Source organism: Dasypus novemcinctus, chromosome 6, assembly GCF_030445035.2.
Source record: "Dasypus novemcinctus isolate mDasNov1 chromosome 6, mDasNov1.1.hap2, whole genome shotgun sequence".
NCBI lineage: Eukaryota > Metazoa > Chordata > Mammalia > Cingulata > Dasypodidae > Dasypus > Dasypus novemcinctus.
This window is the reverse complement of record NC_080678.1, coordinates 111,655,504-111,726,597: the sequence shown is the minus strand read 5'-3', so window position 1 is coordinate 111,726,597 and position 71,094 is coordinate 111,655,504. Positions and strand designations below refer to the sequence as shown.

General features: G+C 50.4%; 1 protein-coding gene and 1 long non-coding RNA gene across 2 annotated transcripts; both read right to left on the bottom strand.

The window, feature by feature from the left end:
- Nucleotides 1–18,546: 18,546 nt before the first annotated feature.
- On the bottom strand, nt 18,547–21,186 carry LOC139439127 (uncharacterized). The gene is made up of 3 exons (XR_011648961.1): nt 21,083–21,186; nt 19,918–19,959; nt 18,547–18,635 (listed from the first exon to the last, which is right to left on the bottom strand). It is a non-coding gene; the product is annotated as an uncharacterized lncRNA (long non-coding RNA).
- A 14-nt stretch (nt 21,187–21,200) lies between these two features.
- On the bottom strand, nt 21,201–67,060 carry LOC131278935 (anthrax toxin receptor-like). Its single transcript, XM_071215572.1, has 14 exons — nt 67,016–67,060; nt 39,108–39,179; nt 38,403–38,474; nt 36,696–36,780; nt 36,557–36,590; nt 35,498–35,577; nt 35,352–35,420; nt 34,937–35,014; nt 34,758–34,818; nt 26,460–26,558; nt 22,927–22,996; nt 21,937–22,015; nt 21,289–21,493; nt 21,201–21,205 (listed from the first exon to the last, which is right to left on the bottom strand). The coding sequence occupies exons 3-14, from the start codon at nt 38,465–38,467 to the stop codon at nt 21,201–21,203; spliced, it is 930 nt and encodes a 309-aa protein (XP_071071673.1). The 5' UTR covers nt 38,468–38,474; nt 39,108–39,179; nt 67,016–67,060.
- Nucleotides 67,061–71,094: the final 4,034 nt, after the last annotated feature.

The window sequence follows — 71,094 nt, the reverse complement described above, 5'->3', positions numbered from 1 at the left end:
GGAATTAAGAATCTGGTAGTAGTGTCGGGAGAGGAGTAATTAGAGCAAACACTAAGGGAGGGGTGAGGGCCCCGACGAGAGTGAACACAGTGTCCTGTGGAGGAAACAGACTGAAAGTTTAGGGGGACAGAAGAGGCATTCCAATTGCATCCGGCGGGATTATGTTCGGAGGATTTGCTGAAGGAGAGGTTGGTGGCGACAGGTTCATAGAGAGGAAGGGAGGGGGAGAGGCAGAGCCAACAGCTTCGAGTGAGGTTGGGGTAAGATGTGTTTAGGGAGGTGTATGAGGCATTGATTAGTTTGAAGAGGGGACTGGAGTACTGAGTAGGGGGCAAGTGAGGCTTAGGAGCATGGGAGCTGAGGGAGGCAGTGGTAAGGGGGGTACCAGGTGAGGGAGTGGACGAGGTGGAGCAGAGCGGAGGTAGAGAAGGAGGAGGAGGCAGTGCCTTAGGAAGGTTGAGAACTCGATTTGGGCTTATAGCAGAGGGACGTGTTGCAGTGGTTGCATGGCGCTTTTGTATGGTGAAGAGGCTGCCGTGGTGGTAGCCGTGTGCATATAGGCGAGCTCCCCACGTGCGGCCAGTCAACCACTGGTCATCATTGGGATTTTTGATCGAAAACGTGATGCTGGTGGCCAGGTTGGTTCGCAGGGGGGTGGTGCTTAAGAGAGAGAGATGAGAGTCTCGATTAGGAGGATTTCGCCAGCCGTAGGCTATAGTTTCACAGCCCCAGGAGGGGCAGAAGAAATTTGTTGGGTCTTGGCAGCCAATGGCGGAAGCTGGGCAGATATAGAAGCCAGTGGTGGATAAGACTATAGTCTCTTCACGAGTGGGGCCACGTTTTTCGCAGTTGACAAAGGAGTGCCGGTTTGCTTTTTGATACTTGGGCTGGAAGCCGGCGAGCTGACAAAAGGGCAGGGTAAAGGAGGGGGCACCTGCAGTTACGTTGAAGGAGATGAGTTTGTCAAACTGAGTGAGAGTCCAGTTGAAAGGTCGGTGATTCTGATTGGCAGCGGCCGAGAGGGCGAAGAAGGCCAGGGTGCAGGGAATAGCAAGTGGATTATAAAGGGGGAGGTTGGGGGAAAGACATAACCAGCAGGAGCTTTGGGCAGAAGAGGCTAGAGACAACATGAGAATGAGGAGATGAATGAGGCGGGGGAGGGTGGGGGAGCAGGAGGCAGGGGTATGAACAGAGCGGGCTTGTCGGAGGAGTTGGAGAACTTGGCGTTCGATGGGGTCATCATCTTCAAGAGAAAGACGGCTTAGGCGGCGGGCAAAGAAGCGTTGTCGACGTCATTCGCGGCGAGAGAGCTGGTGTGGTCCCCATGGGCGACGGTGTTGGAGTAGCAGGCTCAGATGAATGTACTTGGGGGCGCATAGTAGTCATGGGAGGAGGACCACAAGGGAGGTGAAGATGCCAATTAGAAGCAGCCAGGCGACAGCGAGGAGAAGGCGTTGATGAAGGTTCCAATCTGTCGGGGCTGTGGCTGCGAGACAGACAGCTGAAAAGATTGTTAAGAAAATGAAAATTACAAGAAAGAAGCAGAGTAAGAGTGGGTGCGAGGGGAGCTTGAGGAGCATCTGCACTGAGAGTTCTTTTTTGATGAACTATAAGGCACGTTTTGGTGAAGGTCAGGCACTTGTCAACAGCGGGTTGCGGAGGCAGCAAAGGCTCTTCTTGTAGAGTATGCAGAGTTGGGTCCTTTGAGAGATCTGTAATGACAAAAGAAGGAGAAGAGAGCCCTCATAGAGGAGGGGCAATCAGCAGAAAGAAACTCGGAGAGAGCACTTATTTAAATATAAGCATTTCAGGGAGGGGCTGGTTGGTGCTGAATTTGAGCGAATGGGGCGACATCTGGGCCTCCGCTGTCAATGTTGTCTCTCACGGAGGGCATAGGGTACTTATCATTAAGGGGAACCTTGGGGACGGTGGCAGGCCTGATATAGCGCCCAGGAACCCAGAGTGGTTGTGGCTCAGAGTCTGGGAAGATACAAGCAAAACCTCTCCCCTGTGCTAGCAAGGGAGCTGGATCTTGCCAAAGGTTTGTGGCGGGGTCTTTCCAATGAACAAGGGGAACTTGCGAAGGTTGCCACATGGGTCCCCAATGTTTGTGGGTTGGGGAAAGTCCCTTGTCATCGAAGGTCAGGAGATTGTGATGAATAAGGCAGGCAGTGATGACGTCAGCAGGGGCTTTATGGGGGGAGGAAGCTCTTTCTTTTTGAATGAGTAGCTTGAGCTGTTGGTGAGTGCGCTCAACAATTCCTTGCCCTTGTGGATTGTAGGGGATGCCAAAATGGTGTGTGATGTGGTACATTTGTACGAAGCTGGCAAAGGTGGCACTGCGATAGGCTGGTCCATTGTCGGTTTTGAGATCCCAGGGAATTCCCATGAATAGAATGGCTTGTCGGAGTGCTTTGGTGCAATGTTTAGCGCTCTCTCCTGTGAGGGGCACGGCGTAGCACAGGTGCGAGAAAGTATCAACTGCAACATGAAGATACTTAAGGCGTCCAAAGGCGCTAACGTGTGTGACGTCAAGTTGCCAGCGGGAGTTAGGCCGTAGGCCACGGGGATTAGCTCCGCGAGGCTGCAAGGGTCCAAGAGGCAGCAAAGGTGCACATGTTTGGCAGGAACGCACAAGATGTTTACATGTTTCAATGGGGAGGTCTGGGAAGAGCTTTTGAATGGATCGCGCTGAGAAGTGGAACTGAGAGTGTAGGAGCTTAGCTTGGTTGACAAAGTCTCCCAGTCTTGTTTTGTCAGTGAGGTTTTCTTGAATGGCAACTGGGCATACATGGCGGCCGGATGCTAAAGCGTCGGCGAGGGCATTTCCTTGAGCTAGCGGTCCTGGCAGGCCAGAGTGACTTCTGATATGAGCAATGAACCAGGGTTGTTGCCTTTCTTCAAGCAGTCGCTGTACAAAAGCGAGTGCTTGGTCAATAGTTAAGTCACTGGGTAGGAAAGTAGCGAGCGGGAGGCTGCGACACACTTCTAAAGTGTACAAGCTGTCTGTGAAGATGTTAAGAGGCTGGCTGGGTAGAGATTGAGGACTGCGGCGACAGCTAAAAGTTCACCTGTTTGGACAGAAAAGTCATTAGCAAACACTAACTGTCGTGGCTCAGGTTCTCTTGGCGTATATATGACAGCAGCGAATGCCTTTTTTGAAGCATCGGTGAAAGCAGTGATGGCAAAGGGGATTGGCTTTCTTGCGGGCAGCGGACGGAACGGGTTGGAAAATGCTAATTGAGATACCCCTTGTAGTAGTGGATGATGCGGATAGTGATTGTCAAAGGAGCCACGAAAGAATTCTATTAGGCTTTGCATTTGGCCATTATTCATGATGAGAGAGGTAACTTCTTTTGCATCGAAAGGCCAAACAATGGTATGTGGCGGGACGCCGTAAGTCTGTATGGAGAGAAGTACTAAGTCCGTGGCTAATGTGATCCAAGCCCTTGTGAAAGGGCAGATTTTTGGGAGTTTACTTTTTGACGTGTGCAGAAAAAGAAGAGGACCATCTTGCCATAGGAGACCCGTTGGGGTGACTGGTGTTGGCAAAACTAAGGCAAGGATTGGGAGATCGGGAGAGAATCGCTCTAGGCGGCATTGCTGGAGTGCAGCATTTACTTGTTGGATGGCTTCTTTGGCAGCTGGGGTGATGGTGATGGGACGAGCAACTGCAGCGGATGGGCTGCACTTGGTTTGCAGGAGCTCGAAGAGAGGCTGCATTTGCGCTGTTGTGATAGGGAGCGCTGATCGAAGCCAATTGATTTGTCCGCAAAGCCGTTGGAGCTCAGTCAGTGTCATGTGATCAGAAACATGGATTTGCGGGCTGGTGGGCCGAATATATTGATGAAAATGAAAGCCTAAGAACTGGAAAGGTGGCTGGGGGTTGACTTTGTCAGGTTGCACTATTAATCCAAGACTTGAGAGGTTCGTCGTAACTGCAGAGAGTAGATCATTGAGAAGTGTGTTAGAACTTGCTGCTAAAAGAAGGTCATCCATATAGTGGATGATGTATGTGTGCTCTGGATGGAACTTAGAGCGTAGTGGCTCAATGGCATGATTGACATAGAGCTGACATATAGTTGGACTGTTCCGCATGCCTTGCGGTAGTACTCCCCATTGGAATCGAAGCGCTGCGCCCTGATTGTTGGTGCGTGGGACTGTAAACGCAAATCGTGGACAGTCTTGCGGGTGAAGAGGGATAGAGAAAAAGCAGTCTTTGATATCGATGGTGGCTGCATGAAAATGCTGAGGGACTGCAGTGGGATGCAGGCAACCAGGCTGAGGTGATCCCATTGGCTTAATATGTTTGTTAATTTCTCGAAGGTCATGAAGGAGGCGGAACTTGCTCGTGTTCTTTTTATTGATGACGAAGACTGGCGAATTGTAGGGACTGGTAGACGGCTCAATATGCCCTGCTTGTAGCTGTTCTTCGACGAGGGCAGAGAGAGCTTGCAGTTTATGAGTTGGCAAGGGCCACTACTCGACCCAGATGGGCTCCTCTGTGTCCCATTCCAGAGGGATAGGGTCAGGTCTTGAGACGGGAGCAGTGGCCCCTATAAGGGGGGGGGGGGCGGTGCAGCTATGAAGGCTTCTGTGGTGATTCGAGCTTTTAGCTGGCTGAGTACATCTCTTCCCCACAGGATGGTTTGGACTGAAGAAAGGACGAGTGGACGAATCTGGCCTTCATGACCTTCTTGGTCGCTCCAATGCAGAGGCTGGGAGGTTTTCCAGGAGGTAGCAGCTCCCGTGGCGCCGATGACTTGACGGCCGGTTTCGAGGGGCCAATGATTGAAGGCGGCGATTTCAAAGGGAATACAAGAGATTTCAGCACCAGAGTCTAAGAGCCCTTCAAGCCATTGTCCGTTTATTTTAAGCTCTAAGGAAGGTTTTTGGTGACGTTTGATAGGCATTGTCCACATTAAGGTTTTGGAGCTCTCTGGAGGGCCTCTTGGGGGAGGGGCTGAGGCCTGCCCCGCTGGAAGTTTAAAGGCTGGGAGATACGTTGCGATGAGCGGCAATCGCGTGCCCAGTGATACCCCTTGCCACAGCGCGGGCATGGTGTGGGGGGGCCTCTTGGTCTGTGCAGTGCTACGGCAGGGCGGGGAGCTGCCTGTTGAGGGCACTCACGGACAAAATGACCGGGCTGACCGCATCGAAAGCAGGCAGAAGTGGAGGCAGATGAGACAGCCATGGCGGAAGCGAAGGCAGCAGTAAGTGCTTTAGTCTGTGGGTCAATATCTCGACAAGCCAATACCCATTCATGTATTGGCTTATCACGGATAGGAAGAATAACGGCCCGGAAGGGTGCAAGGCACCCATCGAGAATGAGTTCTTTTGCTAACACAAACTGAGCATCTTCGTTAGTAATTTTCCGCTGGCATGCTTCTAAAACGCGTGCGACAAATGCTGGAAAGGTTTCTTGCGAGTCTTGAAGCATTTGCGTAAATTTGGTGGACTGCTTGGTAGAAACTAAAGAGAACGATCGCTGGACAAGAGCTTTTACTCGGTGCCAAAACCCTGGATCTATGTTTATATAAGAACGAGGGTCAGCATAGTTGTTAATTCCTGTGTAGGCGTCAGCTGGATCTTGGATACCCGCCTGGACATTTTCTACCACTTGCTTATCAACAGCTACTTGATAGTAAGCACGCCATTCAAGGAACTGGCCTGGTGGAAGGATGGAACGGGCTAGAGAAATCCAGTCATAAGGAAGAGCAAGTTGAACCCCTAACTCTTCTATTAATTGTTGGACATATGGGCTACCTATGCCGTCTTCTTTAACAGCTTTGTGAAGAGTTTTAACTTCTTCGGCTGTGAAGGGAAGCCAAGTCTGAGGGTGTTGCTGCGTGGGCAGCGGGTTGAGCGGGTATAGCTGGGGGGCGGGAGAATGTGCTTCACTAGAGGCAGGTGGGGAGCTGCTGCCATACGGTGGTGGCGAGGGATGAACGGTAGCGGGAAAGAGATGAGAGAATGATGGCTTAGCAGCGTCAAGGCGGCAACAAACTGGCGGCGGGATATTTTTGGGCGCTGGACAAGATGGCGGAGCGGCGACGTCACTTCTAGGCACCTGCCAAGATGGCGGTGTAGTTACGTCATTTTTGGGCGCCGGCCAAGATGGCGGCGAAGTCACGTCATTTCCGGGAGCTGGCCAAGATGGTGGCGAAGTCACGTCATTTCCGGGGGCCGGCCAAGATGGCGGCGAAGTCACGTCATTTCCGGGGGCCGGCCAAGATGGCGGCGAAGTCATGTCATTTCCGGGGGCCGGCCAAGATGGCGGCGAAGTCACGTCATTCCCGGGGGCCGGCCGGCCAAGATGGCGGCGAAGTCACGTCATTTCTGGGGGCAGGGCCGGAAGATGACGAGACAGGGAGGGGCGGGTAAAGGTGAGAGGAAGCGCCTTTGTTCCCGCCGGCGGGCTTGGACATAGGTGAAGAAGAAGCCGGAAGTGCGCCATTTTGGGCAGAGGTGGAAGAAGAAGGAGAAAGTACGTTATTTTGAGGAGCTACTGAAGCGGCTTCTGCGGGCCGTGGGGAGTGCGGGCGGGGAGGTTCGCGCTCGAGAGCGGCAGCGAGCTGGTCAGACAGAGAATTTGGGTCGCCAGGATCATCGGGCTCATAGTCATTGGGTTGCTTGACCGATTTGTCTCGGATGGCTTCTGACAGTGCACCGAGGAGACAGGCGCGTATGGCTACTAGCGCAGGCAGCAGGCCGTGCAGAAAAGACCGCTTTTCATGCTCTATGGCGGAGGTGACTCGATCTATGAGTCGAGAGTATGTGTCTGGGCTCCAGAGCTGGCAGGTGGTGAGCCACGGATTAAAAGGGAGTAGCAGGTCCCAATATTTTTGGAGCTGTTTTAGGGAAACGCGGACTCCATTGGTATCAAGCAGGGTGGCTAAAAGCCGAACCTGAGGGGTATGGTGTGAGGAGAGAGAGGTGCCCATAGTGGGAGAAGAAAAGACGGCGATGGGGTCCCTACCTGGAGAGCTGAAATGGTCGCCAGTAGACAGCAGCAGCAGCAGCAGAGAGGGGCCGGAGGGCAGTGGAAGGAAAGGATCCCGGACGAGCCCCCTGCTGAGAGTTGCTATTGTAAGTTAGCAACCCCTGCTGTGGGCTGCTATTCTAAGTTAGCAACCCACGAGGACCGGGCGGGCTTCCATGGCTCGGCGGTGAGCCCCTAGGCCAGCACGTAGGCCTAGGTTCTCCAGGCGTGGGGGACGCGCGGTAAAAACCACGGAGACAGCCTATGAGAATGAGCTAGTCCAATTTATTGCGGAAATACACTGGATTATATAAGGTTGGGTCAAGGGAGGGGTAGGGATTGGGGCGGGTAAACTACGGGGCGGTAGTGGATAGGCGGAACTGTGCAGGCAGCTATGAGGTAGGCGGTGAAGGATAGCAATGGCTGGAAAAGGGAGATAACAAAGGCTAGGAGGAGGGGTGAAGGGAGGCAGCAACAGTAAATGATGAAACTATTATTGGAAACTGGGGGAAAGGCGATTCATGTTTTAAAGTTGCAGAGAACTTAGCAAGATTAACTCCTGGTGTTTTAAGGAAGGCAGAATTTGAAAATGGTGAGCCTGGGTATTTAGCTGAAGAAACGTCCAAAGTAAACCAGGAGAATGCACCTTGGCTTATGCTTGCAGCTTACAGCAAAATGCTAGATGAGAGAGATATGCTGAGGACTGAACTGTCAGGTACAAAGAAAACAGAAACTGATTCTGGAAATTCCAAGTCTCTGGAAATCAAGCTCCCAGATGAAAGTGCCCCATTGGAGGACTTAACTAAACCTGGGACTTGTAAATCAGGATTGAAGTTGCTGTTATCTTGAAAGACTTGTAGAAAGTCTTAGTGTCTAATGGCTTTGACCCCTGCTTCCTGCATGCTAAACCAACAAGGTTTTTGGGAGAGCTGTATGAACAAAACCACTGTCAGTCTGGAATCAAAAGGACATGGAAAGGAGAGATTGAAGGAGAAACAGCTTTAAGAGGAACATCATGGAAGCTGAGATCTGGAATTAGGACATCACCTTGGGCCAAGAGAGGAACCCCACCCATGTGTACAGAGAGGGTGAGTTAGCCCCAGCAGCTGAAGAGGATAGATGTTCCCACCCAGTGTTCTGGGAGAGTTTTGCTGCCTCAGGGTACAGAGAGGATGGAGCACATTCCCCAAGGATTATGGTGGTTAAGATCAGCACCTCACAGGTCTGAGAGGGTTGGACCTGTCCCCCAAAGGTTAGGGAAGGTCAGGTGGTCAACTCATTGCTCTGCGAGGGTTGAGCCTGTATGCCAAAGGTTAGAGGGAATGTTGTCTTCACATCACTGTATTAGAGGGATTAAGACTCTAACCTAAAGATTGGATGAGGTGTGGTAACCACCCAACACTCTTGGAGGGAGAGGTCTGGAGCTTGGTTGACACCCAGATCCTTGATGAGGTGGAACCAAGAAAATAGTCATTGGACAAGCAGGTGGACAGGGTGGGTTCCCATATGGCCCTAAGAAGAAGAAACCATCATCTTAAGAATGACTCTCAGTCTGAAATGGAATGGAGGATGCCTTGTAGGTTTACTGAACTGTAGAGGACTCATGACTCATGTTTCCCTCCCAATTTCTCCATATTGTGATGAAAATGTTTATCCTTTGTACATTTGTGTATTGGAAGAAGATGAATTGTTTTGTAAGTTTCAGAAGTCTGTAGTAGACAGGACTTGGCCCCAAGACAAACTATATTTCTTTACATTGATTGTGATATGATTTAGTACTTGCATAGTTACTGATTTAAGGTTTTTTTGAATATTGTAAAGTTTTTTTTTGGAATTCAGAGGGTGGAGTGTAGCAGTTTGATATGGTTATGAATTCCAAAAATAGATATTGGATTATGTTTGTAATCTGGTCTGTACCTGGGTATGATTAAGTTATGATTAGGGCTTTGATTGGGCCATATCACTAGTGCATTCAGTCCCCATCTCTTGGTGGGTGGGCTTCACAAATAAAAGGCATGGCAAAGGACAGAACTGAGGGTTTTTTATGTTGGAGTTTTGATGCTGGAGTTTGATGCTGAAGCCTTAAGGTGGAGCCCTGGGAAGTAAGCACACAGAGGAAACAGAAGCAAGCCCCAGGAAGAGAGGAACCCTGAGCCCAGGAAGAAGCAAGACCCTGGAAGGGAGGATCTGAGAAGCCTGAACCCTCGCAAATGTCAGCAGCCATCCTGCTCCAACATGTGAAAATAAACTTGGTGAGGGAAGTAACTTATGCTTTATGGCCTGGTATCTGTAAGCTCCTATCCCAAATAAATGCCCTTTATAAAAACCAACCCATTTCTGCTTTTTGCACCAGCACCCCTTGGCTGACTAATAATACAATAGCTGTCTTTTGTAATCCTAACTTCTACAAGATCAGTAGAAATACATCCTGTTTCATTTCCAATTTTGTCTTTTGTGTGTCTTTCCTCAAATGTTTATAAATTTTATTTTTCCATAGAACAACTTTTGATTTTGTTGATTCTCTTGATTGGTTTTCTGCTCTATATTTCATTCATGTCTGCTTTAATACTTATTATTTGCTTACTTTTGCTAACTTCAGATTTAGTTGGTCTTCTTATTCTAGTTCCTCAAGATCTGAAATTAGGTTTTGGATTTGAGATCTTTCTTTTTTCTAATGTACACATTTACAGCTATAGTTTTCACCCTGATCTTTGTTTTTGCTGTACCCATAAATTTTAGTATGTTGCATTTTCATTTTTATCATTTTCTAAGAATTTTATGATTTCTCTTGTAATTTCTCTTTTGATTGATTTTGTGTTTAAAGGTGTGTTAATTTCCAAATTATCTGTGGATTTTCCAAAATCCCTTTTGTTCATGGTTTCTAGCTTCATTCCACTGTGGTCAAAGAAGAAACTTTTCATGATTTCAATTATTTCAAAATTATTATTTATTGTGACCTAACATATATTCTGTCCTAAAGAGTGATCTGAGTCAACTAGAGAAGAATATGTGTTCTGCTGTTCTTGGGTGGATAATTTTGCACGTGTCTCCTGGGTCCCATTGGTTTATAATATTTTTCAAGTCCTCTTTCTATTTTGAAGTTCTGCCTAGATGTTCTGTTGATTATTGAAAGTCATGTACTGAAGCCATCAACTACTACTGTAGAACTGCCTGTTTCTCCTTTCAATTCTTTCAGTATTTGTTTTAAATTTTTTTGGGCTCTGTTATTAGCTGCATAGTTATTTGTAATCATTATATTTTCTTGATATATTGACCCTTTTATTAATATATAGTGAAGTTATTTCTTATAACTCTTTTTGACTTAAAGTCCATTTTGTCTGCTATTATTCACTTGGAATATTTTTCTTTCCTTTCACCCTTGGGTTTAAGGTGAGTCATTTTGTAAATGCATATAGCTGGTCATGCTTTTTACCCATTTTGTCAATCTCTGCCTTTTAGTTGGCTAGTGTAATCCATTTACATCCAATGTAATTACTGATATGGCAGGATTGACTATGGCCATTTTGCTTTGTGTGTGTGTGTAAATCTGATGCCTTTTGTACCCTACATTTCCTCCATCTCCTTCTTTTGTTTTAATTAATCTTTTGTAGTGAAATGATATGATTCTCTTCTCATTTCCTTTTCTGGATATTTTAAAGATATTTTCTTTGTGGTTCTCATGAGGTTTACATTTAGCATCCTTAATATATAACAATCTAGATAGAATTGATACTAATAATTTGCCTTCAATAGAATACACAATCTCTGCTCTTAATACTCCTCCAAACCCTCGCATAGTGTTTTTTTCTCCACAAATTGCATCTTTATATAGTATGTGCTCAATAACATAGAATTATTCTTTTATGCTTTTATATTTTAAGTCATGTAAAAAAATAAAAAAAAAATTAGAGTTACAAACCAACATTACAATAACTCTTCCTTTCTTCATATGACTTCAAGTTGCTGTCTTGTGTACTGTCCTTTCCTCCTGGAGGACTCACTTTAGTATATCTTGTAGGGAAGTTAGAGTGGTAACAATCTCCCTCTATTTTTGGGTTTCTGTGGATGCCTTGGTTTCTCCTTCCTTTTTGAAGGACAGTTTTGCCAGATATAGAGTTCTTGGTTGACAATTTTTCTCTTTCAGCACTTTAAATATGTCCCGTCACTGCGTTTTCACCTCCATGGGTTCTGATTAGAAATCAGCAATTAATTTTAATGAGGATCCCATGTATGTAACTAGTGACTTCTCTCTTGCTGCGTTTAGGAGACTCTTTGTCTTTGCCCTTTGACAGTTTGACTATAATGCATCTCAATGTGGATATCTTTGAATTTATCCTATTTAAACTTTGTTGAGCTTCTTGGATGTTATATTCACACCTTTCACCAAATTTGGGAAATTTCCATCCTTTATTCTTTCAAATATTCTGTCTCTTTTTCTTCTACTCTGGAACTATGATATGTTGATATGGCTCATTGTGTCCCACAGCTTTCTTAGGCTCTGTTTACTTTTTTTTTCATTGTTTTTCATTTTTCCTCACCAGCCTGAATAATCTCTTGTCTTATTTTCAAGGTTGCTGATTCTTTCTTTTGCCTGTTCAGATCTGTTGTTGAACCCCTCTAGTGAGTTATTTCAGTTACTATACCCTTTATCTTCATAATTTGTTTTGATCCTCTTTTAGATTTCTAATTCTTCCTTTTGCTCATGTATAATTTTTCTGATTTATTTTAGTTCGTTGTCCATATTTCATCTCACTGAACTTATTTAGGAAAGTTGACTTACTGTCTTTGATTAGGAATTCCAGTGTCTGACCTTTCTCAGGGGTAGTTTATTCATTTTATTTTGTTCATTTGAATGAGCCATCATATCCTGTTTCTTTGTATGACTTGTGATATTTTTGCTGAAGTCTAAACATTGGATATTTTCATGTGTTAATGTTTAAAGTCAGATTCTACCACTTCCCAGTGTTCTGTAATGTTTGTTTAGTGATCGTTGAAGGCTGTAATGTGGATCAACTCTGTGTTGAGGGTCTCCTTCTACATGTAGGCCTATTTGTACTGAGCTCTCATAAACCAGCCCATATTAAAGAATTAGGTTCCTCTGTGGTCTTTCTACACATGCATCTTGCCCTGGACATGTGTAGGAGCTTTCAAAAATTCTCTGGCATGCACAAATTTCTTTTTTGTGTCCCAGCTTCCCATCCTAAAGAGAAACTCTCCAGCTCTTCCTCCTGTGTGCCAGGCAGCTTTTATATCTTCACCACATTTTACCCTGGTGGCTGTGGCTTATTTCTTCCCCATGATCTGTCTGCCCTGCTTCTCCACCCATTTTCTCTGCCCTGCATACTTTCCACATTAGGCAAAACCAGTGATCACCTTGAGTCAGTCTTTCAGGAGCCGTTGTGTGTGCAGACAGGCAGATGCACTAAATGGGACCCACCCTGTGAACCTGCAGTATTTGTCGGATGTGTGAAGTACTGATAAATGTCACAATGATGGTTTATTTTCTAGATTATCACTTAGGTAGGTTAGTCCTTACCACAATGAGTCATTTTTTTAAATGTGCATTTTTTTTTAATGAGCAGATTTTACAGATACATCATAATAAAATGTACTGCTACATTTGAAAAATAGGGGATGATGTGGGAGAGTGAGGAGGGTACGGGGAATTCCTCATAATTTCGATGTAACATTTCTGTAATCTAAAAGCTCTTTAAAAATAAATTTTATTATATTAAAAAAACACACACACAACTGCCGAGCCCCTCCCCAGGGCTTTAAGCCCCTCTCCCTCGCTCCTGGCTCTGAGTTGGCCCATTGCTCGGCCTCGCCTTATGCGGCATTTTGTCACAGGAACAACCTTCTTACCACCAGCTTGGGAGAGGATTTGCTGGCACACAGACGGCCTGGGAGGCGAGTGGGAAATGCTCTCCCCAAGCCCGTCCTGGTGGCTGGCTGGACAGACGGGGGACTCGGCTGCACAGGAGGGTGATGGGCAGGGAGGGGGAGAGGGGGCTCCCTGAAGCAGCAGCAACGCCAGACAGGAAGGCTTTGAAGGCCAATGGTTATTTGTCCCAGGGTAAGCCTGCACACACAACCTGCATACGCAGAAACGGGCCCCTCCAGAGAAATTTTTTTAAACATGGGAGAAATTATGGTTATTTCCTTCACTAGCCATCTAACTCAATCGATATTAAACTCCAAAACCTGCCATCTTTCCCCCCGTTCTTGCCGTGCACTCAATTGAAAGGCAGAAATGTAGCATTCAGGAAGACGGGATTGAGGTGGAGAACAGCCTAGTTCCCTAATGAAGTGAATGCCTGGGTGCCCTCAGTCACAGCTGCCCTTGCAGACCCTCCTGAGGTGCTCGGGGACCCCACGCCAGGTTCCGGGGGCCTGTGGGCCTGGTGATTTCACAGACACAGAGAGACCGTGGGCTACGCCTGGTGGGAGGACGCTGCTCACTAAAACTCAGCCTTCTTGGGCGTGGATTCTCCAACAGGGGCAGATGGAACCAGATGGGGAATTGTTTTTCTTCTCTAGTGGAGAGGACACGGTTCAGTGGAATCCTTCTGGGCTTGGGCACAGTTCGGGGCACCTGGACGGAGAAGTCATGCTTCCAGCTAGTGACCCTGGGGGCTCCTCACCACCTTCTATGACACGTTCAGAATGTGGGACTCCAAAGTGGGAAACCAGGAACATGGAGAAAGGAGATGAGAAATTCAAAGGCTTCTCTTTGCATGAAGTTAGGGCGGGAGACACAGGACTGGATTGACATGAAATAGGCTCTTTGGGCTTTTTCATGGAGCGGAATTTGGCAGATGGATGAAGACGAGGTGCTGTGAGAGGCACAATCCATGTCCGTCCCCCACAGGGCCCCGGGATGTGTTATTCTAGCAGGTGGAGCGTACATGCATCTCGGAGAGGACAGAAACTCACCATGTAATAAACTCTTTTAATCATCAGCAACAAATGCCAACATCTTTTTGACTGTAAAACCAAAACTGTGTGTCCACCTAAGCAAGTCTACAATCCGGGTCATTTGGTGCCTTAGCGATGGGGCTTTGCAGGCAGGGCTCGCGGAGAGCAGGCGGCCTGTGCCCGGGAACAGGGCGAGACCAGCGGCAGCATCCGGGAGGACCAGGAGTACGCACGGGGGAAATGGCAGCACCCCGGGCACACGGGGAAGGGGACCCCCCTGCGGCAAGGTGGGGCGCACAGGGCTGGGTCGCAGACCACCGGCATGCATGGGGCTCTCACTGGGGCGAACGTGAGGCACCTCCCCTGGAGGGCAGAGAAGAGAGAGAAGGTCACAAGAAGGTTGTCCGATTTGGGAGCGGAGGTTGCAGTTCCCTTGTCACGGTGGGCTGGGCTCAGGACACCTGCACCCATTGGTGGACCTTTCCCTGGGTGCTGGCCTCCAGCCTCCACTCTACTTGGTGATGAGCGTCGGCTGTCACCTCCTCTGCAGGGGCACTCCCCGCCCTCCCCAGGCCCGACCTCTGACCTTGGTCTCCCCCCAGGCCCGACTCCACCCAGGGCTGTAGCTTTGACCGGTTTGGGCCTCGGCATGTGTCTGCTGAAGGAGGACCCCTCCCCACAGCCTAGGCCACGGCGGGGCCCTGAGGCTGGGGGCTGCAGGGGGCCCCTGAAGGCAGAGGGTCTGCCCCACCCACTGTGCGAGGAAGCCCGTGCAGACCCTGCGTCTGTCTGCGGCACCTGCCGCCCCGGCGCTGCTGTCCTCTCTGCCCCTCCCTCCTGGGCTTGCCGAGGACCCCCACCCTCCACTCAAGGCCCCCGCAAGTGCCAGGAGAGTGACCAGAGCACATTGGCCCCTCCCTCACTCCCAGTAAGGAAGGGTCTCCCCGCGCCTTCGGTCAGCCCCCTGGGAGAAGGGAGACGGCCGGCCTTCTGGGACCTCCGCTCGCCTCCAGCGGCAGCACCTCAAGACCCCGGCGTCTATCTTTAGAGCCCAGCACCCCCGGTGCCCAGGAGGCCGGCCTCAGCAGGACAGGCCCGGCAGGGCCCCGGCGGGTGCTCGGCCGCCACCCTCGGCTCAGGCCCGGGGCCGCAGTCCTCCAACTCGCCCGCACACCCGTGTCCGCCTGGCCTTCCACGAGGGCCCGCCCGTGCCCGCTCTGAGCCAGGCGCCTGACATCAAGACAGCCCTGCTCTCAGGCACATGGCCCTCGGCTGCTGGAAAGCGAGCCCAGGGCGCCCATGTCCTTGAGGGGCCTGCAGAGCTGTGCACGTTGCCAGGTGAGGCCAAGGGGCCTGGAGACCCCCTCCAGCCTGTAGATGGAGGACGGGCCAGTGTGCGAACCTGAAGCCATGGAGCTCGGGAAACTTCCATGGCAGCTGGAGGAAGCTCTGACACCGCCAGGACAGCCAAGCAGGGACTCCAGGAAATGGTCGCGTCACAGCCTCCAAGCCACCCAGGAAAGGCCACTGGAACCACGTGAGGTCCCCAGGCCCTGCTGACCTCACGTGTCCCTCCCCACACCCCAAGCACACGCCGGGGCCTGTCCTGTGTGGTGGGGTCACCTCAGGACCTCACGCAAGAGGGACAGCAGAGGACACAGAAGGCAGGTGGAAGCCAGCCCCGCACAGCTGGGGTCAAGCTAGGGTCAAGCTGGGGCCCGGCATGTCAGGGAGCTCAGAGCTTTCCTCTGCAAGACACGGGGCCTGACCCCCAACCCAGGACACAGTGGGGATCGGATTTGGGGGCCACGAGCCACCCAGGAGCACTTGGAGAGTCTTCCAGCACGTGGACACGCTGCTGCTGGGCAGACGCCTCCTCAGTCGGAGACCTGCTGTCCCCTGGCTGTGGTCACTCATTGGCCCCACAGTGCCTGTGCTGACCTGCAGCAATCCCGCTGCGGCAGAGACCAGGGCACCCTGCTCAGGGGTGCAAAGTCCCGACGAGGAGCAAGGGGCACGCCTAGATGGGAGGCGTGTTCTCCGGGGCAGCATTTGGTGGCCGGGTGGGGTGTCAGCTTGACCAGTCATCTACCGGATAACACAGCTGCCATCTCTAGAACGGAGCTGGAGCCGAGCCAGGAGAGCAGGAGGGAGAGGCTGGGCATGTGCACCGTCATCCACGTCTGCCAGCCCAGGGGACTGCGCGGCCCTGGGACCACTCGCCAGGCCAGACTCTTACCTTCACCAAGAGGAATTTCTCCTTTCCTGTGTTTACTAAGTGTGCTCGGCTCTGGGGGCGAATCTAAGAGCAGGCTGTGTGGCTCTAGGGTTCTCTTTCCTCCTGTCTGTTCCACCCCTGTGCTCACCAGTCCAGGGACGATGGGCCCAACAGGCATGATGAGGCTGATCTGATGGCAAGGGCACCGTGTGCCATCCAGAACAGATGTGCATGGAAACTTTACATCAGATCAGGCAGGGTGGAGGAGGGCTGCTGCAGCAGGTGGGCGAGCAGTGCTCGGGCCGCCCCGTCCTCGGGACAGCCGCACCCTCCCTGGCTCGGGCCTGTCTGCCCTGGGTGGCCTCAGGTGCTCTCTGTGCCCTCGGGCACACAGCAACCAGAGCTGCACATGCCCCGCACCTGCCAGGATGCAGCAGTCCTTCCACCTGCAGTGCCTGTCCTTGCTGGGCTTTCTCTCTGCTGGGTGCTTTTCCCAGATGATGCAGGACTAGCCTGGTCCCAGCCCAGAGCAGTCCTGGAGCACCGCCTGAGCCACAGATGTGGCGGTCAAGGGCCGGGCGCCTCCAGGGCCCCTGCCCCACCTGCACAAAGCGTGACGGGGGAGGCCGCGCAGGGTGGGCTGCAGGCCGGGCCAGGGGGCCCGCGGCCACGTGGGGACAGCTGCCAGGTGATGTAGGAGGACCACATGAGATCCCAAGTGCTGACCCGAGCACAGGCAGTGCAGGGTGAGGAGGGTGCTGGGCTCTGGAGCCAGGCCACCGGGTCCCAGTCCATCCCCGCCCCGCAGTGGCTGTGTGAGGTGGGGCAAAGCACAAGCCTCTCTGTGCTCCAGCTTCCCGGTCTTTACAGCTGCACGTAACACAGTGCCAAGGCTTGGGCCAGAGGAGGGGCCAGAGGGGAGGACTGTAGGGCTCCCCAAGGGCAGCTGCCCAGGAGGTCCACCATGAGCGCAGCACTGCCCTGACTCCAGGTGCACACGTAGTGCTGCCGTTTACCCCCCGTGCCAGGGAGCCAACTCCAGGGGACCGTGGCTACCTGGAAGAGCCTGTGGGGGCTGCACCCGGAGCCTCCCACATGGGAGGCCACCTCCCGGGTGGCATAAAGCCAGCTGACCCCCAGGGCTGCAGGTGCAGGGGCCTCGTGGGCCAGGAGCGCTGGAGCTGGCAGCCAGCCCTGCTCTGCAGCCCCTTGCCCTTGACTCTGGCTGTGGCCTTCAGCCTCCAGCCTGGACAGTCCCCCGCCCATCCGAGACCACAGGGAGGAGTGTGTGGGCGGCCACGGCCGGCCCCTGGGGCCTGCGTGCTCCTGAGGCCCCTGTCTGTGGGCACGTGTCACAAGGGAAAAGCACTGGGGTGTCGGCCCGCCATGAAATGGGGGCCACATCAGGTGCACTGGGGTGCAGCATGGACTGAACAGGGCACACAGGAGGTCCACCTTTCCCTGCAAAGGAAATGTGGTGTGAGGATGCATCCAGAGAGGGTCAGGCACCCCTGCTGCATGCCTGCTGGGGTGGTGGTCGCTGTGCTCAGTGTCAGAATTTGGAACAAGACACCCTTTTGGCGTGTGGGGTCAGTGGCTCATTTAGGGGACAAGTTCCCAGGTCGGGCGAGCTACACCAGGAGCCAGGAGAGGTCCCTGAGGGGGTGGTCAGGGGGTGCAGGGAGTTGGGCAGGAGCCCACGGTGGGCAGGGAGGCCTGCACTGGGGTGGAGTGAGGAGGGGGCAGGCAGGGGCCAGGCAGGAGGCAGGTTCCTGATATGGGGGGTGGGCAGGGCAGAGAACAGCCCAGAAGGAGCCCTGCGCCGGTAGAGGCAACACCTGGCTGGCCTGAGCCACAGGGTGGGGCGGGTCTGGGCCAAGCAGGCCGAACAAGTCACTGTGTCAGGACAGGGGTGGGGCTGGCTGTTCCAGTGCCTTCCGGGTCCACAGAGGGGCACGGAGCAGACGCAGGAGAAGGGCGGAGGGGCCCGGCCAGGAGGAGGTGGGACTCTTGTCCTCCAGGTGGCTCTTTCACCCCAGGACACTCGGCCTGGCAGGGCTCTCCTGACCAGGTGGGTGGCATGACCAGGGAGGGGGTCTTGGGGCTCCTCCTCCCTGCAGCCCTGCGCCCCGTGTCACCAGCCACACAGCCAGCAGCTCTTGTCCTCATTCTGAGGAAACCTCAGTGGGAACTGCTTACCTGCCTGCTGTGGGCTGCCCGCAAGCACCGAGAGACCAGGTGGGGCAGGGGCGGCAAGGCTCGGTCAACTTGGAGCACCTGGGGCACAGGCCCCCCAGCTTCATGCCCTCCCCTGGCCCCCGCACCCAGGGAGGAAGTAAAGCGACCCAGACCCTGCACTCCCCCAGGTGAAGCCTTCCAGCCAGGCCTCTGCACCTGAACCGTCGCCCTCTCCCCTGCCCCAGCCCTCCTCACCTCCATTTGGCTCAGACGCCCAGTGCCTGGGCAGTCACAGCAGCGGGTAATCATCACAGGGCGTGGCAGGCTGCAGCACACTGTCTGTGGGAAGAGAAAGCACCTGCTTCAGGGTGGCACAACCGGGGGGCTGGTGCTGCCACTCAGCTGATGTTTGTGGGATGAATAAGGAACGATCGAGTGAGGGACCCCGGATTCCATCAGCAGCCCGCACCCCCAGGGAGCATCCTCTGGGGTAAACAAGACATCATCTGGCTCGTCCCCAAAGTGCTGCAAAGCTCCCCTGTCCCCTCACTGCTCTGACGCTCCCATTGGCAGAGCCTCCTTGAGGCTGTGCCCTGTGTGGGGCCTGGACCGAGGGCCCCAGAAGACAGGGGTTCATGCCTGCAGCTGTGCTCTCTGCGGGGAGCCATCTGTAACAGGGCGTGCCCAGGACGTCACTACTGGATGGGTGGCCAAAGAGAAGCGGGGGCTCTGTCCACTCCAGGAGCCTCATGAAGGAGGAAATGTGACTCAGGAGGAGCCTGAAGGCAGAGGATGGAGGGGACCAAGGATGGCACTGTGTGGCCGAGGCATGAGGCCAGCCAAGGACCCCGAGAGCCGCAGTGACTGGCACTGGAACCTGCGGACCCGGGAGAAAGCAGGACTTCTGGGCTCCAGACCAGAGACAGTGACCTCCGGGTTCAAGCCACCCGGTGCATGGCGTTTGTCAGAGCAGCCCTGGCAAATGAAGACACCACATGCTGGGCTGGTCAGGGGTCCACGCACGGGCAGGGGACGCCCCTCAGCCACCGGGCTCGAGCTTTGAAAGCATGACTGCCCCAGGCCCACCTGGTCCCATGGCTGCTGCCCTGAACCTGGCCCTGGGCTCCCCCAGGTGGGCGCCCCTCACAGCTCCATGCCAGGTAAGCTCCCTTGCCCACCCTCAGCCCTGCAGGCCCCAAGGGCTGACCTGGCCAGGCCCCTCTGCCCACCAGGAGACCGTGATTAAGACAAGGGCCCGGCAGATCCCAGAGCTGGGTCCTTGCAACATGAGGCTCCTTTTCCAGAAGCTTCCCTGAGTCCTGGGCAAGTACAATCCTGCCAGCCGGCAGGGGCTCAAGTTCCCCACCTGTCTCAGGAGGGTCCGTGGCAGACCCCCACAGGCTGCCCACACTGCCCCTTTGGTGGGAGCCCAGGAAGGGGGACGCCTGGCTTTGCTAGCAGCCCCCATCGCCCCACACCTGCGCCCTCCTCCTCCTGCTCTGCAGGCTCTTGGCACAGGCGGTGGAGCTCCTGGGGCGGGAGCGGACCCCTCCCTGGGCCGTGGGAGGCTCGGTGCATGGCAGATGAGCTCACAGGAAGTCAGGACGCACTTAGGACTTACAGTAGAGGGTTCCAGCAGGAGTCGTGGCAGCTCCTTTTCTGTCTAGATTGAGAAAAAAACATAACCTGTGCTGGAAGGTGTGATTTGGGCTCAGCCTCAGCCCCTGGGAGAGGTGGGGACCCTGCTCAGAACCGCGGGGCACAGACCGATGCCTGTGGAGCTGTGGCCAGCATGGCTGCCTCTGAGCCTCAGTTTCCTCCTTTGTCACAGGGACACCACCCCTCCCTGGACGGCTTGGGCAGACCAGGCAGGCTGAGGCCACCCCAAGCCGAGAGCCCTTTGCGGGATGGTCCCCGCAGGCTTTCCCTCGAGCCCTCCCTGGGCAGGGACCCGCCTGCTCCTTCTCTGCCCCCCCCTTCTCCTCCTCCTTCCCGCAGCTCTCTGGATGGTCCTTCAGCCCCTCGAAGGCCCCTCCTTCCTAACCCAGGAGCACTCCTGTCTGTCCTCCTGCTGCCCTGCTGCACACTGGCCTCTGGTCACATCTAGAAGGGCTGTGGGCACTGGAGCAGCCTGGCCCAGCGTGCGCAGCCTCCCCGTGAGCATCCCGTGGCAGGTGGGGCAGGAGGCCAGGGCGCCTCTAGGTTCCAGGGGGGAATGGAGCCTGAGCCGTGAGCAGTCTTGGGAGCTGCCACCATAGCAGGGGCACTCACCTGCCTGCTCATGTAGCAGGGCACTCACCTGCCTGCTCACATAGCAGGGGCACTCACCTGCTTGATCACATAGCAGGGGCACTCACCTGCCTGCTCATGTAGCAGGGCACTCACCTGCCTGCTCACATAGCAGGGGCACTCACCTGCTTGATCACATAGCGGGGCACTCACCTGCTTGCTCAGGCAGCAGGGGCACTCACCTGCCTGCTCAGGCAGCAGGGGCACTCACCTGCCTGCTCATGTAGCAGGGCACTCACCTGCTTGATCACATAGCGGGGCACTCACCTGCTTGCTCAGGCAGCAGGGGCGCTCACCTGCCTGCTCAGGCAGCAGGGGCACTCACCTGCCTGCTCATGTAGCAGGGCACTCACCTGCTTGATCACATAGCGGGGCACTCACCTGCTTGCTCAGGCAGCAGGGGCGCTCACCTGCCTGCTCAGGCAGCAGGGGCGCTCACCTGCCTGCTCAGGCAGCAGGGGCACTCACCTGCCTGCTCAGGTAGCAGAGACACTCACCGGCCAGCACAGGTAGCAGAGGCAGCCCAGCAGCAGCAGCAGGAGCAGCAGGGCGGATGCGCCAGCCACGACAGGGATCCAGGGGAATTTGGAGCTGCCTTGGCTCTCGGTGGGGTCGTCATCCTCATACTGGTACTCCTCATCAGCGTCCTCCTCGGGGTCCTCCTCCTCATCAGTGCCCTCGTCTTCTCTATTCGTGTTCTTGCTGGCATGCTTGGGGGACTGCTCAGGGGACTGCTTGGGGGACTGCTCGGGGGACTTCCTGGGAGTGCTGGCTGCAGCATTCTTGGAGGGCTTTGTGGGGCTCTTCTCAGGGGGTGTGTCGGGGGATTGTGCAGCGAGGCTTTGGCTGTTGACCTTGCTTGGGTTCCCAGCCTTGTCCTCGGTGGGTTTGGCAGCAGGATTCTCCCCCTGTGGAAGGGCCACCGTCACCATCCAGCCTTGGCTGCCAGAGAACAGGTGTGGCCAAGGGCTGGGCTGGGGCTGGGTGGTCCCCTCCTGGCTCCTGTCCCCTGGCATTCCACCCCCAGCCTCCTCCTCTCCTCAGGTGCTCCACCTCCAGGGACCCCAGGGGGGGCCAGGAGTCCATGGCCAGATGCCCAGACCACCTCGGCAGTGCCCAGGGCCACAGACACCACATGTGGCGGAGGCTGCCCCATCCCCCTGCCTGAACCCCAACCTGGAGGGGTGGGCCTTGGGGCCCACACAGCCAGGGGTGCCACAGGCATGGACTCTGGTCCTGGTGGGCCCCCTGCCCCACCCACTCGCCCTGGCTGCCAGCTGCCCCCCAGCGTGTCTGCATCAGGGCTGGGCCGACGTGCCCCATGATGGGGGTGCCCCCACCCAGTACTCACGCAGTCCTTTCCACTGAATTTGAGGTTGTTGGCGATGAAGGTTATGCCTTTGTTGAGGCTGATTTCAACGAAGATGGGCCTAAAGCACAGAGGGGGTGGGCCGGTGACAAGCAGGTCTCCCCCATGGCTGAACCTTGGCCCCCAGCTCTCCTGGGTGCAGTGACTGTGCCAGCAAGGTAGTGGGGTAGTGGAGAGAACGAGGCAAGAGCTCCTTCCCCAGAGCATGAGGTCGGCCTGGCTTGGAGGCCCCAAGGGACACGGCCGGCCCCAGGAGCCCGGCATCGTCTGCCTGCCGTGCGGCCACGTGCCACGTGAGCGGCGGCCACGGGGGGGGGGTCACTTGGCTCCTCCTTGTGGACAGGGCACGTGGGCTCAGCTCTGGCGAGTGGCAGGAGCCCTTTGGAACCAGATGGGCTGAAGCGCGTGCCCCAGAAAAACCATGTTCACGACCTGCACCCAGTCCTGGGGTGTAACCCAATGTCAGTGGACCTTCTTAAGACATCGTTACGCTGCGGTCAGGGGAATGAGACTGCCCTTAGTGCTGTGACTGGGGGCTTTCAAGGGAAAGCCATTTGTAGGAGAAGACACTGGAAGTCCTTGGGAACCCGGCAGAGAGAGGAGAGCACGTGGCCGTGTGGTGGGGGAGCCACGGGACCCCAGGATTGCCGGCTGCCAGTACCAGAGCGCTGCCCACCCTGGAGGGAGCCAGCTTCCAGCCCCAGCACTGGCAGCCAAGAAAGCCCTCTTGTCAAGACAACCCATGGCTTGGTAGATGTCACAGCGTGGGGAAACTGAGGCAGGCACCCTCCACCTCCTGCCGTCCTCAGCAGAGCCGGGCCACATGGATCCCTGCCCACCTCCAGGACCACCCATCAGGGCAGGTACAGAGGGCTCCCTGGGTGCCCTGGCCAAGGGTGCCCTCACCCAGGACCCTTAAACCACTGCCCACCTGGTCTCCTGCCATGAGGGTCCCCAGACCGGGGCACTTACTTTCCAAGTACTTGAGGTTCTACTCCAGGACAAGTTATGAAGTTGTCTCCAGAAGAGTTTGCTGCTTTATCTAAAAGAAAACCCACAGCAGAAGGTCAGTGCACGTCCATCCATCCACCACCTCCTGCTGCCCTCGGCCAGACAAGTGGACCCTGGCAGGTGGCCAGCCTCTCCTTCGGTCATCGTCTACTCAGAGAAATTGTGGGATCCCTGGCCTTGCCCCAGGCACTGGGCAGCCGATGGTATTTAACAGAAGCAAGGCAGGCAGAGAGATGTTCTCAAGGCAGGAACGTTCTCATGACTGGATGGGGAGGCAATCCCATAAAATATAACCATGAACAAAATAAATGTCAGGGAGTGCGAAGTGCATGACAATGAAAACGGGGAAGGCACAGAGCATGCAAGTGAAGGGACATCTACTCAGAACAGGTGGCCTGGATCATCTCTTACAGGTACAATTTCTCATTTGGAGACATTACGATATTTGCAGATGGACAGATGTGATGTCCGGGATTTGCTTCAAATAATTGGCAGTGGGGATACCGACGTCACCAGCTTGGCATGGGTGGACCATTACTGACAGCAGGTGATGAGTATTTCAAGTTCATTCTATAATTCTCACAAGAATTGTATGCTGTTGAAACTTCACTAAAAATCAGGCCTCTCCAAGGAGGCAGTGCTTGCTCTGAGCCCCAACAGGTGAGGAAGCCATCAGGGAGAGGTCTGAGGGAGGAATGTTCCAGGCTGTGGAAGGGCCTGTGCCAAGGTCCTGAGGTCAGAACTACTCGCGCGTGTGCAGGGAGGAAGGGAGTGAGCAGGATGGGCAGCGTGGGCTTTATCCAAGGACAGCGAGTGTGCCGGGGCCTGACAGATCCCGGGGTGCTATGGACTTAAAGGCAGCAGGACTTTTGGTGGTTGGATGCAGGGGAAGCAAAGAGGCACGAGGGGGCCGTGAGCTTTGGAGGAGAGGACTGAGTGGCTAGGGGCGCCCTTTCCCGCGATGGGGAAGCCTGACAAGGGAAAGGATGTGGGCTGCTTTGGCTTTCCTTTAGCCTTCAGTTACTGTGGGGTTTGGGACTGGGGCACAGGAGGCTGAGTGCAGGCCCACAGCTGTGGGGGGACCTCTCAGTCCACAGCCCACGCACTCACTGGCCCCTGGACTGGGGTGAAGGGCACTGCAAAGCTGCCCTCTGAGCAGGGCTCGGCCTCACGGTCATCCCCCAGGCTGGAGGAGCAGGACCTCCGCTTCCCAAGGCCCAGGGCCAGCTGCGCCCAGGAAGGAGGGTGAGCAGCAGCGTCCACTGTCTCTCTGCAGGATGGAGGCTGGGTCTGCCACCACCTGCAGCCCCCGAGAGCTGTGCTCAGAGCTGCTGGGAGCACTGCCCTCTCCAGCAGAAGGACCCTGGAGGTGGCAGGTCAGCCCCCTGCAGGGGAGAAGATTTAGGGGTGGTTCTTGTGGAATGTTTTCAAAACTAGGCTTTTTATCTCTTTAGAAATGCCAATTTTGGTGGGACTGGCAGCCAGGTGTTACTTCCTGGGCACTTGACCTATAAAGCACATGGATCAAAATGAAATGGAACCCCTGGTTACTGTCCTAACCACTTCAGGGGTTCCAGTCTCCTTTAACTTCAAGGGTGTCTTTTAGGAACCAATAGGTCTTATAAAGAAATATTTCTAGGGCATGAGAGTTGCATTAATTCCAGTTCAGTTTCTTTTCTTTTTTCTGTCAAATTTGAGAAAAATTATTTCACTATGCTGTATTTGAGAGGGTAAATGGTAGTTATTTGGGTTTGGGATCGGGGTAATGTTTTATTCTCTATTCTTTCCTCTAATTCCCTGTGGCTGCATCAATCTTATAATTAAGAATCTCTAACATTGTGATTGTTTTTCTCTTTTCTACCACAGATCAGGGCTCTTCTCAACAAAATGGCTCGTTTCCACAGTGACCCGCTGACATTACAACTGTCAGAGGAGCCATGAACCTGGAGATCTGGAAACTCATCTCCAAAGCAGGGCTCGAGGTGAGGATTTGCTGTGGGAAGGTTGGGAGCCACTGGAAAATGGACTCCCAGGGAGAGGATGACCACAGCATGTCCAAGGTCAGGGTCAGGAAGCACAGGGCACTGCAGGTGCCACCAAGCCACGGCCAAGATGGCTCGTGGCCAAGACGGCTGCCTGAGGGGCAAGGTGGGCAGATCAGGAGGGAGGTGCCACCCAGAACGAGCTCATCACCCGAATTTATAGGCCTTCCCGCTGTCGTGAAAACAGCATGCTAAAGACAGAACTCATGGGACAGGGGGACACACTGGCTATTACATTTTTCTTCTCATTTCTCTGGTTTCCAAAAGTTTTCCCAGGTGTTTTAATAAGAGGAAAATGTGATTAGAAGTAACAAGACAAATTCTTCTCAGTGCATCAGAGCTGCTCATGACATGCCACGTGCCCTGGCTCTGCCCACGTGGTATGGCCGGGTGCCCGGCACCCAGCACTGCCTTAGAGGGGACACCAGGGACCCCCGGGGGGGGGCGCAGGAACCCCCAGCTCTCTGGGGAAGGACCTAGAAGCATTTCCAGGGCCGTCAGGTGGGCTCTGCCTGCTCCAGGAACTCTCTTCTAGGTGAACTAGAAGGTGCCCTCCGTGGTTTTGGCTGTCAGCACTGAGGGGCTCGGGCTCACCCACCCTGGGGAAGGGCAGGTAAAGGGAAACAGCACTTCCCTGGGCGCATCACCCACATGCAGGGTGGAGAGCCAGTGCTGAGATCCTCCCCATGCTCTGCCCACCCAGAGGAGCAGATGCCCACCAGTGCTGGAGAAGGGAGCCGTTCTGGGTCTACCAGGCGGCTGGGCAAGGCACTGGCCCAGGAAGATGCAACTGCAGCAAATGGAGGCAGCGAGGAGCCGGCTGGGAGCAGAGGGTGCTGAGGGCCACCCAGCAGCCCAGGCTCTGGGAAGGCCCACCCAGCCCCAGCTCCCTGGGCGCCGCCTGCCGGGCCCTCTGCTTCCTAAGGCTGCTCACCCTTGGTCACGTGCCTGGCACCTCAGTTCTGCCAAATAATAGGCTGCTTCTTACATTTTCACACAATTATTACACCCTCGAGGGCACCTCCCGCTCTACGTATGAGATCTTGCCATGACCACGGCCCATGTTACAGGAAAGAAAACAGGTTCAGGAGCAAGGCCCTGGGGCCTGGGCCTCGGACTCTGGAGTCCAGGCCTGGCCAGGGCTCCTTGTCTCAGCTCAGGATGAGCCACCTTCCCTGCAGGGGTCAGTGAACCAGGCAGGGCACAGGGCCCAGGCTGGCTGCCCATGCCCCCAGAGCCACCTGCGGCCCTGCTCCAGGTGCCCAGGGCCTGTTTCCAGTCGGGGTGGGAGGGGCCAGGCCCCCAGCCCATCTGACTCTACATGGCATGCTGCCTCTGACCCCACCAAGGCCACTGAAAGAGGCCATCAAGGGCAGGCAAGGCTGGGCATCTCAGAAGGAACACATGCTGTGGGGTCACTCGGGACTCAGAGGCATTTGGGCAGGTACTTACCTTCGAACTTGGTTCTGCTGAACTTGAATCTGCAAATTATGTCCTTCTTATTCAGGGCATTCGCAAAGCCTCTTCCGTGCACCTTGATATCAGGGCTTTCTGCAAGGACAATGTGGAACAGGCTTGTGAGGATGCACTCAGGGCTGTGTTCCCTCGGCTCTTCCTTTCAGGACAGGCTGCCCCAGAATGAACACCCAAGGGGACTCAGGCAAGGAAGTAGCTGTGGGGACACCACCTCTGGGGGACACCACCTCCGAGCAGCCTCTTCTCTCCACTGATTCTTAGAAGCCCTGTGTCCTGCCAGGCCTCTCCTTAGGGTGAGCTCCGCCCCTGAAATCCCATGGGGCTCCCTAAAGCCATGGGATGCTGGCAGTGGGCAGTCACCCCTTGCTTTACAGGTGAGAGCAGAGCTCGGTCCAGGTGGGTCCAAGGCCCCCAGGCTGCCTGAGCTGGGCCTCCAGGCCTGGAGCCATGGGACTTCTGCACATACAGGGGCTGTTCCTTCATCCTGTCCTGTTGGTGCCCAGGGCAGCATGGAGGCCCCCAGGGCCCTGCTCCTGAGAGGCCCTCATGGCAGGGGCAGTTCCATCCTAGCCCTGGGTGCAGAGCCCTGAGTCAGCTACCCCAGCACCCACCTCTCCCTGGCCACCAGGGACCACTCCTGGCCCATGCTGGGCTCAGTGTGCACATCCGTCCCCATGTGAGAAAGGCTGACACGGAGGTGCCATTCGGTGCCTTGCACATGTCCAGGCGCTGGGGGTCCCCTGGGCTTCCTGGCCCTGAGGCAAATACTACAGTGGCTTTAGGGAGGCCCGCTGGACCTTCGGCAACTCCATCACCGTTCCACCCCGGTGCACCCACCTGAAATCCATCCATCCCCCCCCCCCGCGCTGCCCCCTGACCCGGGCCTGCTAATTCCAGCCCTCATGCTTGGATGGTCCCCAGTCACTGGACCTGAGGGACTTTGCCTCTGAGGCCCGGCATGGCCCAGTGATTCCCTTGCTCAGGCAGCACCTGGTGGCTGTGGCCGTGCCCTTGGAAATGAGCCATGCGGAAGCACCAAGGGCCAGGGGACAATCATGCCTGCCATAAAAGTCACTTCCAAGGCCAGTCCCTGTGCACGTGGGTTCAACCCCTTTGTAAAGAGGAACTTTGAAGATGCTATTACGAGTTAAGGAATGAGCTCATCTATGAACAAGAAACCCAGGGATCATATTTCTTAAAATGCAGAGAATATGCAAACACAGGCAAGGAGAAAATGCCAGGGGAGGAGACCATGGAGACTGCTGGCCTTGGAGTGGTAGGTGGGGGAGCCAGCCAAGACCCCCAAGGATTGTGAGGCACTTACACCAGCAGGCCACAGACCCCAGGAGAAAGCCTGGCCTGGAGCCCTTCATGTGGGACTTTGGGGGCCTCCAACATGATGAGCCAGGAAACTCCTGAGTGAAGCCAACCAGCACACGACCCTTGTCATGTAGCCTGGCAAGCTATGAGGACCTGTGGTGACAACATCACCTGCGGCTAATGGCAGGCTGTGTCGCTCGGCACGGGCTCCCCCTCCAGGCGGGGGGCACAGGCTCCTTCAGTCATGGCCTTCTGGCTGCACCCTCAGGCACATCCCTTCTCCCCCAGCGGGACGTGGGCTGGGCCTTGGCCCAGCATTGAGTCGCCACCCACACGGGCCGTTGCTGACCGGCCGACCCCGCCCACAGTCATTTCCAACTTCCATCCTGGGATTATTTATATAACAGAAGGCGGAACCCTGACGAACACAGCGAGGCGTGGCTAGATAGACCCCAAGAAGGGACATTCCCTGCCGGAGTGCAGGCAAGCTAGACTCTGGACGGGGCCTTCCTGCCCCAAGAAGAAGCCAAGAAGAAACGTCCATGGGCAAGTTCGAGTGGCGCGTGGACGACGGGCTCATCCTAAATCGCATTCCCTCGTTTCTGAGCATCTTGTGAGCAGAAGGTTCCCACTTTACAGAACCGGAGGCTACAAAGGGCCCTGGGCCAGGGCCCAGCTCGGCGCACGCAGCCCGGATCCCAGGCTGCTTCCCACGGGGCCCAGCCGGGGTTGCGCCACCCCAGCAGCCCTGCTCCTGCCCGTCCCTGTCTTGTTCTGAGCCGCCCTCTCAGGGCTCCTCCCCAGTAAGCCCCCGAGCCCCTGAGGAGTCATCAGCTCCAGGAGATGTGGGTCCTGAGCCAGAAAGCCCCGAGCAGGGGTGGGCGTGGAGGGCAGGGATGGAGACCCAGGACAGGGCCTTTTGGGGACCCCGGAATGGCGAGCACTTGCCCCCACAGCACAACCCTCACCCCCAGCCTCTACCTGGAACGCGCGTCCAGCCCCACAGCCCCAGCCGGCCTCAGGCTCCAGATCAACCCACCCACGCCCTGGACCCACCCCCACCCCCCAAGGATTCAGCTCCAAGAGGAACCTGCTTCCATGAGGGAAGGACAGGGAAGGGGCAGGGAAGAGGATGCCCAGGCAAGGACTTCTGCTCTGTGCAGCAGCCGCTCCTTCCCCTTCCCAGCCCCTCACCACCCCTGCCCCCTCAGCACCATCCCGGGGCAGGGCATCCACCACCCGCAGCGCCGGCAGCCCCGGAGGGAGGCCGGGCTTTTGGCAAAGGGGTCTCTTCCTCTCAGGAAAAGGCCCTACACCAGGCCGCCTGGGTCAGGGAGCTGAGCTGGGCAGCAGGGGTTCCCCAGGAGGGAAGGGCTGGGCAGGAGCTGAGGGCCGACAGGCGGGCAGCACTGTGTGGGCAGCAGCTTCCAGGTGAAGAGCCTGGCGATGGGAGGGCCTCCCACACTTGGAGACCCAGCACCAAGTCACTGCTGAGCAGGTCCCCTCTGGCTGCGCTCAGCAGGGCCCCGTGGCCGTGACTGGGGAGAGGGCTTCTGCCCAGTCCCCAGGTGGGCGTGGGGCTCAGGATTCCACCTCCAGGAGGAGGCAGCTGCTGGCCGATGAGCAGGCTCCCCTGCCAGGCTGGGAGGCCCTTCTCCCCGGCGCTGAGCGGGGGGCATCTGGATGTCGGGCTCGGCCATGTCTTTCCTCCATGCCTGAGCCGCACTTGTTGGGCTCCCCGTCCTCCGACGCTGTGACTTGCAGGTTTCAAATGGCCACACAGCGGGGATGATGGCTAATTCCTCCTGTGTGATGTCTGTCTCGTGTGCTCCTGTGCTCCACTGCCTGGTGCTGTGCTGAGGGGGCTCTAAATATGCTTTTCCTTTCTCATTGTTTGTTAAACATTTTGTTTTGAGAGGGGAAAAATGTACTTGCACACACATACCCACAAACACCCTCACAAAGCCACTCACAAATGAGCACCTTCCTGCACACTTCAAACACACTCACACACCACACACACACAAACACGTGCACACACATATAGACACCAAAGTATAAACACACAAAGGCACATACACGTGCACATGTGCACACACCACACATCCAAACACATATTCATGCTCACACGTACACATGCATACATTGCAAATACACACACACTGCATGTACATAGATACATACACAAACATGATTCTCACACATGCCCATGAACACACATAAACACACATGGATATGCATGCATACACATACACAACAACCCAAATATACACATACACATGCATGTACACACATCATGATATCCACATGCACACACACATGAAGTCTGAAACACATACACACAAACATGCATGCATACACACATACAGGTTCATGCTCCTATTATACTCGTATCTGTGCACAAAAGCATGCCTGCACACACACACGATTGTTCTGGTCCACTAGGCTGCCGAAAGCAATATACCAGAAAGGGGTTGGCTTTTACATTGGGGATTTATTAGCGTACAAGTTCATGGTTCTGAGCCTTGGAAAGGTCCAAATCAAGGCACCATCAAGATGGTACCTTCCTCCTGAAGACCACCAGCTGCCAGTGACCTTGCCTCCTCTGTCACACCACAAGGTCCTTGTTGGCATCTGCTGGTCTCCCTCCTCTTCCAGGCTGTTGCTTCCAGCTTCTTCCTTCCATGGCTTTCTTTCTCTTTGTGTGGATTTCATTGTCTTATAAGGACTCCAATAAGAGGATTAAGACCCACCCTGAGCCAGGCCTTAACTGAAGGAACCTCATCAAAAGGCCCTACTTACCATAGGTCCACACCCACGGGAATGGATCAGCTTTAAGAACATACTTTTCTGGGGTTTATACATGTTCAAACCATCACACTCTGCCCCGTGAATCCAAAAAGACATGCTCTTTCTATACTGAAATACATTCATTCCATCACAATATCCCAGAGCCTTAATTCATTTCAGTAACAATATTAAGTAAACTTCTCATCAAAAGCAGTTACAGCTGTCATCTGTCCTGGGGCACAATTCCTCTGGCTGTGGACCTGGGGACTCAGAGCACAAGTTACCTGCTTTCAAGAGACACAGAAGGGATAGTCATAGGACAAACATTCCCACTGCCATAGGGAGAAATTGGAAGGAAAACAGGGGTCACAGGTCCCAAACAATTCCAAAACCCTTCAGGTCAGACCCATGAGATTTCCAGGTCTGAGAGTCATTATGGAACAATGGTGTGACCTCAGGCCCTAGTACATCAGAAGCCCCACCCTTTCCAGGTGCTTGCACAGAGTCCCTGCCACCACAAACACTGGGGTGAAGGCTTGTCAAGCATCTGAGTGGCAAACATCCTCTCTGCAATTCCACAGGCATCTGAGAAACCTGGCATGGTGGCACTCTTCCACAACAAGGCAGAAGGCCACCACCTCCAAGCTCCCAGGCATACTCACACCTTCCACATGGAAGTGCTAACCTCCAAGCTCCCAGGTGTACTCACACCTTCCATATGGCAGGGCTGACCTCCAAGCTCCTGTGTGTACTCAAACCTTCCACATGGCAGGCTGAGCTCCAAGCTCCTGGGTGTACTCACACCTCCACATGGCAGGGCTGAGCTCCAAGCTCCTGTGTGTACTCACACCTTCCACATGGCAGGGCTGAGCTCCAAGCTCCTGTGTGTACTCAAACCTTCCACATGGCAGAGCTGAGCTCCAAGCTCCTGGGTGTACTCACACCTCCACATGGCAGGGCTGAGCTCCAAGCTCCTGTGCGTACTCACACCTCCACATGGCAGGGCTGAGCTCCAAGCTCCTCTGTGTACTCACACCTTCCACATGGCAGGGCTGAGCTCCAAGCTCCTGTGTGTACTCACACCTTCCACATGGCAGGGCTGAGCTCCAAGCTCCTGGGTGTACTCACACTTCCACATGGCAGGGCTGAGCTCCAAGCTCCTGTGTGTACTCAAACCTTCCACATGGCAGAGCTGAGCTCCAAGCTCCTGGGTGTACTCACACCTCCACATGGCAGGACTGAGCTCCAAGCTCCTGTGCGTACTCACACCTCCACATGGCAGGGCTGAGCTCCAAGCTCCTCTGTGTACTCACACCTCCACATGGCAGGGCTGAGCTCCAAGCTCCTCTGTGTACTCACACCTTCCACATGGCAGGGCTGAGCTCCAAGCTCCTGTGTGTACTCACACCTTCCACATGGCAGGGCTGAGCTCCAAGCTCCTGGGTGTACTCACACTTCCACATGGCAGGGCTGAGCTCCAAGCTCCTGTGTGTACTCACACCTTCCACATGGCAGGGCTGAGCTCCAAGCTCCTGTGTGTACTCAAACCTTCCACATGGCAGAGCTGAGCTCCAAGCTCCTGGGTGTACTCACACCTCCACATGGCAGAGCTGAGCTCCAAGCTCCTGTGTGTACTCAAACCTTCCACATGGAAGTGCTAACCTCCAAGCTCCCAGGTGTACTCACACCTCCCATATGGCAGGGCTGACCTCCAAGCTCCTGTGTGTACTCAAACCTTCCACATGGCAGGCTGAGCTCCAAGCTCCTGTGTGTACTCACACCTCCACATGGCAGGGCTGAGCTCTAAGCTCCTGTGTGTACTCAAACCTTCCACATGGCAGGGCTGAGCTCCAAGCTTCTGGACATACTCACACCTTCCACATGGCAGGGCTGAGCTCCAAGCTCCCGGACATACTCACACCTTCCACATGGCAGGACTGAGCTCCAAACTCCTGTGTGTACTCACACCTCCACATGGAAGGCCTGAGCTCTAAGCTCCTGTGTGTACTCACACTTCCACATGGCAGGGCTGAGCTCCACGCTCCCGGACATATTCACACCTTCCACATAGCAGGGCTGACCTCCAAGCTCCTGTGTGTACTCAAACCTTCCACATGGCAGGGCTGACCTCCAAGCTCCCAGGTGTACTCATACCTCCACAAGGCAGGGCTGAGCTCCAAGCTCCTGTGTCTACTCACACCTTCCATAGAGCAGGGCTGACCTCCAAGCTCATGGGTGTACTCACACCTTCCACATGGGAGGGCTGACCTCCAAGCTCCTGGGTGTACTCACACCTTCCACATGGCAGGGCTGATCTCCAGGCTCCTGGGTGTACTCACACCTTCCACATGGCACGGCTGACCTCCACACTCCCAGGTGTACTCACACCTCCACATGGCAGGGCTGACCTCCAGCTTCCTGGGCATACTCACACCTTGGCTGGGCTGGTCTGCTCTCTTGGCTGAATACTGTCTACAGTGCAGATCTCAGCTGCCATCATTGTGCCTTTGAAGTTATTTTTCCATCAGTCTACCCCTTTTCTGTTCCTTATAGACCAAACTGGTAATGGCTCCATTCATACAGATTTTGCAAAAAACGTGTTGGTTTCACAGGTAGAATACTGGGGTCCAGGCCATAATACAAAGGACCTTCCAGAGATCCTCCCTGGATGGTTGTGTTCCCAGTCCTGATACACACTGACGACCGGCTCCCTGTTCAGGGATGTTTTCACATGGGGCACTATTCTCTGGGGACTCGCTTTTCAGAAGCTCAGAATTTACCACCCATCAATATCTGCTCTCTTTGTGCCCATCAGTTCAGTCCTCAGCTTATCCCTTTCCTCTCACATTTTACTATGAGCTGCAAGGAGAAGCCAGGCTGCATTTTCTACATTTAGTCTCATATCTCCTCAGCTACATTTCCAAGCTTGTCATTTCCAAATTCTATCATCTTCCATATGATATCAGGACTCAATTTTGCCAAATTCTCTGCCATTTTAAAACAAGGATTGCCTTTCTTCCAGTTTGCAATGACACATTCATCATCTCTGACTGAGGCCTCATCGGAAGTTCCTTTAGCATCTGTGTTTCTACCAAAAATCTCTTCAAAGTACTCTGGGCCTTTTCTATCATGCTTTGCCCAATTCTTCCCACCTCTACTCTCTCTCCCTTCTAACAGTTTTTTAAACATTTTAGGTATTTGCACTAGCAGCTACCCACTTTCCTGGTACCAAGGTCTATTCCAGTTTGCTAGGTTGCTGACAGCAACATACCAGAAATGAGTTGACTTTTACAGTGGGGATTTATTAGCATATAAGCTTACAGTTCTGAGGCCTTGGAAAGGTCCAAACAAGGCATCATCAGGATGATACTTTGTTCCTGAAGATGGGCTGTTGGGACCCTGGACTCCTCTGTCACATGGCATGGGGTGCATCTGCTGATCTCTCTCTTCACTTCTGGGTTTCATTACTTCCAGAATCTTGCTTCTGTGGCTTTCTCACTCTTTTTCTGAATAATCAACCCAAATGCCCATCAACAGATGGATGGATAAACAAAATGTCATTTATACATACAATGGAATACTACTCAGCTGTAAGAAGGAATACAGTACTAACACATGAGATAATATGGATGAATCTTGAGGACCTTATGTTGAGTGAAGCAAGCCAGACATTGAAGGACAAATACTACATGACCTCTCTGATATGAATAAAGCAAGTCAAGCTCTCTCAGAGAGCTGGAGACTAGAAGATAGGCTTACAGGAAATAGGGGGAAAGAAGAAGGTTGTGAGCCATTGTCCACCTGGGCAAAATCTATCATTCACTTTAAACAACTCCAGTAAGAGGACTGAGAACGTGCCTGGGCCATGCCTTAACTAAAGAAACCTCATCAAAAGGCCCTACATGCAATAGGTTTACACCCACAGGAATGGAATAGCTGTAAGAACATGCATTTCAGGGGTCCATGCAGCTTCAAACCACCACCACAACACACGTATATACACACACAAAAACATGCCGACACACACATGCACACATACAGACTCATGCAGAGGCACACACCTACACACACACCCATATGTATGCACACACACACATACATATACACATACACAAGCAGACACACACACACCTCTGTCTACACCAGTGACACCTCAGCCCTTACCTCCCATGCAGACACTGGTAGGCTCCAAAGATTTAATTTCGATACAGCTCTTCTCAATTACCTAGAATCCACAGTGGGCAAGAGGGCAGGGTGTGAGCTGTGGGGAGATTCTCGACAAGCCCCTCCTCACTTGCAGCTTCTCACACCCATCAGGGTTCTCACATCCAGTTCCCACTCACCTGGGAACTGATGCTTGACAGGGAGTCCAGATCAGGGACCCCAAACATATGGTCCTTGGAGTCTGCAATTCCTTCCAGCTATGAGGGAGAGGAGGTGGTTGGGATGTACAGCCAGGGCATGGAAGGGGCAGCTGCTTCCACAAATGGGACAGTGCCTGGCCAACACGTCAGGGTCTGGGCAGTGTTTCCCTGGAACTAGATCCTTCCATCTGCAGGAGAACTCATGGGGGGCGGCCTCCACCCTCAGCTGGGGTGCAACCGAGCCCACCAACTCCATCCTTTAAAGTGGACGGGGTAGACCCAAGTAATTGGGGGGGTTAGGATGGCATCCCTGGGCTACCCAGGGAAAGCAGCCTCTGACACCTGCCCCCAAACAGGCTCAAGGGTGGCCCCTGCGTTACCTGCTCTCACTTACCTGTTTTTGCTCAAATTCGTTTGCGCCAATGGCGAAAACGATTGCTCCCATCTTCCGAGCCTTTTGAGCCTAAGAGAAAGAAGGTGTTGAGTAGAATTCCCCAGAATCAGTGCAGCATAATGGCTGTAACGATGGATTGGACTCACTTCCTCCGCAGCCAGCCTGTCTGCCCCTTTAGGTATTTTTGCAGCCGTCAGAGCATAGACAATGCTGGTGACCTTCTTACCTGGAGGACAAGCAAAGAGGGCCCAGGTGGGAACGGGACCTTGGGTGCACCAGGGAGCCGTGGCGGCAGAACCTCAGGGCTGCCCGTGCGGGCAAGGTCTGAGCAGCTCACTGGGAGGCGCATGTGCCGGCCACCCTACTCTGCAGGCTTTCAGCAGAGAAGGGCCTGAGCCCAGGACCCACCTGGCAGACAGGAGTCCAAGCCCACCTCAGGGCCCCTCCTGCCAGGCTGCCCCACCCTCCCCCACCAGATGGTACCACCTGTGCCAGGAAGGGAAACCCAGCTCATGCACCTGACAGGTGCAAGACTTCAGAACAGCAGGGAGACCACAGGCTGACCTGCCGTAATGGGTGGGCTGCAGGTTCAGGGTAAGGGCTCCTTGAGCCGGGCTGGCCTCGGGGTTCCTGCCAGTGTCCTGGGCCCCAGAGCCCCTGGCCAAGGCCCTTGATGGGGAACCATGCACCCAGCTAAGGGCTCTGCAAAACCCAGTGCAGGCCCCTGGGAAGCCTGGAAGGACGTCAGTCCTGGTCTGAGGACAGCACCCAACACCATCAGGGAGGGAGGCACAGGGTGAAAGGAAGAAGAGCTGAAAGCCACAGTGCAGCTCAGAGGGCACAGCGGGCAGCAAAGGGCGGCAATCGAGAAGATCCATAAACCAAATCCTACGTCTGTGCGGGAACATTGGCTGCTTCCTTTTTTTTTCCCAAGTGCAGGTCAGAGAGGGAAATGGCCTCACCTGGACACACCTGCAGCCTCTCAAGACCAAAGGTGCAGGCAGGTACCTTAGTTCTCATAAAGGCGAGGTGGGTATTACCTTAGCCTCCTTGTCCAGGGGAGGAATCTGTAACTCGGAGACCGTAAGGAACTTTCTCCAACTCAGAGCTAGAATGTGGGGGAGGGATTGGGACCCGAACGCGCTGATGCCCAAGCCCGGCTTTGCCCTCGGCCCCTGAGCCCACGGCGGGCAGGAGGGGCTTACCTCCAGTGGCGGCTTTTCTGATCATCATATTTGCCTGCAAAAAAGGAAGGAAATGTTGGGACAAGGGGTTTAGATGAACAAGGAGCACTCCAAGAACGCAGTCAGGCGGGATGAAAGCCCCAGGCTCCAGCAGCTGTACCTTCTCTAGTCCTTCATTCACGTATGAAAATGTCACGAGAATGGGCTCAACTGTTAGTCTCCGAAGGCCTTGTTGAAGATATTCTCTGAAATGCAACATGGAAAAGGCAGTGGAGGTGGGCGTGGCCCTCCCCCGTCACTCTGCGGGGACGTGCAAGGACGCGGGTGCATCTCACACGCAGACAGGGCTCCGCTGTCCCCATGGGCTCGACCTGGCTTGCTGGGTGCATCCCTTACCCACAGCACCCAGCCCCCAGCCCCAGGGGCCCTGCCTCTGACCATCCTCTCCACAGTGGGGGCATCCCTGCATGTGCAGCTGCGAGGCAGCACTCACGAGGGACCAGTGTTTCCGTGGAACTCCTGGGGGACTGCCGGCAGGCAGCCCACGGGAGGCTGAGTTTGGGAAAGCTCGTCCTGCTTCTCCACTGCCCACCCCCTCCTCTGTTCAGCAGCCCCCTGTGCGGGGGTGTGGACTCAGTGCCACTAGATGCTTGTGTCAGTGCTAGAGGAAGCAGCAAATAGGCCTGAGAGGGTTCCTGGGCTGCTGCGGGAGAAAGGCCAAAAGCTGGGAGGAGCGTGGGCTGTGAGCAGAGGGCGGGGCAGTGGGGGCGGCCTCACAGGCCTGCCCAGCCCAGGAGGTGGGGCTGGGACCCCTGGAGGCTGGTGTGCAGGCTCCGCCTCCCTGGGCAAGCCCCTCCTCTTGCAGATGCCTCTTCCCCTAGGAAACCCCCTCCCAGGTCTCACTCTCCTGACAGCCCAGCTGGGGCCACCCAGCCCCTGTGCTCTGGCCTCTGCCCCCACAGCAGACCCTCCATGACCCTGCACCCACCACCCATGGCCACACGCTCTCCACACCCCCCCAGGGGGTCAGGCTCCCTCTGCTCCCAGGCCCAGGGCCCCTTCAGGCCCCACCCCACCCCTCTGCCCCACCCCTCCTCAGCTCGGGCAGGGAGCACCTGTGGGAGCACCAGTCCCAGGCCGCCCCAGCTCTGCTGCAGGCCACGCGCCCCCAGGGCTGCTGCTTGAGGACTTGGGGCTCCCTGCACGTGTCCCTCCTGCATGGCTCCCACAGCCTCCTGCCTGGGGGGGGCCTTCCTGGCCCAGGCATGCTCCCCCTGGACACCACAGCCCCACCCAGGGGCCTTCCAAGACTTGCTTCCTCCCACCTCCAAACCCACATGACACACACTCCCCCTCCATGCTCTCACCCCTGCCCAGAGCATCAGCCCTTGCAGCTCCTCCTGGAGCACCATGGGGAGGCCTGGCCCCCCCGGTGCCCCCTCTCGGGTGCTGCCTCCTGCTTCCCCTGCTGCCCTGGCTTCCCTCCAAGGTGCGGGCAGCGTGCTCTGCTCCACCCCCAGGCACCACCCACAGGATGACATGTCCCCAGGTCTCATTTGGGCTCCCCACTCGGCATGGGGCCCCAGCGCTGGTGTCCCCAAGTGCCTGGACCCTGCATCCACCAGGCACTTCCCCAGCCCCACCCCCAGGCTTTGTGACCCTCTTCAGGCCACTGCATGCCCCCAGCTGTGCCCGCCCCATGCTCGCAGGACCCTGCCCTTGGGCTCCTCTTTTTGACCCACTCTGGCTTCCCCGGACCCTTTGCTCCAGCACCCTGACTGCCCCCATTGTCCCGCCTGGCACTGGGGCTCACTCCTCACTGCCCTGCCGGGCCTCTGGGTCCACCGAGGGCGTCCAGGGGTCTTACTCGTCTGAGGTGAGGTCCATGGACACGTAGCCCCGAGAGTCGAACGTGATGAAGCAAATCCGCATTTTTGGGCTGCGAGGAAGTGCCCACTTGTGAGAGGCCACTCACAGCTGGAAGCCGCACACCCAGGCAGCCAGGCCAGGCCACAGCCCAGCTGCCCCCTCCCTACCACATCTCACGTTTGAGCCCACTCCCCACCAGGCAGTGCCGACAACTTGAGTGAAGGATTTGGAGGCTTCACGCAAGAGCGGGTGCCAGGATGGCATTCTGCCCACCTCTAGAGCCCACACCCCAGAAGATGCATGTGCACACCTGCACACACCTGCACACACCTGCACCTGCATCTCTGAGGCATCTCCCTTCTACTGTGATATTCTTGCAGCTCTGTCCCTCCTTCCTCTCCGCCATCTCCCCTCCTCCCTCCTCCACCAATTAGCCCCCTCTGGGGAGTTGGTCACCACCTCCCTGTCTTGGCCATGGATGGTCTTTACTGAGCTCCCCCCCCCTTGGTACCACCCCTCGGTCACCACAGGGGGCATCCACTGGCATCTGTCCATGTGTCCTCTGCTCTGGCTCAGAGCACTGGGCTCGGGGCTCCCACCCGAGGGACGTGCAGACCCCTAGAGGCTCCAAGGGATATGTGCTCTGCCTGACCAGGGCCAAGCTCCCACAGCCCAAGGGGCCTGCAGCTCGGAGAAGCCTTACTTCTTTAATTTATTTGCGATGTCGGCAACAAGGTTGCAAATGCTTTTCCAGTTTTTCCCCACAAATGTCGACCTGAGGACAAGAGGGCATGGGTCAGGGGGACGAGGTGCCCTGTCGGGCAAGAGGGCAGGGAGAGTTTCTACCTGTCCCCCAATTCCAGCAGCCTCTCTAACAGGCACCTCCCTCCCGCACACAGCCTTGGAGAGCAACAGCCCTCAGGCCCCATGGCGCATCTGGTGAGCAGGGCAGGGGGTGCCCCCAGCCCATTTGCCCAGGTCAGAGGAGCTTCCTGGACCAGGGCCTTCCAGTGCTGAAGCTGAGTCAGCCCCAGGCAGATGGAGGTGTGGACCCTGGAGGGGCCAAGAGGGCCAGGATGGGGGCGGTGGATTGGCTGGCTGAGCCCATCAGGTACTGACCAGCAGGGAAAGCCACAGGCCCTCCCACCCACACTTTCAGGTACTTTCTCCCTCTGAGTAAATGGAGAAGCTTCTCCAGGTTGTGTTCAGTGCCTGGAAGAAGTGAGGTGGTTGGAGAAGGCTGAGGCCCCTTCTGGCCAGGTGGGAAGCTGCTTGTGTCTATGTATCTCCCCTGGGTTCAAGGTCTTTGCACGTCCACAGATCTGTTGTGTACAGCTTTGTGGAGCTGGGAATGACTCAGGTTATGGAGGGAAGTGGCAAGTGCCTGGGTTCCTTGCAGGCCTGCAGTCTGAAGGCCTGCAGAGGTAAGTCATGGGGGCAAGGCTGGCCCCAGGCCTCCTTGTTCCCTGCTGGCTCTCTCCCTGGATCTGGGACCACTCAAGTCTCCCCTAAGCCATGCATCAGAGGGACCAACCCACAGGGAGGCCCTTCCTTTCCCTTCCAGCAGTTAATGTACCTTTGGGCAGTTTGGAGCTCTGTATCCCATAAAAAACATGTTCTGAAACCAAATCCATTACTCTGGGTATGAACCCTTGAGGATAAGGACTTTGATGAGGTTGCCTCAGTAGTATGTGGTCCACAATGGGTCCTAATCCTGTTACTGAAGACCTTATAGGTAAGGTCACAGAGAAAAAGCCACAGAGGGAGCAGCTGGAAGGTAAAAGTCAACAGAGCCAAGAAGAGAAGGGGGAGACCAGGAGAGGCTGCCATGTGCATTGCATCATGACATAGGGGCTCAGGACCAAAGACCTAAACAGCCTGCCCTGGGAGGCCAGTCTTCGGGAAGAAAGCATCATCTTGGCTTGGACCTCTCTCAGCGTCAAAACCATGAGCCAATAAATTTTTTTGTCTTTATTTATTTTTCAATATTAAATTAAAAAAAATATGAGGTCCCCATATACCCCCCACCCCCCTTACCCCACTCCTCCTACAACAACCTCCTCCAACATCATGGGACACTCGCTGCACTCGGTGAACTCATCTATGAGCACTGCTGCACCACCTGGTCAGTGGTCCACATTTAAGTCCATACTCTCCCCCAGTCCACCCAGTGGGCCATGGGAGAACACACAATGTCCAGTAACTGTCCCTGCAGTATCACCCAGGACAACTCCAAGTCCAGAAAATGCCCCCACATCACATATTTTCTTCCCACTCCCCACCCCCAGCAGCCACCATGGCCACTTTCTCCACCTCAATGCCACATTTACTTCCATCACTAATCACAATTCCAGAATAGAGCATCGGCAAGTCCTCTCTAATCCATACTCCACTCCTTCATCCTGTGGACCCTGGGATGGTTATGTCCACTCCACCTCTGTATCAAGAGGGGGCTTAGCTTCCACTTGGATGATGGATGCAGTTCTCCTGTTTGCAGTTGTAGGCACTCTTGGCTCCCTGGTGTGGTGGTTGACCTTCTTCACCTCCCTGTTAGCTGGCTTTTTGTTTAATCCAACCCACTGTATGGTATTTGCTTTAGCAATGAGGAAACTAAAACAATTCTCAATGTCCTGTTTACAGACATTGCTATACACCCAAGAGCAAACTTCTCCTCCCCTCCCTCCTTACTGCCTCCTCTAGGCTTTGTCTAGAACTGTCAGCAGGGCAGTGCTCCAGGGTGTATTCACCAAATGCAATGAATGTGTCTTACTGATAAAAGAGGATGTTGATGTGGGAGGAGCGGGGGTGGGGGGTGGGGAGTGGAGTATATGGGAACTTTTGTTTTTTAACGTAAGAGTTGTGTGATGTATTTATCTTTTTAAAAAAATTTTTAAATAAGTAAAACTGCCAGCAGACAATAAGGAAACTAAGGACAGATGGTTCTAATGATATCAGGATTATCAATTATGGGGTATTTATATCCCAGGCACTTTTTATGCATGACTTCGAATTCCAGGACAACCTGATGACCCAGTGTTACTATCATTTCACAGATGGGATAACTGAGGGTCAGGCGGGTCAAGTCGTTGGCCACACTTTCTGGGGCTAGCATGGATAAGAACCCATCTCCAATCACAAAGCACCTGCTCTGCCCATTGCAGGAGGTGCAGGCACTCTGGGTCCTCTCTAGCATTGGACAACTTCTGGACTGCAAAGCTCTAGCTTCTGAAAAGGCACCCACAGTACAGACTTTACCCTTGGCAGCCCACAGGAAAAAGTACAAGGCCCTGCCTTTTCCTAGCTAATGCTAACACTTCTCTCTACTCTTCTCTTCTTGCCCTGAGTGAAAAGGCCCTTCCAAAGAATTACAATTACAAGAATATTTATAGGAAGCAAGAGTCGTCAGCTCACACAGAACATCTAGGAAAGTTCCCAGTTTGAGATGATTTTGAAGGAGGGTCTAGACTACAAAAAGAAAGCAAGGGCTTATGGCCAGTAGAATGAGTCACAGGATACCCAAAGACTGGAGAAGGACATGGTGTGGAATAGCAAAAAGCTTCTGGCACAACAAGCTGCAATAGTGTTTTTGTGCCCCCCTTTTAGATGAGAATGGACAAAGATGGTCAGACACTCGAGGAACACCTCAGCTCTTAAAATTTGTGACCAAAATATCAGTACCTACAGCAACAACCAGAAAAATTCAGAAGAATTAGTGAGCAGGATAAAATGTAAAAATTCTGCAATTCATAGTCTCAGAGAATTAAGAGAATATCTATGAAAAAATTGGGAAGCTAGTTATATAAGAGGGAAGCTTCTACATAATCAGAAAGCATGGGAAACTAAAAGATCCCTGAAGTAACAAGATAAAAAATAAACATAACAAATCTTTAAAAACTAAATAACACCATAATAAATAGCTCAGCTATAAACAATATTTATATTGTAAGGGCAAAGTAAGCAATAAATATTTAGTATGAAATTATTTAACTCTGTTGGGAAAATGGAAGAGGTCAAGAGATAATATGTAAACTTTAATAAGAAACTGCACTCAGTACAACCATGTTATCAGAATAATGTGCAACATGCTCACAAAAGAAGAGGTTTTGCAAGTGGCTGCTTCTGGAGGGTAGGAGTGGAGGTCAGGAGATGGGAGGTTAATTTTCAGTTTTGATAGGGCCATTCCTGCAGGGTATGAAAATGTTGGTCCATGCAAGGAAACCTGACCTAAAATTCAGAGTTATCTTCACAGTGTCTCCGTAAAGAATGTGTCCCTGGGCACTGGACATGTGTGAGTGGAGGTAGATTAGCAGTGCAGTTCTATCCCCAGGTGGAGATTGAGCCTGATGACCTGTGAGGTCACTAACCACTCTCTGAGCTGTGAATCCTGAAAACAAGCAGCAAACAAGACAGGGTGGAAAAAATATGTTTCAGCATCAAGCCTGTACCTTCCTCCTGATCTTCCCACTGCCTGAATATACTGAGGTCAAACCACAAAAGCCACATGGGGCCATTGGCCTGCAAGGGCATCCAGTGAGCCACTAGGTCTCAAGCATCTTGGGGAGAGGCCCCAACATTTGGCTACTAGGACCGTCTGGAGCAGGCTGATGCTTCTTGGACAGTGAGATGACAACTCCCAGCAGGAAGTGGTGGATGGCATGAGTGCCAGAGGAAAGGACAGGAGGCTGCAGGTGGGACCAGGCATCCCATCCAGCCTTTGAGCACCCTGGAATGCCCTTTATTCCACACCTGCACATCAGCCACAGGTGCCTCCTTGTGGACTTGTGAGGGGTCCTGAGAAGGTGAAAACAAGAGAACCTGGATGGCCCTCTGAAAGGGAGAGCAGAGATTAACTGCTGCCTTGCCCGGCTCTATTAATCCTTGTGCATCTGCTGCCTTCCTAAGGTCAGTTCCTGGAACAGACTTAATCCAGCAGTACACCAAGATCTCAAGGATGCTGAGAAAGGGGGTACAAGTCACAGCCAAGGCTGTAGGGAAGCTGTGCAGCAGCCTATTTTGTGGGTTGAAAGAATTTTGTTGGAAGACTCCAGGCTCACTGCCTCGGGCCATTGGCTAGATCTCTGCTGTAACACTGGCTCAGGCCTGGTGTGAACTGGGGGGCCCAGGCTGCAGCTCCCTGAGGCAAGCTATGTGACATCTCAAAAAAAAGATGGGCCAAGTGCATGTCACAAGCCAAAGGGAGAAGAAGGGACACTCGGAGATGCCCAGGAGAGGAGCAGGACAGGCAGGACCTCTCCCCTTTTGGAAGAGAATTTAGGACAGGTTCTAGATCTGTCATCAGCCTATCAGAAGCCGCTTCTCAACCATCTACTCCAGGTCCAAGAAATAATTAACCAGCTGAAATACTTTGGCCTTCCTTCAGTTAAATCCCCCCCAAATTTGGCTGCAAACCCCAGACATGAAGAAGCAACAGGATGGTCCAAATCCAAGGCGCTCATGGGGAGGCTGCACACAGAGCTGGTTAAGAAAGAACCGAGGGATTTTGCATCCTGACCTCAAGATCTCTAAGCATGGAGAGGGGCGGGCCTGGCTCATGTCCCACAGAGCCTGGCCTGGAACCCAGGTCGGGATGCTTGGCATGTGCTCTGAGGCCTGGGTGCTGCCAGAAAAGAGCCATGTTGCGGGCAGACAAAGGGTGTGGGTGGGTACTGTGGGTTCTACAGAGAGTGGAGGCTGGTGGGGGCGGCCCTGGATGTCCCTTCCCACCTCCCTTGCCTGTGGGGCTATCCCCCCACCAGGGGGCTTTGGTGTGGGCCCTGGAACGTTAAAGGCTATCCCAGCTGCAGGGATCTTGGCTGACAGCTGAGGACAGGCACAGCCAACCCAGCAGAGACCCAGGCGAGGGCTTCCTCACTCAACCTGAGCCTTTCCTTTTCTGCAAAAAGAATTGAGAGTGGTCCTGCCTCGTTCTGGTAGAAAACTGGAAGGGTAAAGCTGCAACTGAGAAGGAACATTCCTTCCTTCTTCCCAGGGTCGAGGCACCAGGCTGCGTTCCTCCAGTGTTGCCATCCAGCCTGATGGAGGCGGGGCTGGAGACTGAGGAGGAATGTCAGTGTGTGGCTCTGACTCAAGGCCCCCAGAGCAGAAAGCCAGTCAGGGACCCTCAGGGACTGCAGCATGCCATCAGCAGAACACTGGAGACTATGGGAAGAGCATGTCCTTGATCGGGCCTTAGTGTGGGACTTCGAAACCCATGAGCCAATAAAAGGCTGTTCTAAGCTGACTCGTTGTGTGCCTCAACAGTGTCAGCAAACCAAGACAGTTTTTGGTACTGGGAGTGGGGTGCTGCTTTTAAAATTATCTGAACATATGGAAGTGGCTTTAGAATTGGATAATGGGTGAGGGTTGGAAGAATGTGAAGCATTTGATTAAAAAAAAAAAAAAAACCTAGATTACTTTAAAGAGAAGATTGGTAGAAAACTGTATATTGGTGGGTGGACCCGTGGCACCGGCGCCAGAAGCCGCGTTTTCTGGAGGCTTTGCATTACTGGGAAATTCATAAGCCCTGAGCGGCCTATCAGGGGGTTAACAGGACAGGAGGCCTTTGCAGACTGATTTGGGGAGACAAATGGGAGTTTTATTGCGAAGCGGGGGAATTTTTGATTGCGGACACAAATAATAGCACTTCCGCCTAGAGCCCCGGCCCCCCCAAGCCTGGCTGCCGATCTGCAGTGGACTTAAATTGATAGCAATAAAGAGACATCACCAGGGTCTGGCAGGGTGAGAGACATCTGGAAGCTGATTAGGGGAATATTTTGTGAAGCGTGGGAATTTCAGTTTTGGACTGTTATCAGCGTTTCCAGCTGGAGCCCCACCCCCGGGCCTGGCTATTGATCTGTGTCATTAAATTGGCTGCAGTGTAGAGGTGCCCCCAGGAGGCCGTTCTGGGGGTTTACAGGGTGGGAGGGGTCCTGAAGTCAAATTGGTGATACATCCACAGAATAGACCCCAGTGAGTGAGTGAATTGTGGGGTTCAGACACACAGGATACAGTTTGTGGATGTGATCTCACCCATAGGGCTGGCACCCAGCTGTGGGGATCCCTGAAGGCTGTGTTGTACTGCGGTGCTCCCAGGCTCTCTGTTAACTGGACTTGAAGTTGCCAGGTCTGAGTCCCCTAAACCCTGGTGGCCCACACCCCAGAGACTCACATCTCTTGAGTCTTCAATATCTCAGACTTTCCATCCCTGAATCCATCATGCCCTGAGGTCCATCTGAAGTCCTTGAATGTCCTAGCCCTCAACATTTGTGTTTTTTCTTTTTTGTTTTGTTTTGTTTTGTGTTTATATTTATTTTATTTTATTATTTATTTTTTTAATGTCCTGATTGCTAACATTGCATTATTCCCTAGTCTTTTCTCACAGCATATCCCCCAAAGTCTTTTTTTTTTCAGTTATTTAGGGTTTTTTGTTGTTGTTGTTGTTGCTGTTGTGGTTGGTGTATATCTTTTTTTCCTTTTCCCTACCTGTTCCCTGCCCTTTACCCACCCCCTTTTTCTATCTTCCTTTCTTCTCTTTTTTTTTCTCTCTCTCTTGTCCCTCATTTACTTCTTATTTTATTTTATCTTAATTATACAGTAGGTGCTGCAGGGAACACCTCACATTTGCTGGGTTTCCTCATTCTCCACTGCCTCATTTCTGTGTGAATTGATTTTGGCTACCTACACTACAACCTTTCCCCTACATCTTGATATCCTCCATCATCTACTGTCTCTCCTATATTCCACCTCCCTTTCTTTGATCCACAAAGTGTCTAACTAAATTTCTAATATCTTTGTTTTGTTTTCTGTCTGTTATCCACTCTTGAAACTATTGCCTTTCTTTTCTCTTTCCCTCTTTCACAAAAATACTAGCTTTTTAATTCATACCATATTCCTCCCATATTCAGTCAACTACCTCATTATAGGTACTCTACCTCCTGCTATAACTCTACACAACTTACATGAATCTAATATCCATCCTCCCAGATCTCATATTGTTGCTCTGTTAACATTTATCACCAATACTACTTTACACTTTTTCCTTGCTTACATAATTGCCTTTCCCTGGCCCTAATACTTTCCTTTAAAGTGAACTCAACCAGCAATAAGAAGTTAGAATAAGAAGAACAAAGTGACAAAGAGAAGATATAACACTTATGCAAAAACAACAGCTAATTAATCCCCAAGACTAGACAAAGAAGCTAAGGAACTGATTAAACCTGTCAAGATAAAATGACCAGACAGCAACAAAAACTAAAAACCAAAACAGTAATCAGGAAAACATGGCTGAATCCAGTGAATAAACTAAAAATCAGGAAGGGGAGCAGAACTTCGCACAAGTAATTAAAGATCTCAGAACATTTATCACTGACAAATTTAATGAAGTAAAGGAAGAGGTTAACAACTTGAAGACAACACTTGGAGGGGAAATTGCAGACATATGCAAAAAGATAACAGATATGATGAGAATGAACACCACAGTTCAAGAAATCAAAAATAACTTGCAGCAAATATCAGCAGACTAGAAGAGGCAGAGAAAAGAATTAGTGATGTGGAAGACAATACATCAGAAATCAAACAGATAGTAGAATTGGTTGATAAAAAGATAGAAAAAATCCAGCTAGGACTTAGGGACCTGAATGATAATACAAAATGCTCAGACATATGTATTATAGGCATCCCAGAAGGAGAAGAGAAGGGAAAGGGGTCAGAAGGAGTATTGCAGGAAATAATGGCTAAAAACTTCCCAAATCTACTGAAAGAGACAGATGTACATATCCAAGAAGCACAGCACACCCCAATCGTCATAAACCCCAACAGGCCCACCCCAAGACATATACTTGTCAAATTATCCAACACTCAAGATAAAGAGAAAATTCTAAAAGCAGCAAGAGAAAAGAAAACCATCACATACAAGGGAAGCTCCATAAGATTAAGTGCTGATTTCTCATATGAAACCATGGAGGCAAGAAGGCAGTGGTATGATATAGTCAAGGAACTAAAGGAAAAAAATTTCCAACCGAGAACACTCTACCAGCTAAACTAGCATTCAAAAATGATGGAGAGTTCAAAATATTCACAGATAAACAGAAACTGAAAGAGTATGCCAACAAGAAACCTCCCCTTCAAGAAATTCTAAAGGGAGTTCTGCAGGAAGAAAGGAAAAAACAGGACAGGCAGAGTTAGAGGAGAGTGTAAGAGCAACAAAAAAGACAAAAAGAGAAGGGGGGGAAAAAGCAAACAAAATATGACAAACACAAGTCCAATCAAAATATGGCTAACACAAATAATTCCTGGAAAGTAATAACACTGAATGTCAATGGATTAAACTCACCTATCAAAAGATTCAGACTGAGACATTGGATAAGGGAATATGACCCATCTATATGCTGTCTACAAGAGACACATCTTAGACCCAGAGACTCATGGAGGCTGAAAGTGAATGGTTGGAAAACAATCATACAAGCAAACAATAACCCAAAAAAAGCCAGGAGTAGCTATATTAATATCAGACAACATAGACTTTGAATGCAAAACAATTGTGAGAGGCAAAGAAGGATACTACATTTAGTGAAAGGGACCATCTGTCAAGAAGATCAAACAATCATAAATATTTATGCTCCTAACAAGGGTGCCTCTAAATAGATGAGGCAAATGCTGGAAAAACTAAGTGAAAGAATAGATGCATCTACAATTATAGTGGGGGATTTTAATACACCACTATCAACTCTGGACAGAACATCTCAAAAGAGAATCACTAAAGAAACAAAATATTTTAACAGTATATTAGAGGAGCTGGATCTAATAGACATATATAGATCATTACAGCCACACACAGCAGGATATACATTTTTTTAAGCGCACACGGATCTTTCTCCAAGATAGACCATATGCTAGGCCACAAAGAAAGGCTTAATGAATTCAGAAAGATCAAAATCATACAAAATAATATCTCTGACCACAGTGGAGTGAAGCTGGAAATTTGCAGGGGTCAGAGGCCCAGATTTCACACCATGATTTGGAAATTAAACAGCACACTCTTCAAAAAAACAGTGGGTCAAAGAGGAAATCTCAAAAGAAATCAATGACTACCTTGAAACAAATGATAATGGTAACACAACATACCAAAATTTATGGGATGCAGCAAAAGCAGTACTGAGAGGGAAATTTATAGCCATAAATTCATATATCAAAAAAGAAGAAAGAGTAAAAATTGAAGAACTAACTGCACATTTGGAGGAATTACAAAAAAAAAACAAAAACAAAATAATCCAACAGAAAGAAGAAGGAAGGAAATAACAAAGATAAGAGGAAAACTAAGTGAAATAGAAAATAAAGCACTTGAAAAGATATACAAGACCAAGAGCTGGTTTTCTGAGAAGATGAACAAAATTGACAAACCTTTAGCGAGACTAACAAAGAAAAAAAGAGAGAAGATGCAAATACACAAAATAAGAAATGAGAAAGGAGATATCACCACTGGCCTCACAGAAATAAAGACTATCATAAGAGGATACTTTGAAAAACTATATTCCAACAAAAATGACAATTCAGAGGGAATGGAAAAATTCCTAGAAACATATAAGCAGCCCATATTGATGAAAGAAGAAATTGATGATCTCAACAAACCAATCACAAGTAAAGAGATAGAATCAGTCATTAAAAACCTCCCAACTAAGAAGAGCCCAGGGCCAGACGGCTTCACAGGTGAACTCTACAAAACATTTTGGTAAGAACTAACACCAATCCTGCTGAAACTATTACAAAAAATCGAAACAGAAGGAACATTGCCTAACTCCTTCTATGATGCCAACATTACCCTAGTACCAAAGCCAAACAAAGACACCACAAGAAAGGAAAATTACAGACCAATTTCTCTAATGAACCTAGACACAAAAATACTTAACAAAATACTTGCTAATCATATTTGACAACACATTAAATGAATTATACACCACAATCAAGTGGGATTCATTCCAGGTAAGCAAGGATGGTTCAACATAAGGAAATCAATCAATGTAATACACCATATAAAGAGATTGAAGGAAAAAATCACATGATTATATCTATAGATGCAGAAAAAGCATTTGACAAAATACAGCACCCTTTCCTGATAAAAACACTCCAAAAGATTGGAATACAAGGAAATTATTTGAACATGATTGCGGCGGCTTGCTCGGTCGGTAGAGGGGGGTTGCACTGCCCCACGTTGGGCGCCAGCTGTGGCGGCTTCCTCGGTCGGTAGAGGTGGGGTCTGGCTGCGGACGAGGGGTCAGTCCAGCTCAGGACGAGGGGTCAGTCCTGCTTGGGATGAGGGATCGGTCCCGCTTGGGACGAGGGGTCGGTCCGGCAGCAGACAAGGGGGCGGTCTCACAGGGGTTGCGTGGTTCGGCTGACGGGGTCGCCCGGCGAAGCCGGCGACGAAGGGGTCGCCCGGAGAAGCAGGCGACGAACTGGGGACAAGGGAGGCCAGACCCTTGTCGGGGGCTCTCAGGACTGGAGGGCGCACGGCAGAAGAACTACCGCGGAGACGAGGTAAACACGCAGGTCCACTTTATTGAGGGAGAGGCAACAGTTTTATAGGGGCTGGGGAAGGCTGATTGGTCGAAGCCACGCCCTGTTCTGATTGGTTGCCGGCGAAAGGTCAGTGGGCGGTACTGGACGGGGGAGGGGTGGTGGTTAGGGATTGGCCATCGCTGTTGCTGGGGGAAGGGGCAGGGTTTAGGGATTGGTGGCTGCTGTTGCTGGGGTGGAGGGCAGACTTGAGTTTCCCGCCCACGCCTGGCTGTTGCTGCTGTCGGGGGAAGGGAAAAGGGCAGACTGGATTTTTCCGCCCATGCCTGGCGGTTGCTGCTGTCGGGGGAGGGGAAAAGGGCAGACTGGAATTTTCCACCCTGCGCCTGCGCAGGGAGAAAGAAGAAGAAAGGTGCCGCCCCACAGGTATCGTGTGGTGCCATCCGGGAGGAGGGGCGGCCGCGGAAGCATGGCTGCCGAGAAGGGGAGACCCGAGGGCACTCTGCGCCCATGCTGAGCTCCCTTCAGGGGTGGCAGTGAGTCCGACCAACCACCCTATTATGGGGGCAGAGGCTTGGCCTGCCGCAGCTGCTCCCCCGCCAGGCCAGCAAACCACGCTTCAGCCCGAGGGGTGACCACACATGATAAAGAGTATATATGAAAAACCTACAGCCAACATTGTTTACAATGGAGAAATCCTAAAATTCTTCCCTCTAAACTCAGGAACAAGATAAGGATGCCCATTGTCTCCTCTTCTAATTAATGTTGTCTTAGAAGTACTTGCTCGAGCACTGAGGCAAGAACCAGATATAAAAGGCATTCAAATTGGAAAGGAAGAAGTCAAAATTTCATTATTTGCTGATGACATGATCCTATACATAGAAAACCCTGAGAGATCTACAACAAAGCTTCTAGAACTCATAAATGAATTTAGTAAAGTTGCAGGTTATAAGATCAATGTGCAAAAATCAGTAGCACTTCTTACACCAATAATGAGCAAGCTCAGGAGGAAATCAAGAAACAAATGCCATTTACAATAGTAAATTAAAAAAATCAAATATTTAGGAATAAATTGAACTAAAGATGTAAAAAACTTATACACTGAGAACTATACAAGACTGTTCAAGGAAATCAAAGAAGACCTAAATAAATGGAAGAATATTCCTTGTTCATAGATAGGAAGACTAAATATTATTAAGATGTCTATCCTACCAAAACTGATCTACACATTCAATGCAATCCCAATAAAAATCAACAGAGCCTTCTTTAAGGAACTACAAAAACTAACTATGAAATTTATTTGGAAAGGAAAGAGGCCCCGAATAACCAAAGACATATTGAAAAAGAAAAATGAAATTGGAGGAATCACACTACCTGACGTCAAAACATACTACAAAGCTACAGTAGTGAAAACAGCATGGTATTGGCATAAGGAGAGACACACAGACCAATGGAATCGAATTGAAAGTTCAGATATAGAATCTCATATATATAGGCATATAATATTCGATAAAGCCACCAAGCCCTCTCAACTGGGAGAGAATGGCCTATTCAACAAATTGTGCCTGGAGAACTGGATAGCCATATGTAGAAGAATAAAAGAGGATTACCATCTCACATCTTATACAAAGATCAATTCAAGATGGATCAAAGACCTAAATATAAGAGCCAAGACCATAAAGACCTTGGAAAGCAGTGTAGGGAAACATCTACAGGACCTTGTAATAGGAAATGGCTTCATGAATATCACACCAAAAGCACGAGCAGCAAAAGAACAAATAGATAAATGGGACTTCCTCAAAATTAAAGCCTTCTGCACCTCAAAGGAGTTTGTCAAGAAAGTAAAAAGGGAACCCACACAATGGGAGAAAATATTTGGCAACCATATATCTGATAAGAGACTTATAACTTGCATATATAAAGAAATCATATATCTTGAAAACAAAAAGTTAAACAACCCATTTAAAAAATGGGAAAAAGATTTAAACAGACACTTCTCCAAAGAAGAAATACAAATGGCTAAAAAGCACATGAAAAAATGTTCCAAATCTCTAGCTATCAGGGAAATGCAAATCAAAACTACAATGAGATACCATCTTACTCCCATAAGATTGGCAGCTATGAAAAAAAAAACAGAAGAATACAAATGCTGGAGAGGATGTGAAGAAATGGGAACACTCATCCACTGCTGGTGGGAATGCAGAAGGATACAACCATTCTGGAGGACAGTCTGGTGGTTTCTCAAAAAACTAACCATAGATTTGCCATAGGACCCAGCAATACCACTGCTGGGTATATACCCAGCAGAACTGAAAACAAGGACACAAACCAATATATACACACCAATGTTCATAGCAGCATTGTTCACTATCGCCAAAAGTTGGAATCAACCCAAATGCCCATCAACAGATGAGTGGATCAATAAAATGTGGTATATACACACAATGGAATACTACTTGGCTGTAAGAACAAATACACTACAAACACACGTGATAACATGGATGAATCTTGAGAACCTTATGTTGAGTGAAGCAACCCAGGCATTGAAGGACAAATACTACATGACCTCAATGATATGAAATAAGCAACCTGCCTCAGAGAGCTAGAGACTGGAAGATAGGCTTACAAGAAATCGGGGGGTGGAGGAAGGATGTGAGCCGACGTCTGCAGGGGTGGAATCTATGATGAGCTGGCAGTAAGTATGAGCACAAAGAAGAGATAAAATGGGGGCAAGGGGTTGCCTTTGGGTGGGGCTTTGCAGGTTTGATGGGGGCTGGGGATGGGCAGATGGGTAATATTGCCCAAAAAATTGGGGGAAGGGAGGGTCAACATATGAACATAGGAGAGTGTCAGGTGTTGGTTGAGAGTAAAATGCTTAGAAAACCATATCAAAATATAATTAGGAGGGTTACCTGTTTAGGATGCTCGGAGGGGATGGTCTGACACAGGACGGACTCCTGGGGAATGTCTGAATGCTCATTTTGCCAGGGTGGGTTGTACCATTGGGTAGAGACCCAAGTAGTTAGAGTGGGGGTGGACCCACATCCTGAGGAGAACCAATGCCATCAAATAGAGGGAACTGTATCTCTCGAGAGAAAGGGTGGCTCCCAGGGCATTAGGGCAGTTGAGAAAGTCAGGCCCTGAACACTGTTGCAAGTATCTCTGGATGTGGCTCCTTGGGAAATGGAGATTGGCTGTCGCTGTGGGCCCCAAGGGGAGGGGAAAATCGATTTTGAATGGATGGAACCAAGGTAAATGTGAGGGTAAGAGAGGAGTTTCATGAGAGTACACAGGGATGGATATAAAACATGTAATATTACACCAAAAATGTATAGGGGACGACAGACTAATAATATAAACCATAATGTAAAACATAGGATAACTAAAAATTTAGAAAACTGTATATCCTAAAGCATGGACCACAATGTAAGCACAGATGTCACCTTGTTTGAAAGCTATTGTCTCAGAGTCTGTACATCAGTTTAAGTAAATATGATATGAATGTTATAAGATTATCACTGTGGAAGGGAAAAGGTTTTATGGTGGATGTGTGGGAGTACTGTATATTGTATATATGAATTACTGTGATCTAAGGCTCTTGTGAAGAGAAGCTCAATAATTAGGAAAAAAGAAAAGAAAAAGATAGGATGTAGAATTTTTCCAAATCAATACGTATTCTATATCTAACCTTTAAACTCATCGCTATATTCCATTTTACTATTAAGGGAACCTGACATTATATTGGGCTTCACTTTTCAGGAAGTTTTGGATCACAGAGTGGTTCAACAATGGCAGCGAAGGAATACTGGTATGGGATGTTATTGACAGGCGATATATGGCTGACAGGGAGTTATACATGGCATATGTCCAGGGTGCATGGTAATGTTTGGATATACTCATAGTAGAAACAATAAAAACAACACCTGGGGGATACTGGGTTACTGGCTGGGGGGGGGCTCTTTCATGGTCCCTAGGGGAGCAGCAGCACTCCCCCATGTGCAACAGTAAAGACCAGGAAGGAATGAGGGTCCAACAGTGAGCCCCTGATACTAATGACTATGCTTGTGAGCCTATATGCCTGAAATAAGAACAAGGCCTAGAGCAGCACTGTGCCTAGGAGTTTCCTCCTGACAGCCTTCATGTTACTCAAATGTGGCCAGTCTTGAAGCCAAACTCAGCATGTAAATGCAATGCATTCCCCCCAGCATGGGACATGACACCTGGGGATGAGCCTCCCTGGCACCAAGGGATCACTACCAAGTACCAGTTGATGATACAACTAGAAAATGACCTTGAATTGAAGGTTCAATGTGGACCAGCAGAATATCCCTGTCTACATATAATAACAGGAGTTTAAAATGCTGTTTCACCTAAATTAAGGGGGAAATGGAAAGGACAAGTGAGTTTATATGGCTATGAGTCTCTAAAAAAGAGTCTGGAGCTTGTCAGAAGGATTGCCCTTATGCACACCTGAGCAGAGCCTCAAAGACAGATAAAGTAGGTACAACCCCAGGTATTGGTCCTTTTGAGGGCTAAAGAGACCCACAGGTTCTATGGTCATGGCAGATGGGTTTCACTGCCATGCCAGTTGACCCTTCTTTGGAGCTGGTGTTTCTGCGTGATGGAGCTGGACTCAGATGGGATCTCTTTTCACAAGACTTTCATGCTACTTTACTGGAATTGTAGTTGGTACTGGGGTTTAAGATATATCTAGGGGATTTGAATCTCTGGATTGACAACATGATAGCCAGGCACAGACCTCAACAGACGTCAGCTCCTACACTCTGATTTATTGGACTTACTCCACTCAGCTAACATGGAGTTGAAGAATGTCAACCACCACACCACGGAGCCTAGAGTACCTACAACTGACATAGATGTGGAATGGACACAACCATGCCAAGGTCCACAGGAAGGAGGAATACAGTAAGGATCAGAGTGGACTTAATGATAGTCTATTCATGAACTATTGTGGTTAATAATCGAGAAAATGTGGCATTGATGTGGAAAAAGTGGTCATGGTGGCTGCTGGGTGTGAGGAAGGGGAGGAAGAGAAGAGATGTGGATGCATTCTTGGGACTTGGAGTTGTCCTGGGTGGTGCCCCAGGGACAATTGCCGGATGTTGTATGTCCTCCCATGGCCGACTGGATGGAACGAGGGAAAGTGTGGGCTATGGTGTGGAACACGGGACGTGGGGTGCTGCGATGCCCGGAGATGTACTCACCAGATGCAATGGATGTGACATGATTATGGGGGAGAGTGTTATTGGGGGTCGAGTGGTGGGGTGGGGGCGGTGGGGGCAAATGGGGACCTCATATTTTTTAATGTAATATCTTTTTAAAAAATGAATACATTGAGTAGAATTTGGAAAAAAAAGAATTAAACAAAAAAAAGAAAAGTGTATATTAAAAGTAAATTGTATACAGTATCTATTTGGTTTGAGCCTAAAGTTTTGGTAATGAAGGGTGGTGATGGTTGCACTGCATTGTGAATGTAATTAGCAACACTGATTCATAGCCCTGAATTACATTGTGAATGTGGTTAAAGGGGAAATGTCAGGTTGTATATGTGTTACTAGATTAAAATTTTTAAAGAAAACTTAGGATTGTACAACTCAGGCAGAGAACCATTGTAAACTATGGACTACAGTTAATAATACAATTATAAAAATGTCCTTTCATGAATTGTAACAAATGTAAAACACTAATGTAAGGTATTAATAATAGGGTGGTATATTTGAATTCTTTTTCTTGCATGATTTTTCTGTAAGTCTACAACTTTTCTAATAAAAAAAGAAATTGGCAAGCAAGTGTTTCTGGTGAGGGTTCAGAAATAATTGAAAGGTGTATAGAAAGTTTCTATCAACTTAGAGAACACTTGTATTGCAATGAACATCATGTTCATAGAAATATGGACATCAAAAGTGCTTCTGGTGAGGCCTTAGGAGGAAATGATGAATGTGTTCTTGGAAACTGGAAGAAAGGCAATCCTTATTATGTAGCAATGAACTTGGTGAAATTGTGTACCTAAGCTGGATGGAAGACAACACTTGTAAGTGAGCTCTTGGATGTTTAGCTAGGAAATTTCCAAGGTAAGTGTGGAAAATGCTGCCTGGTATCTCCTTGCTATTTTTAGCAAATTGAGGGAGGGAAAACAGGTCTAAAAGGAACGAGCTATTGATGCTTTGGAAAGTTCTCAGCAGATCAAGACAACATATTCTGATTAGGCATGGAAACAGCTCTATTAGGGCCCTCCCCGAGATATGAGAAAGGCAGCTCCCAAGAACACGATCCCACAGGAGGCTTTGGTTGAACTGAAATTTGCAAAGATTAGGTGTATGACTCATGGATCCAACCAGCCCCCTCAGAGGAAGTCAGGCTTGAAAATGCATTTATCCAGGAAGGATCTGTGGGAAATCCTTTTGTCTGGTAGCATGGGCACTCTTGAACTGCATGCAAAACTGACAAGAATTTTGAGAACTTTTTGAGTACAGGCACTGCCAGCCTTGGCACAGAGGGTCAGAGATGGGACAAAATCAAGAAAAAATGACTGCAGAGGCAGAGCCATGGAAGCAGAAGTCTGGGCTAACTCTTCTCCTTTGCACTTCGGTCCTTGATTCCGTCCTTCCTCCTTCATATCCATTCTCTCCACAGATGCCAAAGGCTCTTTTTTTTTTTTTTTTAAAAGATTTATTTATTTATTTAATTTCCCCCCCTCCCCTGGTTGTCTGTTCTTGGTGTCTGTTTGCTGCGTCTTGTTTCTTTGTCTGCTTCTGTTGTCGTCAGCTGCATGGGAAGTGTGGGCAGCGCCATTCCTGGGCAGGCTGCACTTTCTTTTCACGCTGGTCGGCTTTCCTCACGGGCGCACTCCTTGCGCGTGGGGTTTCCCCATGCGGGGGACACCCTTGTGTGGCACGGCACTCCCTGTGCACATCAGCACTGCACATGGCCAGCTCCACACGGGTCAAGGAGGCCTGGGGTTTGAACAGCGGACCTCCCATATGGTAGACGGACACCCTAACCACTGAGCCAAAGTCCGTTTCCCGCAAAGGCTCTTTTGAAAACACAAGTCTGACCCATCACACCTCTGATGAAGGCCTCCTTTCAATGACCCCCAAATGCCCTTGAGATGAAGAGCAAACCTTATTCATGGCCCCAGGTCCCCACCATCTGGCCTGTCCTCTCCTCTCCCTCTTCCTTTCTCCCCCCACTTCCTTGAGCTCCAGGCCTGCCTAGACCACCTGACATCTGCTTTCTCTGGACCTCTGCACAGGATTCACCCTCAGTATGGAGTCTCTTCCCTAGAAGTCAGAGGTGCCCTGGTCAAGGAAGTGGGCACACAGTAGGGGCTTACCCACATTTTCCAAGTCCATCCAGTGTAAACACCTGGTCCCCAAATTCTGGGTGTCCCTGAATGGCAATGATAACCAGAGAGCCTCCACATGGCTAACAGATTTTTTTAAAAATTCCTCCCACTCCTTGCAGCTTGCTTGTTGTCTGCTCTCTGTGTTCATTCACTGTGCTTTCTTCTGTGTGTCTGTATATTTATTTTTATTTATTGCCCCCCCCTTTGTGGTTTGCTTGTGTTGTCTGCTCTCTGTGTCCATTTGCTGCACACTCCTCTAAGATTTTACTTGTCTCCCTTTTAGTTGCATCCCCTTGCTGGGTTGGCTCTCCACGGCATGCAGGCGAGCCTGTCTTCACAAGCCTACCACCATATGGTAAATGGGAGCCCAACTGACTGAGCCACAGCCACTTCCCTAAAAGATTATTTTTGCCTCCAAGACCACATCAGCAGCTCCCAGGGACCTCAGCCATTGGTTTAGGACTGGGTCCTGGAGTTGCACACTCCAGAGTTTCTATTCTGTCTCCATGTCTTCCTTCTAGAAGTGTCAACAGACCACTTTCAGTCCATGAGCCTCCTCCTCTCATTCTCTAAAAAATAAGGGAAATGCCATTTACCCACAGTGTTGTCAGACAATCAGTCAGGGGCGTTAACTTCCTCCTTACACTTACCCAAGTCCAGGCCACAACTCACCTTCCTCACTCAAACTGTCAAAAATTTCATGGCCTCTGGTTTCAATATGGGTTTGGAATGTGGCCAGTTACCATATTCTCCACCAACCTATATCCTCACCATCATCTTCTCCAACTCCCACATGAATACGCGCCGGGCTCAGGAAATAGGGCACATTAGTTCCCTGGGGTTAAGAAGTCCACTGTGGTCCTGATAAGACTTCCACACCCACCTCTGGCCACATGCCAGCTTGAGGATATGCAATGTGTATACAAGGGCGATTTCTTTGGCAAGCTCAGCATACACTCCATTTTCATAATCCAGTAGCATCGTGGACTAGCAAATAAATAGACTGAGTGTGAGGAAAGGACCATGTAGAGCATCATTAATCCTAGGGTCTGATCTGGACCATAGGCAACTTGAGTTGCTCACCCCCTCCCCTGCTCTCCAAGGATACCTAGAGGTACCTGTGCTTCCTCCCCTCTTTTAAGAAGCCAAATGAGAGCTATTAGGAGCAAAATGGTAAAATAGGAAGTATTAAAGAATCTTCCCTCCACTTAAAAAAAAAATGAGCTAGAAAAAGAGAGTGTAATTAACTAGGGGGTAACCCCAAAACCAGATCAGACATTCAGAACAACCATGGGGAGTTCAGGATGAAAGGAAAGACTGCCAAGAATTCAGTTTTGTAATGAAGACTAGAAACCATGAGGTACTGCAGTGCTGGCAGTGGAGGTGGCACAGCTGTGGAAACATGTCATAGATTCTAAGAGTAGCTGGCTGTAGTCACTGTGGGCAGAGGAAACATCAGCCTCCAAAAGTCTGGCTGGAGGTCAAGGTCAGTTTGGGAAATCCTGAGACACCAGCACACATGCTAAGTTTAGTCTGGGCCCACTCATCAGTAGGGCGTTCTGGCCTCAAACAGCATCTGCTGGAGGTAAAGATCCAAGCATCTTTATATTTGGTAGGTATCTATGATGGTTAGGCTAATGTGTCAACTCAGCCAGGTAATCGTACCCAGTTGTTTGGTCAAGCAAGCACTGAGCTAACTGTAGTAGAAGGGCATTTATGGACTTTAGTCACCACTGACTTTACTGCATAGATAGCTGATTACATCTACATCAGTCAGGGAGATTTCTGTCAGCAATGAGTGACGCTTTATCCAATCAGTTGAATGCCTTAAAAGGGGAAGTGATTCACCACTCAGAGAGAATTTCCCAGCTCGTCTTTGGACAGCCAACATCTCTCAGAAACTCATCAAGGACCTCCATTGGACGTTCATCAGAGCCATGCTTTGCAGCCTGCCTGTGGAACCTGGAGGTGTGCAACCCCACGGTGATGTAAGAGATTCTTATAAAATCGCATACTATTGACCGATATCTATTATTGGTTTTGTTTCTCTAGAGAACCCTGACTAACACAGTTTCATTTCTCTTTTTGTGTGTATTTTCTGGTGGATGGGTCATGAAGGACCTGCAGAGACACAACCCTTGATTTTGGCTTTCCTGGCAACAATAGCTTCCAGCTTTCCATTGGCATCTACTTAGAGAATTAAGGGGTGGCAGACATTTTTTGAAGGGGTGGGGGTATGTTTTTTTCCTTATTATTCTACCCCCTCACTTTTTTGTCTTTTACTTGATCTGGCAAACTGAGGAAGGCAATAGCTAGCCTGCAGAGTGACCACAATACTCAAAACTCAAAATGTCCAATTCTCAACCAAAAATTACAAAAATGCAAGGAGAGAGGAAAGTATGATTCAATTGCAGGAAAAATGAATTCAAAAGAATCTTTTAACAGAGGAAGCCCAGTCACTTGGATTACTAATCAAAGATCATAGATCAACTCTCTTAACAGGACAAATGAACTAAAGGAAACCAGGAAAACAATTTATTAACAAAATTATTATTTCAATCATGAGACAGAAATTATAAAGAGGAATCAAATAGAAATTCTTGAACTAAAATTATTCTAACATGAGGAAAATTCAATAGCATGAACAGACTGAAACAAGAAGAAAGGATCAGCAAACCAGAAGATAAGACCATTGAAATTATGCAAGTTGAGAAGCAGAAAGAAAAAAGAATGAAAAAGTGAAGAGAGTATAAGGAAATGGTAGGAGCAAATAAAGTGTTCCAATTCATATGTCATAGGAATCCCAGAGGTAGAAGAGAAGGGGAAGAAAGAATGCTAAAACAGATAATTGCCAAAAATGTCACAAATATGATGAAAGATAGAAATAAACTAATTCAAAAAGCTCAATCAATTTATGAATTTATGCAAGATAAATTCAAAGAGATCTACATTAAGACACATTTTAGTGGAAATGGCAAAGCCCAGAGATAAAAAGAGAATCTTGAAAACAGCAGGAAAGAAGTGATATATCTTGTAAAAGGGATGCTTAGTAAGATTAACATTTGGTTGTTAAGTCAAATATATGGAAGACAGAAGGCAATGGCATGAAATATTTAAAGAGTTGAAAGAAATAAATGACTGTCAAAGGAAAATAATATATCTATAAAAGTGCTCCTCAAATATGAGGGAGAAACTGTAATATTTCCAAATAAACACAAACTGAGGAAGTTCATTACAAAAATGTCCAAAATATCTACACAAATGGAAATGAGAAGTGATTCAAAATGGGTCATGATAAAGGATCACCTTAGCAAAAAAGGTAGATAATAATGGAGCAAAGGAGGGATAAAAAATGTATGAGACATACAAAAAGCAAGTAGCAAAATGTTAGAAGTCTTGCCTTTTAAATAAATACATTACTGTAAATGAATTAAACACTCAAATAAAAAGGTAGAGATTGGCAGAAAGAATAAAGAAGCATGATCCAACTATATGCACTTAAAAGAGACTCATTTTCATTCCAAAGACACAAATAGGTTGAAAGTGAAAAAATGAAAAAGAATGCCCCAAGCAAATTATAACCCAAAGAGAGCTAAGATGGATATCTGATATCTTTCATATCAGAAAAAATATATGGTAAGCAAACACTCTTACAAGAAACAAAGATGGTTATTATATATTGATAAAAGAGTCAACTAAAAAAGAAGATATAACAATTATAAAACATATATGCACATAACAACAGGGCCCCAAATACATGAAGAAAAAGTAGAAAGAGCTCAAAGGAGAAATAGACAGTTCTATAATAATAGTTTCAACACACAATTTTCCATAGTAGATGAAACATTGAGAAAGAAAATCAGCATAGAAATAGAAAATTGAAATAGCACCATAAACCACCTAGAATTAAGAGACATATATAGGGCAATTTACCCAACGACACAGAACACATACATCCTTCAAGTGCACATGGATCATTCCATAGGAAGACCATATGTTAGGGCATAAGACTTGTAAATTTTAAAAAATGGAAATCATGCAAAGTAACTTCTTGGAGCACAATGGAATGAAGCTAGAAATCAATAACAGAAGGATCACTGGAAAAATTATAAATATGTGGAAATTAAACTACAAACTCTTCAAAACCAGTGGGTTGAAGAAGAAACCACAGAGGAAATTAAGAAGAGATCTGATGCGGGGGCATTTTCAGGACTTGGAGTTGTCCTGGGTGGAACTGCAGGGACAGATGCTGTACATTGTATGTCCTGCCATGGCCCACGGGGTGGACTGGGGGAGAGTGTAAACTACAGTGTAAACCATTATCCATGAGGTGCAGCAGTGCTCCAAAATGTATTCACCAAATGCAATGAATGTGCCACGATGATGAAAGAGATTGTTGATGTGGGAGGAGTGGGGTGAGGGGGGTAGGGGATATATGGGGACCTCATATTCCTTTAATGTAACATTTTTTAAAAATTAAAAAGGAAGAAAAAATAAATAAAATACTTAGAAAGAATTTTTAAAGCCAACATACCAAAATTCATGGGATAGAATGAATGCAGTGCTGAAAAGAAAATTTATAGCTATGAATTCCTATATGAAAAAGAAGAGAAAAATCTCAAATCAATAACTTAACTTCACATCCTGATGAACCGGTGAGAGCAAAATAAATTCAGTGTTAGCAGAAGGAAGGAAATAATTTCTATATTAGACCAGAGATTAATGAAATGGAGAATGGAAAACCATTTGAGGCAATCAACACAAATAAACTTGGGTTTATGATAATTTGACAAAATGGACTGTATTTTAGCTACAGTGTCAAAGAAAAAATATACAAATAACTAAAATCAAAATAAAATAGTGCTGTCTTTACTGACTTTATAGAAATAAAAAGAATTAGAAAAGAATACTCTAAACATTTTATATCAACAAATTAGAGGGCCATGGTCAATTAGAAAAAGTCTTAAAAACACATCAACTACCTAAACTGACTCAAGAAGAAAGAGAAAATCTCTACAAATCTATAACAAATAAAGACACTGAATAAACAGAACCATCCACCAAAAGTCCAGGAATAGATGGTTTCAATAGTTAATTCTACCAATATTTCAAGTACAAAATAACACCAATCCTTCTCTGATCCTTCCAAAGCATTCAAGAAGAAGGAACACTTTATAATTCATTCTATAAGGCCAGCATTACCTGGATACCAAAGGCTGATAAGGGAAGAAATTTACAGAGCAAGTTCCCTTGTGAATACTGATGCCAAAAACCTAAACAAAATGCTAGCAAACTGAATCCAACAGCATGTGACAAAAGATTGTACCCATGACCAAGTGGTGTATATATACCACTTGGTTCAAGACTGGTTCAATATATGAAAATCAATCCACGAATAGAATGAAGGAAACAAAAACACATGATCATCTAAATGGATGCAGAAAACACACTTGGAAAAAAAACCAGCATCCTATCTTGATAAAAACACTTAGAATTCTAGGATTAGAAGGGAAATTTTTCTTTATGATAAAGGTCAATTACTAAAAAATGACCTTAAATAAAAGGGTCAACTCAGACCAGCAGAATATCTCAGTCTACATATAGTACCAGGAGTTAAAAATGCTTTTTGACCTGAATAAAAGGGAGAAATGGAAAGGACAAATGAGTTTATATGGCTATGGGTCTCCAAAAAGAGCCAGGAGGTTATCAGAGGGGTTGCCCTTATGCACACCTGAGCAGAGTCCCAGAGACAGATAAAGTAGATACAATCCCAGGTACTGGTTCTTCTGAGGGCTACAGACACCCACAGGTTCTATGGTCATGGCAGATGGAGTTCAGTGCCATGTCAGTTGGCCCTACTTTGGAGTTTATGTTTCCATGTGATGGAGCTGGACTCAGATGTGATCTTTGTCCACAAGTCTCTCCTGTTACTTTTACCGGAAATGTAGTTGGTGCTGGGGATTCAGGGGACCTGAATCTCTGGACTGACCATGTGATAGCCAGGCCCTGAGCCTCAACAGACTTGCAACTCCTACACTCTGGTTTATTGGACTTACCCCACTCAGCCAACAAGGAGGTGAAGAAGGTCAACCACCACACCAGGGAGCCAAGAGTGCCTACAACTGAAAGCAGGAGGATTGCATCCAGCATGCATGTGGAATCTAAGCCCCCTCTAGATATAGATGTGGAGTGGAAACAACCATTCTAAGGTCCACAGGATGGAGGGATAGAGTATGGATTAGAGTGGAATTACTGATATTCTATTCATGAACTATTGTGATTAGTAATTGAAGAAAATGTGGCATTGGTGTGGAGAAAGTGGCCATGGTGGCTGCTGGGGGTAGAGCATGGGAGAAAGAGAGGTGATGTGGGGGCGTTTTTGGTACTTGGAGTTGTCCTGGGTGGTGCTGCAAGGACAGTTATCGGACATTGCCCTCCCATGGCCCACTGGGTGGACTGTGGGAGAGTGTGGGCTATGGTGTGGACCATTGACCATGAGGTGCAGTGGTGTTCAGAGATGTATTCACCAAGTGCAATGAATGTCTCATGATGATGGAGGAGGTTGTTGTTATGGGGGGAGGAGTGGGGTGAGGGGGTGGGGGGTATATGGGGCCCCATATTTTGTTAATTTAACATTAAAGAAAATAAAGACAAAAAAGAAAAAAGAAAAACTCACATCTAACATCTTGCTCAATGATGAAAACTGAAAACTTTCCCCTTAAGATCAGAAACAAGATAAGGATGCCCATTTTAATCATGCTATTCAATATTCAATATTGTACTAGAAGTTCTAGCCAGAACAATTAAGAAGGAAGAAGAAATAAACTGTATCCAAATTGGAATCAAGAAGTAGATCTATTTTGCAAATGATGTTGTCTTTTAAATAGAAAAGCCAAGGGAATCCATGAGAAAACTACTAGAATTAACAAATTCAGCAAAGCAACTGGGTACAAGTTTAACACATTAAAAATCAGTTATGCTTCTATATACTAACAATGCACAATCTAAACACAAAAATAGGAAAACAATTCCAGTTATGACAGCATATAAATGAATGATATATCTAGGAATAAATTTAAGCAAGGATGTAAAAAACTTTTATAGTGAAAATTACAAAAGACCATTGAAAGATATCAAAGAAGGCATAAATGTATGGCATGACAAAGCCCATGTCCATGGATTGAAAGAGTTAATATTGCCAAAATGTCAATTCTGCCCAATATGATCTATGGATCCAACACAATCACTGTCAAATTACAGCAGCCATTTTTGCAGAAATGGAAAAGCTGATCCTCAAATTCACATAGAACCGCAAGGAGCCTCAGATAGCAAAACAATTTTGAAAGAGAAGAATTAGGTTGAAAGAGTACCATTTTCCAATTTCAAAATACACTACAAAGTTACAGTAATCAAAACAGTGTGGAAGTGGCCTAAAGATAATGCATAGTTGGACCATTGGAATAGAATTGAAAGTACAGAAATAAGCCCAAACATATATGGACAATTGATTTTGTACAAAAATGTCAGTAACACACATATGTGAAAGATTAGATTCTAACAAATGACACCATTAAAACCTGGATATCCCCTTGCAAAGGAATGAGGCTAGACTCCTACCTCATATCATGTACAAAAATTGACTCAAATTGGATGAAGGTCCTAATTATAATGGCTAAAAATGCAAAGCTCTTTGAAGAAAGCAATCTTTATGATATACTATTTGGCTATGGAGTCATAGATATGATGCCAGAGTATGAACAACAAAAGAAACAATATGTAAGTTCCATTTCATGAACAATTAAAACTTTAATTCATTAAGGCAGTATTAAAAAAACTGAAAATATTTTACAAAATGGGAGAATAGTGGCAAATCATAGACTAATAAGGGTTTAATGTCTAAAATATACAGAAATTTTTGCAATGCAACAACAGAAGCATAAAAAACTCAGTCAAACAAAAGGCAAAAGCTTGAACATACCAAAGAAGATGCACAAATGAAAAATAAGCATATGAAAAGAGCCCCTACATCATTAGCCAGTAAGGAAATATAAAGCCAAACTAGGTTTATGTGGCCTTGACCAACCCACTTAGCCCCTCCAAGCCTTAGTCGCCTCATCCTAAAAGAGGGGAATCGAACACACTCCCTCAGTTGTCAGGGACTAAAGTGTCTAGTACATTGCTTATCATGTAGTAAGTGCTCAGTTAATGTGATTTCACACACCCCTGGTGCCAGAGCTCCTCCTCCAACCCTGGCTGGGCTGTGCCCCCGCTGGGCCAAACAGCAGAGCCTGGGAGAGCAGTAGGATGGCTGCCCAGCAGCGGGGGGCCCTCTGGACTCACTACCCTTTCTGGAAAGACTAAACTAGAGAGGCTGTCATCCCCTCCAGATCCAGCCATCCTCCAACCCTGATCCACTCTCCAAGGGGGCGTCAACCAGGTGAGACCTGTCCAGGGTGTGTCAGAAGTCCCCCCACTAGGCAGAGGAAGGGACTCTCTTCCAAGATCTGCCTCCATCACTTGACCCTGGGTCTCTCACTCACCCCTAGGGCCTCACCCCTCCCACCCAGACTTGGATGGACACCCCCCTTTGCTCCTGTCCATTCCAGGGCTGTTTGGAGGATGAAAGAAGACAACCACGGTGAAACCGTAAAGTGCTCCAGCAGAATTACCATTGGTTGCACTTCCATTACTCATCAATGAATGCAAAGTTCACTGTCAACCCAACAGGAGGAGATGAAGGTAGAAGCAAGACAATCTCTCCAAGGCTGACCCTGCACCTCCCTTTCCTTCTTTGGAAGGACAACCTCACAGGGGCCAGGAGGCACGTGAGCCACTGCCCAGGGGCCAAGGCCACAAGCAGACCCGCCAGCTGCTCCTGAAAGTGACTGTGAAGAAGGAAGCAAAGCCACCAGAAGAAGCAAAGCAAAGGATTTTCCAAGCACCAGCGACACTTAAAATACCCAAAGAAAGCCACGAACCTGCTTCTTTGGGACCCTGTAGAGCCAGAAGTCTTATAGACTAAAGATCAGCCCACTTGAAGGCCACTTAAAAGAAGGGACAGAAGCTTCAGAAACATTGTGGTGGCTTATGTTCCCTTCCTTATAAAGAACTAAAAGAAAACAGTTTGACAGCCAAGAGATTTCAAATGGAGTCAGGAGGCCATGCGGGAGGTGACTCTTAGGCAGGTCTCAGGTGTCACAAACCACTCGAGTCTGCAAAGCCTCAGGCACAGGCTCCTCAAAATCTCAGGGGCATCCCCACACCAAAAAGCAAAGCGCAATGAAAGGACTCAGCTAACTCCTAACATAACCCCAACCATCCTCCAACCACAGTCAACTTTTGTGCTCGTCTTTTTCTTTGAAATCTCTTGCTTGGAGATGCCACAACACAACACTACTTGGGGTGCTCCCTGAATCTCTGCTCCCCGAATCGCCATTGAGGCCAAATGAACGTCTTGGTTGCCTTGCATCTTAGTCTATTTCTCAGTAGAAACCTCCAAAGGAAAAGTATCTGGACACAAAAGCCTGGAGCATCCTTCTGCCTCGGGAAACGAGGCATTCCCAGAGCCACCTCTCTTGCGACTGACCCCTGGGCCTCCCGCAGCGCCCACAAAACAGGGGCTCCCCAGGCCCTGGACCCAGGCAGAACCTCCCTGTGGAGCCTGGACCTGCTCCAACAACCCTCCCCGCCCCCCACCCCCACCCCCAGTGCACCAGGCGCCCCCAGCAACTTACTTGTCCAGGACGAAATAGAGATCCAAGGAGGGCTGGCAGGTTCCCAAATCCCCTGTATTCTGGAGCCACGTGCCCCTCCCGCTCCGAACGTGATGGGGTCTGCCCCCCACGCTCAACACCTGCAGCTGCAGGAGCAGCAGCAGCAGCCATAAGGGCGCTGGCCCGGGCGCCCGGGGAGCGCGGCTCCCCATCCGTCTGGTCGCTCTGGAAGCCTGGAGTCAGGCCCAGCAAGTCCACCAAAGTCTCTTCCAGGCGCTACCTCCGCCTCTGCGCGTGCTCAGCGGCCGCCGGCCCGCGCCTCTAGCCTAGACACGCACGACCTCGCCACGCACCCACGGAGCGCGCCAAGCAAGACAGCGACTGGCTCTGGGCACCAGCCGCAACTGCCTGCTCGCCCCCTTCCGCCACCCCGGGGCCAGGTTATTACGACGGCCATGAGGCTGACGTGCCACTTTGTGACCTGCAGCACTGCGGGGCTGCTCACAACTGCAAGGGGGAGTCACAGGATCTGTGCGGGGTGGGAGGGGGCTAAAGAGGCGCCCCTTTCCCCCAGACCCTCACAGGGGGCCTCTAGGACTCTCAAAATCGCCGCGTTTTTGCTTAATAGCATGTTACCAGAAGGGTCTGGGTGCTGGCGGATGAGGACCCGGCACTCCCTCGCCCCCCACCCGCTCTCCCCACCCCGGCCTGGGAGCAGAGCCTGGAGGCAGAGGCTGGGCTCAGGCATCTCTCTGGTCCTGTTACTGTCAATCCTGCGGGGAATGCAAGTGGAACCCAGAGGGTGCTCGCAGGCTGAGGACACCTCCCTCTTCTCGCCCAGCAGGAGGCGGTCCTCCCCTGACCAGCTCCAGGGGGAAACCGAGGCCCTGCAGGAGGGGCCAGCGCCGAGGGCCTGCAGCAGGCAGTGGGGGAGGCGGGGCCAGCCGCGGGCTCCGAGGGTCTCCAGACTCTCCCTTGGGGCTGCCTCTGGAGGGGTGGGGAGGGAAAGCCGGCTGGGGGAGCGGGAGGGGCTCTGGGAGCCCCCGTCTGTCCTGAGGGGCCCTTTCTCCTGGAGAGAAAGCCCTGTCCGGGCTGGCGCAACCCGCGCCCCAGGGTCCAGCTGCGACTCTCCTGGCTTGGAGGCGGAGCTGTGGGGACCCAACTGCTCAGCGCCCCCGGGCCAGGGCCAGGCGCTGACAGGGCCGCGGGGCCACGCCGCGGTTCAAGCCGGCAGGGAGGGGGGCCGGGGTCCCTCTGAGTCCCCCGGCCTGGAGCTGGCTCTGGGCTGGGGGTGCAGTGACGGGGCACGGGCTCTTCTTTCACATCCGCCCGCTCAGCACTGCGACCACCTCCTGCTCTGGCTGCGGGCGGGGGGAAGTGCCCTGTCCGCGGAGGAGGGGAGCCCCGCGCTCAGCCCTTATCAGACCAGGAGCCTCGGCCCGTGACCAGCCGTGCCCACACCGTGGAGTCGGATGCCAGCGGCGCTGGACCTCGTGGAGTCGGTGGTGGGGCCGCCCCGCGGGGCCGGCTGGTCCTTTGGGGCCTTTCTCCTCCACGCAGCTTCCCGGGGGGACGTGGGGTTCGTCCAGGGCTGAAGTGTTTGCTGAGGGAGGGAGCGCAAAGCCGGTGTGCAGGGGCTCAGGGTGCGAGCACATGTTGTGGAAGGGAGGGCCTAGGATCCCAGCTGCTGGGGGAAAAGGGGCAGGCAGAGGGTGCCTGGAGCCCCTGGGAGAAGGCGTCACTCCATAATTTTACATTATATGTTCAGTTCATAATAGCACAATCAAACAGTATTTGTTCTTTTGTATCTGGCTTGCTTCACTCAACATAATGTCCTCCAGGTTCATCCATGTTGTCATGTTTCCACATTTCTTCTTATGGTTGCATACTATTCCATTGGGAGAATACACCACAATTGGTTTACCCATTCATCAGTTGATGGATACCTGGGTTGTTTCCAGCTTTTAACAATCGTGAATAATGATGGGTGTGCAGAAGTCTGTTCGTTACACTGCTCTCAGTTCTTCTGGCTATATACCTAGTAATGGTATATCCAGGTCACATGGTAAGTCTATATTCGACATCCTTAGAAAGTGCCCAACTGTCCTCCACAGTGGCTGTACCATTCTACATTCTAACCAACAGTGAATAAGTGTTCCTACCTCCAACACTTACACTTTTCCAACTTTTACTAGTGGCCAGTCTAGCAGGTGTGAAATAATATCTCGTAGTTTTGATTTGCATTTCCCTAATTGCTAGTGATGTTGAACATTTTTCATGTGTTTCTTCACCATTTGTATTTCTTCTTTGGACAATTGTCTTTTGAACTCTTTTGCCCATTTTTTAATCAGGCAGTTTGACTTTTTATTGTTGAGTTGTATGGCCTCTATATATCATGGATATTAAACCCTTATCAGATATGTGATTGCCAAACATTTACCCCCATTGATTCAGCTGCCTTTTCACCCTTTTGACAAAGTCCTATAAGGACAAAGTGTTTAATTTTGAGGAGGTCCCATTTATCAATTTTCTCTTTCATTGTTTGTGCTATCGGTAGAAGATTAAGAAAATATTACCTACCACAAGATCTTTTTTTTTTTAAAGATTTATTTATTTATTTGATTCCCCCCTCCCCTGGTTGTCTGTTCTTGGTGTCTATTCGCTGTGTCTTGTTTCTTTGTCCGCTTCTGTTGTCGTCCGCAGCACGGGAAGTGTGGGCGGCGCCATTCCTGGGCAGGCTGCTCTTTCTTTTCACGCTGGGCGGCTTTCCTCAGGGGCGCACTCCTTACGCGTGGGCCTCCCCCATGCGGGGGACACCCTTGCGTGGCAGGGCACTCCTTGCGCGCAGTGGCATCAGCACTGCGCGTGGCCAGTTCCACACGGGTCAAGGAGGCCCGGGGTTTGAACCGCGGACCTCCCATGTGGTAGACGGACGCCCTAACCACTGGGCCAAAGTCCGTTTCCCTACCACAAGATCTTAAAGATGTTTCTCAACATTTTCTTCTGGGAGCTTTATAGTTGTCTCTTTTATATTTAGGTCCTTGATCCATTTTGTTTTATTTTTACACTTTTTTAATTAAAGTTAATAGATTACAAAGAACACTACATTAAAAAATATTTTAAAAAACATGAAGTTCCCATATACCCCACTCCCCACCCCCACCCCATCATTTTTGTAAATTATATATTTTTGCAGATATATGCATCACACAAAATAAAGTTACATTAAAAAATATAAGAGGTTCCCATATACCCCTGACTCCTGCACCCCACTCCTCCCACACCAACAACCTCCTCCATCATTGTGGCACACTCATCGCACTTTGCTGAACACATTTTGGAGCACTGCTGCACCACATACATAATAGTTTACGTGTAGTTCACACTCTCCCCCCATACATTCAGAAGGTTATGGCAGGATATATAAAGTCCAGCATCTGATCCTGCAGTATCATTTAGGACAACTCAAAGTCCCCAAAATGCCCCCACATCACATCCCTTCTTCCCTCTCCCTGCCCTCAGCAACTACCGTGGTCTCATTCTCCACCTCAATGCTACAATTTCTTCTATTACTAGTCACAATAGTTTTATAGTAAAATGTCAGTAAGCCCACTCTAATCCATATTTTATTCCTCCATCCTGTGGACCCTGGGATGGTGATGTCCATTCCACCTCTAGATCAAAAGGGGGCTTAGGTTCCATGAATGATGAATGCAATTCCTCTGCTTGCAGTTGTTGGCACTTTTGATTCCCTGGTGTGGTGTTTACCATCTTCATCTCTCTGTTAGCTGGCCTGGGTAAGTCCAAAGAAACAAAGAGTAGGAGTCCCAACTCTACTGAGGCTCAAGGCCCAGCTGGCACATGGGCAGTCCAGACCCCTAAGCATGCACCATCCCTAGCACCAACCACAGTTTCAGTAAAAGTGACAGAAGAGGCATGTGTAGGAAGGTCACATCTGAGTCCAGCTCTATCACACTCAGGAGCACAAAGTCCAAAGTAGGGCCCTCTGACATGGCACAGAACTCCAAATCAATCTGCCATGACCATATACCCTGTGGATCTCCATAGCCTTCAGGAGAACTAGCACCTAGGGTTGCATC

What these genes read in the sequence shown, in the direction of transcription:
- LOC131278935 (XM_071215572.1), bottom strand. Translation starts at nt 38,467, where the DNA reads ATGCGGATTTGCTTCATCACGTTCGACTCTCGGGGCTACGTGTCCATG. An exon ending in TACCAGTGTCTGCATGGGAG is followed by an intron (nt 26,559 to 34,757) that starts GTAAGGGCTGAG and finishes TTGTCCTTGCAG; the next exon opens with AAAGCCCTGATATCAAGGTG. An exon ending in CAGCAGAACCAAGTTCGAAG is followed by an intron (nt 22,997 to 26,459) that starts GTAAGTACCTGC and finishes GTTTTCTTTTAG; the next exon opens with ATAAAGCAGCAAACTCTTCT.